The sequence below is a fragment of the Vitis vinifera genome, chromosome 7, assembly GCF_030704535.1.
Source record: "Vitis vinifera cultivar Pinot Noir 40024 chromosome 7, ASM3070453v1".
Taxonomy (NCBI): Eukaryota; Viridiplantae; Streptophyta; class Magnoliopsida; order Vitales; family Vitaceae; genus Vitis; species Vitis vinifera.
The window spans coordinates 23,501,943-23,574,031 of record NC_081811.1 but is presented as its reverse complement, the minus strand read 5'-3'; the positions used below and the strand labels follow the sequence as shown (position 1 = coordinate 23,574,031).

Here is a 72,089-nt window from a genome sequence, read left to right as displayed (position 1 = left end):
CTCTGTACACAACCATCACCAGGCGATCGTCCAGCAATGTCAGAGGTGGTTCGGATGCTTGAAGGAGAGGGGCTGGCTGAGAGATGGGAAGAATGGCAGCATGTGGAAGTTAGTCGTCGACAGGAGGCTGAGCGGCTGCAAAGAAGATTTGACTGTAGGGAAGATTCACTCTATCACCATGATGCTATTGAATTGTCTGGTGGAAGATGAGGTAATGGATGAATCCAATCTCATTCTCCTTACTTCAAAGCCATATAATTTTCTTTCAGTAGGTTAGCTTCGTCTCCTTCTAATTGTATTTTATTTAAAAAATTACAGGAAAAAGAACCATGCCTTGAATATTTTTGGATGGATTTCTGGTTCCAGCTTTTCTCCTTCGCTAAATTTTATTTGGAATTCTCATGTGTGTACGTGATTCTGTGTGTTTGAGCAATACTCAAACAATCCAAGGCCTTGTATTTTGTATTATGAAGCTTTTTCTCTATGTTAATATTGAATAGTGCCTTTTGAATCCGTGCTCGCTACAAAATATTTCGGTATGCTATTTCAATTGTGTGATGAGAGGCTATAGGCATGAACGAAATTACCATGAACAATTGCTAAACTGGGAAATTACACAATTGATTTATTTTGACTTAGACATAGAAGCAGTATTATTTATGATTCTCAATGACCTGGCTTCATTTCATTTCATGTGAATCTATGGGTTATAAATTCTGGCCCTATAGAATGTGAATTTTGTAGTTACATCATATTTACTGCACTTCAGGAGTCAGGCTCAAAAATGTCAAAACTGGGGAGCTGAGCCCAGTTTTGAGTTAGAGCTATATGTTGAGAACCCACATCTTCTTGTACAATTACCCCACTTAAACCCGCTGTTCTGTGAATTTTGACATAGCTTAGGTTGTTGCAGTTTTCTTGTTCAACCCCACAAATTGGCAGCTGAGAGACATTGAAAGCAACCACTGCTTCACCTGCCATTTTTCTAAAATCGCCTTGTCTAATACCATTGCTTTCAGCTCCTATCTTTTGGTCTTTGCTTGGCTAGAAGATACATTCTGTGGTATCTTCTGCAGGTCTCTATGGGCCACCTCTTCAAGGTTGATGCCACACTTGATGTAGTTGTCTGAACTCAATCTCTCTATTTCTATCTCTATTTGGAAGATTTCTCAGATGTGGTTCCAAATGGTCTGAATTTCTATTGTAATATCTGAGCCATGACTCCAGTGGGCTATGGTGTTTCTTGAATTTCTCTCCAGTTATGTTAGGCTGCTGAGAACCCAGTAGTTCCATTTATCTACCACATGTCCTCTGATGATTGATACATTTGATATGATATAAATTAATATTGGAATTAAAGCGTGTTTGATAGTATTTATATTCGAAGTGTTTTTGTTGAAAGTTATTTTTTTTTTTAAATATTTTTAAGAAAAGAAAATCACCTATCCAACTTCTCTTTTTGGATGAATCGTTCACATCAATCAAATATATTCACAATATAACTTTGAGTACATTGCTTAATTAGAATACATCTCTCATTTCTGAATTCTGATTGCATTAGAGACCTATTCATGGCAGCAACAGCTTTAGCCCATTCCCGCATCTTTGCTTTCGCCCTCTCTTCATTAGCCTTTTGCTTATCATCATTGCAATTCGTACCGGCTTCAGTGCCCGGGATTTTCTCAACTAGAAGATAAGGAGGTGGCTGTGTGGAGTCACCAGTCTCCCATCCTAGGAGGTCAATCCCACATTCCATGTAGTCAGCACCCGCCATTGCAAGAGCTTCAATAGACATTGCTTCTCTCACTTGAGCTTGTTCGTTGATCAAGAAGCTGCAGGTTGTTTGTTATCTATCCATTTAGACCAAGGAGGACAGGAGAGATATTTATAGGTGAAGACCCCTTGGCTTGTTTCTCTATTATCAAGTCCTACACGGATGTTGCATGTACCAAGTGAATATCAATATATCCGTGATCCACCCATCACTCTCAAATTCCAACCACAATTGGTTCCTTATATTTGAGGGGGTTGAAGTCATGTCTATCAAGCTAAAATCAGGAGGATATATAGCACGTCAGCACTCAGCCTTTGCTTGTACATATACTGGAAAAGGTATGTGAACGCAGAACTGGTAGCAAGAATTAAATTGGTATGTGAAGCTTCTCATACATGAGGTATGGAGCAGCGGTCAGAACAGTGGATTCTGCGCCCGTGACAAGAAATTTCAATGCAGTTGTAGAAGTAGCGTTAAATTTAGGTTTCATGCACCCTAATCATCGCAATTCAACGGTATTTCTCCTTTGTCATATGTCAATCTTAAATTGAAGCATCCTACTCCAACTACTAATTTAATTATTACCTGAAACAGGGGGTTATATATGCATAAACAGAAAGCAAGAAATCTCCAGGGGATTGAACAATTTCCTTTTCTTTGACTTCCTAACTTTCATAATAAATTGTCAAACTGATGTGTTCGTCAAATCTTTTCACCTTTCTTTTCAAACTGCCATATGTTCTTGGATTGTATAAATACAATTAAACAGTAAGCCCTACGTTTACTTTCAAAATATGATTACTAGGATCTCTGAGCTTGAGCTTGGCCCTAAATTGTCTGAGCTTCCATCGAAATTGACATGACACTTGCGGATTACCGATGCAAAGGCAGGATTATAATCTTATATAAGTGAGCATTAACTTAGATTATTTGAGAGTTGCAAGTCACTCCAAAATTTTAAAACAAGAAGGTTGTCCACATGTATATATTATCTTTTCTGGGAAAGAGAAAATCCTCTAAAGAATTATGGATTGGCATGATGGTTAAATGGAAGAAAGAGAGAGGAATAAAATCTTTAAAAGTAACATTTATCATGTGATCGTTCTTTTGACTGCAATCTTGTTCTCATCAAATAATGCTTACATGGTCATGGAGCTGATTTGATGTCAGCTCTTACCAAGTTCTGATTTGACGTCAGCTATTACCGATGCTGTTGTGATGCTGCGACTAGGAAATTAGTTACGAGTTTGAATATGTTTTCCTGACTGTTCTATATACCACGTTATCTCCCCCTCAACAAGTAAGGTCAAAATGATTACTCTATTGACTGTAAGCCTTTTCTTAGGCTTACTTTTCCTACAAGTTAAAAACATTGGTTAGAGCCCTCATCAAACTGATGCCAGCTGTTACCCCTGTGGGCAATATTGTAGCTAAAATTGTTGAAGTTAGTGAAATATGTGAAAAAATAATTAATATTAGGCATAGGCTAAATCAAATTTGAATTGCAGTACCATGCGTTATGCCAGCTAGCTGTAATAAATAAAGTCGCCATGAAACCAAGGCTTGGTGACAATTCTCTCAAATTAACTATGGAGTAGAGTTCATCCTCAGAAAAAAGAGAAGGAAATGATCTTCTAGCTAAAATGGGGAAGTACATGATGGAGATCAAATGATTGAATCTTTATTTTTCATAAATGTTTTGGGGTGTGCCTGCATTTCACATGAAGAACCTGTGCACATGATGCTGTGGAAATCGAGTATAATCATTTTATGTCCTGTTACCAAAATGGTACACAATTGGCTTGTCGCCATCATGTCTGGCTTGATGATGCCTTTTCAATGAAGCATATAGTCGAAAAATTACCAAGAAAAGATATGATACTTGAATCAAGTCCTTGTATTTTGTATTATAGACCTGTTCCTCATTGGACTTCATGCGATAATCCCATGTTAGATATGTTAGGCAGTGTGTAAAGGGAGAATGAATTCAATCAATGACCTTGTGTTCACATGTTCATGCTGTTACATGCACACAAAAACAAAGAAGGTGAAGATGAAATTTGGGTATTGATTCTTTGAACTTTTGATATAGAGGGTGTACAATATGATCCCAAAACCCAAAAAACCATGTGATATACGATTACTTGTTTGGATGGGCAGCTGGAGATTCATTTGGAGGGAGATATACACTCAAAATCTCCGTGGATAGAAAATTTATTAATACAAAGTGCAAACAATTTAAGCTACAAGATGAATTCGTATGATGTCTCTGTGGACATTTAGAATATAAATGCTCTTAATCCAAGAAAAATGTATAACTTTTCTCCCTTACAAGAATTTGACGATACTTGAGTTCAGTTGGTCTTCCTGAAAATGGTAATACGTACTTCAGCACAATGCTCGACCCAGCCAAGTGAAAAAGTTGTACACAGAACTTGGTTTTCAATGGGACGTGGGCAACTTCTCTTTTTGTTTGTTTGGATGAATTGCTCACATCAATCAAATATATTCACAACATAACTTTGATTACATTACTTTATTAAAATACATCTCTCATTTCCGAATTCTGATTGCATTAAAGACCTATTCATGGCAGCAACAGCTTTAGCCCATTCCCGCATCTTTGCTTTCACCCTCTCTTCATTCGCCTTTTGCTTATCATCATTGCACTTCGTACCGGCTTCAGGGCCTGGGATGTTCTCAACTAGAAGATAAGGAGGTGGCTGTGTGGAGCCACCAGTCTCCCATCCTTGGAGGTCAATCCCACATTCCATGTAGTCAGCACCCGCCATTGCAAGAGCTTCAATAGACATGACTTCTTTCGCTTGAGGTTGTTTGTGGATCAAAATGCTGTTAGTTGTTATCCCTATAGACAAATGACGGACAGGAGAGGTATATATAGGTTAAGGTTCCATGGCTTGTTTCTCTATTATCAAGTCTCCAGTTTGGAAAAAGAAGTCACACGGATGTTGCTTGTCCCATGTGAATATCAACACACCCGTGATCCCTCCATCACTCTCAAATTTCAACCCCAATTGGTTACTTACATTTGAGGAAGTTGTAGTCATGTCTATCAAGCTAAGATTAGGAGGATATATAGCACATTAGTACTCAGCCCTTGCTTGGAATGAGTCTAAATATTGAATTCTCATTGATGTCTTTCCTCGCATGTGGTATATACTGGTAAAGGTATGTGAACGCGGACCTGGTAGCTAGAATTAAACTGGTTTCTGAAGTTTCTCATTATGTCATATATGAGGTATAGAGCCACATTAAGAATGCTTGTGTCATATATGAGGTATAGCGCAGATGTCAGAATCATGGTCTTAAAATCTTGTATTGCCCGTGAACAGAAATTTCAATGTGATGAGTCTGAAATTTAAGCATTATATTCAGATTACTGATTTAATTATTACCTATTGTTTCAAAAATGATTTGATATATGTACAAAGTGTTTGGAAGGTCTTAATTTGAAGTCATAAGCATGCTTTAATAGAGAAATATGAAATATGATGAAGGTAATGAAAGCATGCAATAAGGATGCAGCCAAGAATTTGCCAATCTTTATGTGATAGATAGAGATCTACAATCAGAATGGAAAGCAGCCGTGGCTCTCCATGTTTGCAACGTGTAAAATTCAAGGCTGGAAGGAAATCAACTACTAACCCTTTCTGTAAATTATTCCATCAGCTGTATTAGGAAAGTGTGATATTTTTCAACATTGTAACTCTCTTTGAAAAGATATACAACATATAAGAAACACGTCTAGTTTGCTCTCGAAAATTATATTCCTTTCTATATGGTATTAGAGTAGGTGAACTTAAAACAATCCATGGCGAACCCAGAAACCGCTCTTAGCATCTAGGCCTTTCATCAGTGCTCGAGCCTCGTCGTCATCAAATTGAATAAGTCCAACCTCCTTTTATGGTGCTCACAAGTTCTCCTCCTTGTTTGAAGTCTCAAACTAGTTCATCATCTATCTGAAAACAGAAATACATCAAAGGAGATACTGGATCCTGAAACGAAAGAGGCCAACGATCAGTCAATACATATATGGTCACACTATGATGGTTACTCACCTCTTGGCTCCTTGGACTTATGACAAAAGAAGTGATGCTTTTGTTAGATGGAATGGAGATTGCCTATGACGTTTGAAACTCTTTGGAAGAGAAGCTTCTACTAATGACCAAAGAAAAGGGGGTTACATATGACCAATAAACATTGAGGATTGAAGAAAGGCACAAGGTCTCTTGATGAATACCTAAGGGAGTTCAAAGGTATTTGTGATGCGTTAGTGGCAATTAGAAAACCAGTAAGTAACTTGGACAAAGTTTTTCAACTGCAAGCAAGACATGCAGTTCACTCTTGAAAATTCTTTTCCTTTGTATATAATATGCAGGACATTTACTAGGGACATGGCGCATGCTATCTACCTTAACTTTTTCATTGGCTAATGTCTGTGAGGTGTCATTTAAATATTTATACTTTATATATAGTAGTTTAATGTGGGCAGTGTTTTTTGGGATAACCACGTATAGTGTATACTGATGCCAAAGATAGCAGAGAGGAGTTTGTCTTGGGGCATAAAGGCAGCTGCGTTAGGTGGGGAAGAAGACAAAGAGCTTTGGCGGATGTTACAAAGTAGAAATTGAAGTAAAGCCATACGTTTGATTTTCATTGGCTTATATTTGTGAGTTGTCCTTTAAATAGAAATGGAGTCTGTACGGTGATAGATCAAGTATAAAACTGCAATTATCATTGTCAATAGGGAAAGGGGGGTTAATACAGAGAAGCAGACATTTAAAAAGTCATTTTGGAATTGAGGAGAGGAGATTTGCATCTCAAGTTGTAATTGGTGGAGTTGGTAATGAATGATGAGGCTTCCATCTGTATATAATATCCATCCTTATAATCATCGATACCCTTACTATCGCTCTCATAATCGTCGTTCCTCTTGACCACACTCTTCTCGAGGTCCTGATCGTATGCATAATGTTTATGTCAGACATTCTTTTAGCAGGCATAATATTGGAACCAAATCATCTGCATTGTGGCCATCACCTTCGTTGTTGTTTCTCTGATCAATGGACTTCATCAGAGAGTAAATGGGTGGTGGCAGGTCCAATTCTTTAACCTCGATACCACTTTCATGGTAATTCAACCTAGATATTCCCAGATATTCCAACGAAACTGACATCCCACTTGTAGATATTAAGTACAAAAGTAGGATTATAATCTTATATAATCTGGCAAGTTGGATTATTTGAGAATTGAGAGACATCAGTCCAATTATTCAAACAAGAAAGGTTGTCCACAGTAGCATTTATGTATATGTTCTTTGCCAGGAAAAATAAAATCTTCTAAATTAAGAATTATGGATTAGCATGATAATCAAATGGAAGAAAGAGAAGGTGGTGTAAATCATAAAAGTAACATTTATCATGTGATTGTTCCTTTGATTGCAATCTTGTTGTGCACAAATAATGCTAAGATGGTCATGGAACTGATTTGATGTCAGCTGTTACTGATGCTGCTGTGAGGGTGCAACGAGGAATAATTGGATATAAACTCGCGACTATTCTATTGACTGTTATCTTCCACTCAACAAATAATTATGTTAAAACGATTGTTCTATCGACTCTAAGCCTTTTCTTAATCTCCTACAAGAATTGATCACCAGAGTCAAAACATGGTTAGAGCTCTTATCAGATGGATGTCAGTTTTCACGCATGTTGGCAATATAGTCATGGTTTAAAGTACAAAAAAACTGGAAATATAAGAAAATATCAAACAAAAATATGTACAAAAATTATCAAGAAAATAAAAATGAATCAAAACTTGCATAAATGTTGGATAATCTTTATTTTTTGTAAATGTTTGTAGGTGACTTCAGTTTACATGAACTTATGCACCTGATGCTGTGGAAATTGAGTATAATCATTTGATAAAATGGCACAATTGGTTGCTTGTTCCCATCATATCTAGCTTGATGATGCCAATGAGGCATATATATGGCGGAATAATTACCAGAAATAAACAATCCTTGATATTTTTCTTTTAATGGATTTCTGGTACTAGCTTTACTTCTTGTTCTTCCCTAAATTTTATTTTGAACTCATGTGTGCATATAGCTCTATTTGCGAAAGCATATTCAAACAAGGCAAGACCTTGCATTTTGTGTTATAAAGCTTTCTCCGTTGGACTTCATGCTATAATCCCATGCTAAAGTAGGTCAAAGAAGAATGTATTTAATCAACTCTGTGATCGATCACATGTTCATGCTCTTACATGCACACAAAAATGATGAAGGTGGATGAAATCTGTATATTGATTCTTTGATATAATTAATTGTTGTGGTGAACATTTGATATGGAGGGTGTAAATGTGATATATGGTTGCCGGTTCGGATGGGCAGCTGGAGATTCATTGGAGGGAGAGGGGACTGGTCATTTCTCAGTATCAAACTATTAATATCAGTGACGGCCTGTACTACAGGCCACCATATACACTCAAAATCTCCGTGAGTAGAAAATTTGATACATAACGTGAAGTTAAAACTGTAGGAGCTAAAAGATGAATTCGCATGGTATCTTTGCTTTACAGAAAACTTGGATTTCAATGTGATGGTGGGCAACTTCTCTTTTTGTTTGTTTGGACGAATTTCTCACATCAATCTAATAGAGTGATCATATTCACAACATAACTTTGAGTACCTTACTTAAAATACATGTCTCATTTCTGAATTCTGAATGTACTTCATGAGACTTGGTATAAAGCGAAACTTAAATATAAATGAAAACTTAATTGGCTTTGTCCTTTAAATTCAAAGTACAAAACTGTATTCTCTGGAGAAAAGGAAAACATATAGAAATGGAGTCTGTATCGCGATAGACTCATGTATAAAACTGCAGCTATCGTCCTCAAAAGGGAAAGAGTGCTAATACAGAGATGCAAACAATGCTCAAAAAGGCATTTGGGGATTGAAGAGAGGAGATTGCTTCTCAAGTTGTAATTAGTGGAGTTGGGGATAACTGAAGAGGCTTGAATCTGTTTGAAATATCCATTCTTGTGATCATCTATACCCTTATTATGGCTCTCATAATCGCCATTCCTATTGACCACACTCTTCTTGGGGTATCCTCTTATTCATAACTCTTGTCAGACTTTTTTTACCTGGCATAATATTGCAACCAAATCATCTACATTGTGGCCATATATCGTCTTCGTTTTCTACATCTGATGGACTTCTTTTTCCTCGGCGAGTAAATGGGGTGGTGGTGGCGGCTCCAAGTCCTGCTACTCCCATTCTTGAATGTTGATACCACTTTTGATATGTTCTATTTATTTAATTCAGTGATGACAGTCCTTTTTATTTATTTATTAAATTATTGTGGGTCGCTGGGTACACATGCAGAGATAGCCATTGCATAAAATATACAGTGATCATATTCACAACATAACTTTGAGTACATTACTAAAAATACATCTCTCATTTCTGAATTCTGATTGCAATACAGTCCTATACATGGCAGCAACACCTTTAGCCCATTCCCGCATCTTTGCTTTCGCCCTCTCTTCATTCGCCTTCAGCTCATCATTGCACTTCGTACCAGCTTCAGTTCCTGGGACGTTCTCAACTAGAAGATGAGGTGGAGGGTGTGTGGAGCCAGCAGTCTCCCAAACTTGGAGGTCAATCCCACATTCCATGTAATCAGCACCCGCCATTGCTAGAGCTTCAATAGACATTGCTTCTTTCACTTGAGCTTGTTTGTTGATCAAGAAGCTGTAAGTTGTTGTCCCTATGGACAAGTGACGGACACGAGAGATGTTATCTATTGGTTAAGACCCCATAGCTTGTGTCTCTATATATTATCAAGTCTCCAGTTAGGAAAAAAGAGGTCACACGGATGTTGCATGTACCAAGTGAATATCAATATACCCGTGATCCATCCATCACTCTCTAGTTTCAACCATAATTGGTTACTTATATTTGAGGGAGTTGTAGTCATTTCTATAAAGCTAAAATCAGGAGGATATATAGCACATTAGCACTCGGCCTTCACTCGGAGTGAGTCTAACTAGCGAAGTCTCATTGATGTCTTGCCTCGCATGTGGTATGCATGTTTATACTGGTAAAGGTATGTGAACGCAGGACTGGTCGCTAGCTAGAATTGAATTGATATCTGGAGCTTCTCGTGTTAAGAATGCTTAGTCATCATATATGAAGTATAGAGCATTAAGAATGCTTATGTCATATATGAGGTATAGAGCAGATGTCAGTATGGTGGTCTTAAAATCTTGTATTGTCTGTGACAAGATATATATATATTGCTAGCTTGTAGAGGCGAAAGATCAAGTGCAAAAACCTCCATTCAACTGTATTTCTCCTTTGTCTTAATGTGATGAGTCTGAAATTTAGGCATCATATTCGGACTACTGATTTAATTATTACCTGAAACAAGGATTATGTATATATATATTCACAAAACAAGAAATCCCTAGGAGAATATTGAACAATTTCCTTTTCTGTGACTCCTAACTAACATTCCTGATAAATTGTTAAGCTGATGTTTTCTTCAAATCTTTTCAAACTGCCATATATATATAGACTCAGACCTCTGAGCTTGAGCTTGATGGTAAAGGAGCTCAAGCAAGCTAAGAACCACTGGAGCTTCTCATGAGAAACTCATAACTTCCCAGACCTAATGTTTAAAAAAATGATATATGCACTAAGTGTTTGGAAGCTCTTAATTTCAAGTCATAAGCATGTTTTAATAGAGAAATATTCAGTAAATTAACTAGCTTAACTGGCTAGGGACATGGCACACCCTATCTATTCATTGACTTATATCTCTTAGTTGTGATTTTAAATAATGACTAAGATTAACATCATTTGGTATTGGTGTGTTGGTGGGCGGTTGTTGGAGAACATGTATACTGTTGGAGAGCATAAATGCTATAACTTTTTAGGAAAATTGGTTATTTAACATGGTATCAGGGCTATCATTTGCAAACCAAAACATGATGTCTTCATTTTCTTATTCCTTGTTGAAGTAAGAACCTGAACTCAGCTTGTTCTCATTTATTTATTTATCACCACCTGCAGAGGCTCCATATGACTATAAGTTGAGATATATCCTCAAGACTTCAATATTCAGACTCATTTCCAAGCTAGTCAAAGGCCGAGTATAATAGATATATCCTCACGTTTTTAGCTAGATACACATGACCATAACTCCCTCAAATTTAAGTAGTTGAACTTTAAAAGAGATGTCTTGATCACCACGGGCATATTGATAAAAACTTCCTACATACAAAACACGTGTATCTTCTTCCTTTGCCCCGCTTGGAGGGTTAGTACCTGAGGAACAAGATAGGAGGAGCACTCGCTTATAAGAATCTCCTCATAACTGAAAATTTTTTCCTACAAACAACCTCAGGTGAAGAGGCAATGTCTATTGAAGCTCTTGCAATGGCAGGTGCTGATTACATGGAATGTGGGATCGACCTTCAAGTTTGGGAGACTGCTGGCTCCACACACCCACCTCTGTATCTTCTAGTTGAGAAAAATCCAGGCACTGAAGGCAGTAAGCAAAGTCACGATAAGCTAAAGGCGAATGAAGAGAGGCTGAAAGCAATGATGCTGGAATGGGCTAAAGCTGTTGCTGCAATGAATAAGGCTGTATAGCAATTAGGAATGAGAGATGTACTTCGACTATCTATGTACTTCAAGTCTTGGAAGTAATATACCAAATTTATATCGTGAATATGGTCGTTCCCTTGGAGGCAAACATTCAATGAGTTCATTTACTTTTGAGCAAATTAATAGTAGATAAACAATTAATGTTGCTGAAACTTTCAGCTACTATATTTTTTATTGATGACAAACAGAAAACAAGCAATGCAGTTTCGTTGGTGTTAGTTTTAGAACTCGTCCAAGTAAGAGAGAAGCTGCACCATTCCATCAAATGTAGGTTTCATTTGTCCATAATCACCAGCCGGGTCTAGTCCATCCACTATGTACATATGTTTTGTTTGAGAATTGTTTTCAAAATCGATTTCAAAAAATAATTTTTAAGAATTGTTTTATAATGTTTTGTAAAATAAAAGTCTGAAAACCTAAAATGTTTTTAACTTATTTTATATATTTTTAAATAAGTCTTAAAAATAAATTTTATATTTGATGCTTTAGTTTTAATCATTCTTTACATTTGTATAAGTATTCTTTTAAAAACTAATCTTAAAAAAAAACAAGTGAAAATAATTTAAAAATATTTTTTGAAAACGTCATGTTTAAGAACAAAATATTGTTTTTTGTTTTTTAGTTCTCACATATATTTTTCTATTTTTTTATTATGGAGAATACAAAATCGTTTTTAAAAATAGTTATCAAACACAATCATAGAGTTTATTTACAAACATTTTCTAAAAATGGTTTTTAATTATTTTCATATTCTCAATTATTATTCAAAATGCTCTATAAAAAAAATTTACTTTTATAACAAATCTTAGAACCAAAAAACTATTGTATGTTAGAATCAAACTGTTTTTTATTTTCAAGAGCAGTTTCTAAACAAGTTCATATCATCTATTTCTTGAAATTAATATTATGTAAAACATTTCTCGAAATTATTTTATGAAGACACTCTCAAATTCAACATTTTGACAATGACTCATAAAAATGCAATTAAGAGGGAAAGTCTTCAGCATTTTTAATTGCTCAAAGTTCTGAAAATTAGGGGGCAGAAATCAACCCCATTAACAATTTACAATGCCAAATTCCAAAATAGACTTTCACATACTTCTATTCAGAAAAAAAAAAAAAAAAAAAAGGCCAGGAATCACCAAAAGAAAAGAAAGCCAGAGAAAAAACTAAAAAAAGTGACTGATTAAATACCACTTAATTACCAGTTTTCTTAATTAAGTAACATTTCTTCCTTGTAAGAACTAAATTAAGTTCACTTTTTTGCTTTCCCTTTTCAAGAAAATATCAACCAAAACGTGGCAAATCTTAGGATTCTTGACTTTTACACAAATAGTACAAACTTTTATATGAACCTTTTGTTTCTATTCACGGATATTTTGGGTGATTATCATGTGGTATAGGTCTAGTTATTAATAATAATTATTAGTTTGATATTGAGAAAGGAACTGTATCCTCTCCCTGCAATGAATCTCCAACTGCCTATTCAAACCAGTATCTCTATATCACGTGGTTTTTCCGGTTTTCGATCAGATCGTATCATATCCTGCATCCTTCATGTCAAATGTTCATCACAATATTAATTACACAAAGTATCTAATGTTTCTATTTTACCATTTCAGCCACTAATCTGTTACAATCATTATTCTAATTTTGCCATCTGAAAACTTAACAAGAGTCTGTTTTATTATTCAATTTTTTTTTTCATCTTAAGACTTGACAGAAGTTGTGGAATAAAGGCTGAAAATTTCTTATTATCTGAATGTGAAACACGTACAACTTATATAGGAAGAGAGGTGGATATTTACATAAAGAGTCCTACTCCAAGTTTAACTAAAAAGATAAACATTCCTATTCCTAGTTTAACTAAAAGGATAAACATTATAACTTACAACAGATAGACATTATCACTTAACAGATGGGCATTATCACTTAATGGCTAAGCATTATCTTTTCTGTTACTCCCCCTCAAGTTGGTGCATGAAGATCTCGAATGCCCAACTTGCTTGATAAGAAAAGGAATTGTTGTCTTCCAAGGGCTTTGGTGAACATGTCTGCTACTTGCAGCTTTGAAGGAAGATATGTTGTCATTATCTCACCGGATTGCACTTTCTCTCGAACAAAATGACAATCTATTTCGATGTGTTTGGTCCTCTCATGGAATACGGGATTTGCTGCAATGTGTAAAGCAGCCTTATTATCACAGTATAATTTCATTGGCTTATCATGAAGCACTCCCAATGATGCAAGAAGTGATTTTAGCCATGTTAACTCGCTTGCTGCCATTGCCATGGAACGGTACTCTGCTTCTGCTGAAGATCTTGATATAGTTCCTTGCTTTTTACACCTCCACGAAATTGGTGATGTCCCAAGTTTAACGCAACATCCGCTAATTGATCGTCTTGTTAATGGACAACTTGCCCAGTCCGAATCTGAATAACAATAAAGCTGAAGATCATTATCTGCTTTCAAAACTATTCCTTGACCTGGTCCTTTCTTCAGATATCGAACAACTCTATAAGCTGCATCTAGGTGTTCTTCCCGTGGGCTTTGCATGAATTGTGACAAAACATGAACAGCATACGTCAGGTCTGGCCTTGTTACAGTCAAGTATATCAATCGTCCCACGAGTCGCCTGTACATTCCTGGGTCATTTAGCAATCTCCCATTAGCAAGTGCTAGTTTGTGGTTTTCTTCCATTGGAAATTCCACTGGTCTCGCTCCTAACAGCCCACATTCCTTTATAATGTTTAAAGCATATTTTCGTTGTGATAAAAATAATCCATCATTGCCTCTTGCCACCTCGATTCCAAGAATGTATTTCAATTGTCCCAGATTCTTGATTCCAAATTTTCTGTCAAGAAAGTTTTTGAAAGCTTCGCATACTTTGTTGTCATTCCCAGCCAATATTAAATCATCCACATATACCAATAGGTTCATCACTATGTTTCCACGTCGATAAGTAAAGAGTGAATAATCAGCCAATGATTGTTGAAAACCATATTCTTTCAAAGCTGTCGTGAGTTTCGCAAACCATTGTCTCGATGCCTGTTTCAATCCATACAATGATTTTTGTAACTTGCAAACTTTGTTCTTTCTAGTGGCCTTGAACCCTTCTGGCAGCTTCATATATACTTCTTCTTCAAGGTCTCCGTGTAGAAATGCGTTGTTTACGTCCATTTGGTGTAATTCCCATCTTTTTGCCACTGCTACAGCTAGAAAGCACCTTACACTTGTCATTTTTGCCACTGGAGAAAACGTCTCTTGATAGTCTATTCCTTCAATCTGTGTAAATCCCTGCGCCACTAACCTCGCTTTGTACCGCTTGATTGATCCATCCGCGTTGTATTTTATTTTGTATATCCACTTGCATCCTATTGCTTTCTTTTCTGGCGGTAGGTCAACTACTTTCCACGTCTGATTAGTCTCTAATGCTTCAATTTCCTTTGCCATGGCTTCTCTCCATCTGTTGTCTGTAACCGCTTCTTTGTAAGTTCTTGGTTCCTTTTCAATATTTATTGCTGCAAGAAAAGCTCGATGGCCAACAGAAAATTTTGTATAAGTCACATAATTCGCAATAGGATAAGGCTTACCTGAGGGTACCTTTTGGATTGAGCTTGCCTTGGAACAAAGTGTACTTAAGCTTCTAGCCGAATAACATATATAATCTTGGAGATGTCTCGGTTCTTTGTGTTGTCTATGTCCCCTACCAAGCATCTCCCCCTGGCTTTGATCCTCTCCTGTCTTCATATTTTCTTCCCCTTTCTCCCTTTCAATATTTTTCTCACTCTCTCTTTCACATGTTTTCTTTACTATGACATCATCATCTTCAATGTAAGATTCTATGTTCCCATTGTTCTGGAATTTTTGTTCCTTATCTCCCTTGCTGCTTTGACAAAAAGGAAAAATTGTTTCATGAAATATTACATCCCTACTCTCAAATTGTTCTTTGGTTTCTAGATCGTGAAGTTTCCATCCTTTCTTTCCATAGGGATAACCTACAAATACGCATTGCCGGCTTCTAGCATCAAATTTATCATTACTACGTGACTTTTTATGGGCATAACACAAACTACCAAAGACTCTCAGGTGCTCATAATTCGGTTTCTCGCCAAATAATATTTCATAAGGCGTCTTTCCATCTAAAATAGGTGTGGGTGTTCGATTTATCAAGTATGCTGCTGTTAAAACACATTCTCCCCAAAAATCTATTGGTAGACAAGCTTGAAATCGCAATGTCCTAGCAATATTTAATATGTGTTGGTGTTTTCTCTCCACTCTCCCATTTTGTTGTGGGGTGTTTACTAGGCTGCTCTCTTTTAATATTCCTTCTCTCTTATAGAAACTCATCATTTGTCCTGAGCAAAATTCTAATCCATTATCACTTCTGATGCATTTAACCGGTTTATCAAATTGTGTTTTGGTCATAAAACAAAAATTTTGTAAAATATCTTTGGTTTCGCTCTTTTCTTTCATGAGATATATCCACACCCCTCTACTATGATCATCTACAATGGTAAGAAAATAATGTGCCCCTGAAGTAGTGGGAGTTCGATATGGACCCCATATGTCTACATGTATGAGATTAAAAATTTCAAATGCTCTTTTATTACTCAACTGAAAAGAATTTCGTACTTGTTTTCCACGACAACATGAATCACAAACATAGTCCTCAATTCTCTTCATCACATTATTTCCTAAACTATGAATGGAAGCCAAAACACGATCTGAAGGATGCCCTAACCTCCTGTGCCACAATTCGTACTTTTCTTCTACTTTCACTGCGTTCACCTTCTCTCCTTGTAATGGCTTGTAGTAGTACACTCCATTCCTTAGCTTACCCACTCCAATCGGATTCCTCGAAGTGCGGTCCTGTATCACACAAAACGAATCAGTAAATGTGACTATATAATCTTTTTCTTTTAATAATTGGCCTATAGAGATTAAATTGCATTTCAAGGAAGGGACATATAAAACATTTTTTAAGCATAAATCTTTAGAGAGCTTCACATATCCCATTTCATTTGCTACTGTTTTTGTTCCATCAGGTAGTCCCACGCATGCTGTCTCCCATTTATGTAGCCAATCGAACAAATCTCTCCTTCCTGTCATATGCATGGATGCACCACTATCCAATATCCATTCTTCCACAATTTTATTCTTACCGGTCAGTTTTTCTGCATTACTGCTTCCATTTCTGAGTAGAGCCATGAGTTTTTGGAAGTTGTCATCATTCAGTCCTGGGATTATACTACGTTCCACATCATGTCCAACGCACTGTCCTTGTTCTTGCGTATCTGCTTCAGCAACTGCATTTGCATAATGAACGCGTCCTGAAGTTGCTCCTCTTCCAGCATAACTATTGCGGCCACGTCCACGTCCCCTTCCTCGTCCCATCTGGCGTGTTGGCCACCAGTCGGGATATCCTTTTAGTTGAAAGCAATCTGCAACATCATGTCCCGTCTTTCCGCAATGTGTACAGCTCCCACTTTTATTTGTTTGTCCCCCAGGTTTCTCTGTCTTAGCTGCAAAAACTGTTATTTCAGCACGATCAGCTCCTCTGGCCATGCTACGATGGCGTTCTTCTTGTGTAACCATTGCATATATTTTTCCCAAAGTAGGTAAGGGATCAAGGGCTAAGATAGACGATCTCACAGTCCCGAATGTAGTGTCATCTAGACCCATGAGAAACTGATGTGCCTTCTCATCTTCTCTGCTTTTCACTATTGCTTGAGCTGCTCCACAAGTGCACTCAGGTATCTCAATGTATTGATTTAATTCATCCCACATGCCTTTTATTTTGGCATAATATGCAGCAACTGTCATTCCTTCTTGTTTCAAGTTCACGATTTCACTTCTGAGTTGATGAACCCTCGGAGCATTTCCAACAGCATATCTTTCTTTGAGATCCTCCCACATGTCTTTTGCAGTCTGCGCATAGGCTACACTCGAATGCAAACTCTTGTCGATCACATTAAACATCCATGATATAATCATCGAGTTACATGCTTCCCATGCATTCAATTCGTTTCCATCTTCTCCTTTTGGTTTGTTTACTGTCCCATCAATGATCCCAAGCTTGTTCTTCGCTCTCAATGCATTTTTAACAGCCTTCTCCCACATATCATAATTTTCACCATTGAACACACATGTCGTGATGGTTGCCCCTGGATTATCAGATGGATGTAGGTAAAGAGGTGAAGATGGTTCTATCATCTTTGTGTGAGTCGAAGGTTTTTCTGCCATGATATATTTTCTTCAGGTATCTGGCTCTGATACCATGACAGAAGTTGTGGAATAAAGGCTGAAAATTTCTTATTATCTGAATGTGAAACACGTACAACTTATATAGGAAGAGAGGTGGATATTTACATAAAGAGTCCTACTCCAAGTTTAACTAAAAAGATAAACATTCCTATTCCTAGTTTAACTAAAAGGATAAACATTATAACTTACAACAGATAGACATTATCACTTAACAGATGGGCATTATCACTTAATGGCTAAGCATTATCTTTTCTGTTAAGACTTAATAATGAGGAAGTTTAATTAATTGGTTAAAGTAATCTGATCGGATTGTAAATTCAAGGGTCGATTTCTGGTGGATATGATAATCATCAGTTGAACAACTGTGGTCTTGTCAACACAGTATAGTATAACTAGCTAGAGAGAGAGTCAATAGATCCAATGCCACGCCACTGGGGTTATGGTTCACGGACATATTGATATGGCCCTGATTAGAAGAGAGAGTGGGGGTGAATTCAACTATAAATATCTTATGCTGGAAACCCTTTGGAAACACTTCAAAGAAATCTTCGTTCAGGTTGAGAAGCTGTCCAAAAGAGAGAGAGGCAGGGACAGCCATGTCGATTGAAGCTTTAGCGATGGCAGGTGCTGACTACATCAAATGTGGCATCAACCTCCAAGAGTTGGAGCGGGAAGACTTGGAGAAGACACCGCAACATCTTCTGGCCGAGCAAAGACACAGAAATAAGAGTGAGGAAAATGAGAGGGACAAGATGCCCTTGGAAAAATGGCAGGAGATGGAGGAAGATATGGAGGCCTGGGCTAAAGCGGTACCTACCTTCAATGTATTTTTGCTGCAAATTTCTGGGCTTGAACGTGCGACAAATCTGCATCCTCAAGGCAATGTTAAAAATCGACACGACATAAGCACTAGCAATGAAGATTGTTAAATACTTTAAAGAGGGGCGGAGTACTTGTACAAGAAGATGTGGGTTCTGATCAACTTGTAGTTTCTACTTATATTGAAGCCAAGATCCTAGCTTCCCATTTTTGATATTGTTGATTTTAGCTCCTGTAGTGCTGTAATTATTGAGCAGCTACACAATATGCACATTCTATATATATAAAGGCAGCCCTTGTGACCCATAGTTTTACATGAAATGATCAAATAAAGTTATGGTTCAGAATGAAAAAAGAGAGATGATATAGCATGTCGGGCTTGTGTATATTTTCAATCTAGGGGATTGGCGAAGAATCATGCACATAATTCTCTGCAAAAATTCATGATATTTAACCTCATGCATGCATAGCAGCCTCTCATGAGCCATGACACACAACAGAAAAATTAACATTAACGTTGAGAAAAGGCTTTGTATTAATACAAAATGCAAGCTAGGCCTTATTGTTTGGACATGCTCACGCACTAAGAACTATATACATACATGAATTCAAAATAAAATTTAGGGAAGGAGTGCAAGAAGAAGAGCAAGCTAGTGCCCATAAATCCATTAAAAAATTTATCAAGGATGGTATCTTTTTAGGTCATTTTTCCACTATATATATGCTTCATTGAAGGTGTCATCAAGCTATAGGTATGATGGGAACAAGGTAAGGCAAAAATTGTGCCATTTTGGTACATAGAATCACTTTAGCTAGGTAATTTTAACTAGGACTTTCCCCAGTTTTGGTTTAAACTGACCATTAAAATATTCATTTTAGCCTTCTTTTCAAATTATTGTTCAAAATGACCTTTTCATACATGTTTATTTTTAATTTTTTTTTCAAAAAAAAAAAAGAAAAAGTTCAAAACAGCATCTTATAACAGTGGTTAGTTTCACTATATATAAATTTTAAAAACCCAATTTTGAAAATAGGGTTTATAATTTGTATAGCAGTTTCAGACTAATTAAAAAGAAAAAGAAAAAAAAGAAAAGAAGCTATTTTGAGCAATAGATACAAATAGGCCCAAAATTTGCATTGATGTTTGTTAAGTGGGCCACTTTGATCCCAACTTCAAGTTTTCCAACATTCATATTTTAATTTGGTATAACTAGCCTATAGGTTTTCCCATTAAAAGGTTAAATTGATCAAGCAGATCCTTGATGGTGATTTCTGCCTCTTATGAAGTTCAAAGTTGTGCACCAACTTCATGGTCAAATGGGAGCCTCCAAGGATAGTGAATGCTTGAAACTGAGCATTGTCTGGTCATCCTGATGAAATTGGTTGTTGCCATGAGCGGCTGAGCCAGTGGGATAATCAATACTAACTTGGCCGCCTGGGGCTCTAATTTCTTACTAGCATTTCGTTTCTCTTTTTCTGACGCTGAACTCTACTCCAGTTTATTTGAGAGAAGTGTCACCCACAGGCTTGGTTTCATGGTGGCTTTATTTATTACTGCTAGATGGCCTAATGATGCATGCAACCTGAATCTGATTTAGCCTTTGCTTAATATTAATTATTTTTTCACATAGACTTCAACAATTTTAGATGCTGCGTAATAGCTGACATCCTTATGATTTGACTTGTGATCAATTCATATGCCTTGATGGAATAGAAATAGGCATATTCTTTGAAGAGAAGACAAGGCTTACACTGGATGGAATGATCTTTTTAACAACATTATTTGTTGAGGGGAATATTAACTCGGTCAATAGAAGAGTCACGAGATCATATCCAACTCTTTCCTAGTTGCAGCATATCGACAGCATCGGTAATGGATGACATCAAATCAGAACTTGGTAAGAGCTGACATCAATTTACAACTTGGTAATAGCTGACAATAAATCAGCTCCATGATCATCTTAGAATTATTTGTCGAGAAGAAGGTTGCAGTCAAAACAACAATCAAATGATAAATGCTATTTTTATGATTTGCACCTCTCTTTTTTTATCTTCCATTTGATTATCATGCTAATCCATAATTCTTTAGAAGGTTTTCTTTTTCCAAGCAAAGATTATATAACTACGTATAGAGTGTGGGCAACTTTCTTGTTTGAATATTTGGAGTGACTCTCAATTCTCAAGTAATCTAAGTTGCTAGGTTATATAAGACTATAATCCTACTTTTGTACTTAATTTCTGCAAGTGCCATGTCGGTTTCGTTGGAAGCTCTGGCAATGGTTGGGGTGCATTACCTTGAACGTGGTATCAGAGATGAAGAATAGGAGTGTGAGGACTTGGAACCTCCACCACCCCATTTATTTGCTGAAGAAGTCCCTTAGAGAAAGAACATTAAGATAATGGCCACAAAGAAGATTCAGCGCTAATATTTTTCTTGACCGCATTACAAATTGTGGAATTGAGATGCATGTTTCAAATCCTGGGACTCGGAGCAAAATGGAGTGGCCGAATGCTTTCATTGTCAAATTATTGAAGTTTTCATAATATAGAGTTAATACCTCCAAGTCGAGAAACCACGTCTGCCTTTTTGAACCCTGATTAAAGAATTCAAACTCAATATCCAAGCCTTCCGTTAATGTTCTAGTTTGATTTCAATCAAACTAAACACCTCAAATCTTCTCTTATGGTGTTCCCAAGCCATTCCTTTAGTTCGTTGTCCTGGTGTGCCCGCTTCATCAAATCATAACCGATGAAGCCCACTAAAAAAATTGATTATGGTGAGGAAAAGAAAGGTGTCAACCAGCTGCTTTATCAAACCTAGTCTAATAATGAGTAGCTACTTACTTCAGGACTTCTTGGAACTATGAAAGAAGTCCTTAATATAATCTTCAATGTTGAAATGACGTACCAGATTTGGACCTCACTTGAAGAGCAATTACTGTCCACAATAGTGGAAAAAGAAGGGCATTGAAAAACATGTTAATGATTCTCATAAAAGGGTACTCAAAATCTCTTGAATATTTGGAGGAGTTCAAATTCATTTGTGATTGATAATAACAATAATATAGGCCAACCAAAGGAAATGAATGCCTCTAAATACTAAAATAATGGCAACAAGAATGGTAAATTTCATTGCAAAATTTATGGAAAATCAAATCATTTTGTTATTGATTGTTGATATAGGTTTGATTATTTGCATTAATTAGAAGATTTTCCTCAAAAACTTGATACTTTTACTCTCAATAATCCAAATAATCTAGCTCTAAAGAACATAGTCATAGAGCTATATTGACTTATGTACGTCTTGTTGACTGAACAATCGAGCATACCATGCCATATATCATCCCCTCTTTCCATAGAGGAAAGAAAAAAAAAAGTTATCTTTTACATCGATTTTGGAGCTAACTCATACATGAGAAATGATATAGGTAAATTATCATATATTAAGCTGTAGAATAGGAGTTATCTTTCATGTTTGCTTCCTCTAGTAAGATTAAAGTTTTCTTTACTTTTTATTAGGTACATAATTTCATTACTCTTTTCATACTTCCAAAAAAGTATATAAGATTGTCACACACACACCCACCCGCCGTGATCTTAACCATGTTATCACACACATACACCCACCTTGATCTTGACCATGTTATTTGTAGTTTTATTCTAACTATTACCTTGATCTTCACCATGTAATTGGATTTAAAATTACTTTCTCAAATTATTTAAAAAGGCTTCAATGAATCAAGTGAGAAGATTAAAGGAGGTCTTCTCATTAGATTTAATATTGTATTAATATTAAAAATTAATAAATGTTTAAAAACAAAGAAAATACATTCTTCTTTTTTTTAAGAAATGATAATTTTATATAGGTTATGTTTGGTTCCCGGAAAATACTAATGAAAGAAAAAAAAATGCAAAGGAAAATTATTTTTTCATGTTTGGTTGTCATATGAAAAATATCAAAGAAAATCAAATATAATTAAAACTAATTAAAAGCTTATATATTTTAAAATTATTTAATCTTTATATTAATAAGTTAAAATAAATAAAATGAGTTTGAAGTAACAAAAAAAATAATTTATCAACTTTTAATCTATTTTTTTATTTTCCTTCACTTTTTCTTTCCTTCTACTTTTCATTTGTATTTTCTTTCCCTTGCATTTTCCTTCAAATTTTCTGAGAACCAAACATAGCCATAATCTTTTTCAGAATCTATTTCCGTTATTTATTTCTAAAGAAATTTGCTCTCTAAATTATAATCACTTTAAATAATATAGAGTACCAACTCATGACTTTGAATTCCCTTTCCTTTTTTATCATGTTGGAAACGGAGATAGTTTGTCAATATCTTATACTAGTGATGTTTAAAATTTCAAGTTACCTAGAAGCAGATGGAATTGAATTTGAAAGATGTTCTTGTTATCCCTAATTTAACCAATTAAGAATTTATTGTCAATTGAAAATTTTTCCCAAAATAATGTCTACTTTTGAATTCATCTCTTCCGGTTTTATTGTTAGGGCCAAAACCAAAAGGTGATAGCAAGGGGGGCATAATAAGTGGCAGCTATACACCTAAGATGAAAATTTCCAAGAGGTTTTGAGTACAATAAAGAATGGTGGCTCCTTTTCAATTTGGCATCAAAGGCTTGTACATCCTATTTCAAAGTTGTTTGTCTTTAATATTGAAGGAAAATAAAGTCATTGATATCACCTATTGGGTAACTAAACTCTTTATGTTAGTTATCAAAGAGACGAGTTGTAAATTATCCTTTAATTCTAAGAATAAAATATATATCATAATTTCCTCTTGAGAAATTACATTATATATGATCTTATTTGGGGACTCCCCTTTTAGCTTCAAATGAGTATTTCCGTTTTTATGCAATTTTTGTAGATGATCATTCCAAATTCACATGCCTCTAGCCGTTAAGAAGGAAACTAATTTGATTTCATTGACTGCTTTCAAAAATTATTAAAAATGGTGGAAAATCAAATTGTTTAAGGAATTAAGATCTTTCAATGTGATGATGGAGGTGAATTCAACTCTAATATTTTTCTTGATCACATTAAAAATTGTTGAATTTAGATGCATTATGTTTCATGGTCTCGACTTGAGCAAAATGGAGTAGTCGAATGCTATCATTGCAAGATTATCGAAGTTTTCATATTATGCCAAGCTAATTTTAACAATTTTAGCTACAATATTGCCAACATGCGTAATAGCTTACATCCATATGTTCTGACTCGTGATCAATTCATTTACTTTGATGGAAGAGAAAATAGACATAATCTTATTATAAGACAAGGCTTACAGTCGATAGAATAATCGTTTTTAACATTATCTGTTGAGGAGAAGAAAACATGTACAATGAATAGAACAGTCACGAGATCATATCCAAGTATTCCTAGTTACACCCTTACAGCAGCATCTGTAATAGCTGACATCAGATCGGCTCCATGACCATCTTAGTATTATTTGTTCACAACAAGATTGCAGTCAATAATCACATGATAAATGTTACTTTTATGTTTTGCACCACTTTCTCTTTCTTCCATTTGATTATCATGCTGATCCATAATTCTTTAGATCGAAGATTTTATTTTTCCTAGCAAAGATCATATACATACATATGGAGTACAGACAATCTTCTTGTTTGAAAATTTGAAGTGAGACTCTAATTCTCAAATAATCTAAGTTGCCTTTTGTGCTTGTAATCTGCAAGTGTCATGTTAATTAGTTTCCTTGGAAGCTCTGACGTCAATGGCAGGAGTGACTTACCTAGAAAGTGGCATGGTGTGAGGACTAGGAGCTGCCACCACCCCATTTACTCACTGAAGAAGAAGGTCATTGATCAGAGAAACAACAACGAATATGATGGGCACAATGGATATGATTTGGTTGCAATATTATGCCAGGTAAAAGGATGTCTGAGAAGAACTATAATAAGAGGACGTCGAGAAGAGTATGGTCAATAGGAATGACGATTATGAGAGCCATAAGATCATAAGAATGGATATTACAAACAGATTCAAACCCCATCAGTTATTACCAACTCCGCTACTCACAACTTGGGAAGCTAACACTCTTAGCCATTTCTGTGACTAACCCCAAATTCCCATTACACCAAATCTCAAGCCTTACTTCTTAAACCATCATTTTTCCTAGGAGCGGCATTGTTGCCAACTTAATGTTGCACACATTAATCAACCTTTTTCATTTTCTTATTCGTTGGAGTTGTCATCTTAAATTATGACTGAGATTAACATCATTTGTATTGTTGTGTTGGTGGGCAGTTGCTCATTTAAGGTAAGGCTACTCCTCTTTGGTTACATAGAGGTTATATATACAGTAATTAAGCAAAAAGGAGAAATTCACAAGTATATTACACGCAACTTTGTAGAGATTCTGATCAAAACTTCCAGAACTCGATGATTTTCTCAGCAAGAAGGGAAAAAAAAAAAACAAAGGCTGTACTGTAGTACTTGAGCCATGTACAAAACTGCACCTCCCATCCCGCAATAGAGAGGGAGGCTAATAAAGAGACATAAGACGCAAAACATTTAAAACGACATTTTAGGCATTGACAAGAGGAGAGAGAACACTCCAGCTCCCAAGTTGTAATCAGTGGGGTGGTGATGAGGCCTTACATCAGTTTGTAATATCTATCCTTATCACCACCAACACCATAAAATGGCTCTGATAAACGTTCTTACTACTGACCACACTCGTCTTGCGGTCCTCTCTTCATGATCTTTCTTATCAGAGATTCTTTTACATGGTATAGTATGGTGATCAAATCATCTCTGATGCTACCATCATCTTCATTGCTCTTCTTCAGGTAGATTTCTTCTTCTTCTTCAGTGAGTAAATGGGGCGGTGGCAGTCCCAGGTCCTGATGCTCCCATTCTTCAATGTCCATGCCACTTTCAAGGTAATTCACCCCAGCCATTGCCAGAGCTTCCAACGAAACTGACATGACGATCCGCAGATTTATAAGTACAAAAATTGGAGTATCATGAACAACTTAGATGGTTGGGAGTTACTCCAAATTTTAAAACAAAAGGTTGTCCACATACCCAACAAACATACATACATATATATATATATATATGATTTGAGGTCAGCCATTACCAAATGATCCTGATTTGATGTCAGCCATTACAGTTGGGTATTGGTACAATCCCGTGACTGTTCCATTGACTGCCTAATTATCTTCTCCTCAAAACAAATAATTAATTTCAAAATATTTGACTGCGTTATCTCCCCCCAGAAATAAGGTCAAGAAAGCGCTAATTGGATCAAATGCTTGCTGGTGATGTTGTAGCTTTTCAAGTTTCACTGGAGTGCTAGCTGAAATGAATAAATGTAACACGTATCCAAGACTAGAGGTGGCAGTTTTCTAATATAAACTGGAATAGAATTCATCCTAAAAGGAGAAGAAAGGGATGTAAAACACGACATTCAGTGACCCAAGTGGCCAAGTCAGTCCAGCTGCTCAGCCGGCTCAGGAAACACGGGTTCCATCAAGATGATCAGGCAACGCCATTCAAGCATCAACACTTGGAGGCTCCTATTTGACTACGCAATTGGTGCGCAATTTCTGGTTCAGCCTATTCAGATCCCAGGAAATCCCTTTTATATTCCAGTTGTAATGCTGTGTCAATGCCTATTTGATAGTTGTATGATATATATCTAACTACATAAGAGGATGCAATTGTTAGTGGTAAATCCTTATTTACGAGAATAATAATACACAAGAAACAGAAAATAGGCAAGCATAAACAAGATATATAGTAGTACTTCACTCTCAATGTGAGAGCTATATTCATTTTGCCTCCAGAGATTTCTTCTATATTAAAAAATAATGATGATCTCATGCCTTATGTTAATGGCATCTCCTATGTTTTTACACTCATAAAATGGCCACCATAATAACCCTTTCTAAAATTTCTCTTAAAAAGTTAGAACGATGCATGGTGATAGATAATAGGAAACCGTAATAATATAATTAGATTCCACACGACTCAACAACAATCACCATGAAGGATTTGCTTGATCAACACAACCACTTAATGTAAGGGAAGTCTAGGCCTTCATATGATCCCCTAACTCAATCTCCCCCCATGATACATTGATTTTGGTACATATGACCAGATATTTTGTGGAAGACTCCGCATGAGTCGTTACACCAAAATTGTCATGTCTCAATGTATGCACATGTGGCTTGGAGCGGACTGGGCCGACTTAAGCCGGTTCAGATCCGAGCCTAGATCCACTGAAGTTCACAATGATAACGGACAAATGAAGCCTCCATGTGGATGGGATGTGGGCAACTTCTCTCTAACTTGGACGAGTCCCAAAACCAAATCCCAATGAAATTAATGCATTAGTTGTTTTCTGTTTGTTTGCATTGATGCCATGAATGAAATATATAGTAGCAACATTAATTTTTTAATCTACTTAATTTGCCCAAGTAAATGAACTCTCTGAAGGTTTATCTCAAAGGGAGTGACCATATTCACAATATAAATTTAGTTAAAGACTTGAAGAACATAATTAGTCAAAGTACTTCTCTCATTCCTAATTGCAATACAGTCCTTTTCATGGCAGCATGCAAGAACTTTAGCCCATTCTCGCATCTTAGCTTTCGCCCTCTCTTGCTGCCTTCAGTGCCTGGGATTTTCTCAAATAGAAGATAAGGAGGCGGTCGTGTGGAGCCTCTCCCAAACTTAAAGGCCAATCCCACATTCCGTGTAATCTACACCGGCCATTGCAATAGACAGTGCTTTCTTAGTTTTTTCACTTGAGATTGTTTGTTGAAAAACTTGTCAGTTTGTGGGATATAAGCGAGTGGCCTTCCTCTTGTTCCTCTTTTACTAACCCTGCAAGTGGGGCAAAGGAAGAAGATACACGCTTATTTTGTGTGTAGAAATTAGTTTATATCAATATGCCCGTGGTCAAGCCATATCTCTCAAAAGTTTCAACCACTATATGAGTTACTTATATTTGAGGGAGTTGTACTCGGCCTTGACTTGGAATGAGTCTGAAGATACATTACATCTGAAGATATGGATCATACCCATTAGCCTAGTGGATTCGGCGGTTCAATCTTAATACCCTTTATTTCCTTGTGTGACTAAGAAATTTCAATAATGCAGTTGAAAAAGAAATTTGAGATTTAGGTTTCGTGCACCCTACTAAATATTGTTGCTTGTATTGATGATGAAAGATAATTAATGGTCAAGTAACATTCAGATGCATTATCAAAGGTTCTATTTGAATCCAATTTGCAATAAACAATATTCATCACCCAAACTTAATGTTAAGGGTGTTTGGTAAACCAACTTAATAACTTAAAATGACTTAATGACTTAATAACTTAATTTAAGTCATTAAATAAATTAAGTATGTTTGATAAAATAACTTAATGGTATGACTTAAAATAAAAAACAACTTTAAGTAATAAGTAAAAACAATTAACTTATTTCTAAGTCCAAATTTTTATTTTATCTTTTTATTTTCATTTGCCTTAATTAACTGCACGATCTCCTTTGTCACTCCACAACCTCCACTATTATTTAATCTATTTTACCCTAGTTATAATCTATAAGGATGAATATATCAATTTGATGATTTAGAATATATTTTAAGTTAATTTTATCAAACAAACTTAATACTTAAAGTAAGAATTAAGTAATAGGTTTTAAATCAATATCTTCAGTATAATTTAACTTAAAGTCAACTTAACTCATTAAGTAATAAATATTAAGTTTTACCAAACACCCTTTGATCTAAAAAGGAAGTATCATATTAGTTCCAACTATTGTTGATTACATGAAACTAAGAGTTATACGCAAAACAAGTAATCTCAATGGGATTAACAATTTCCTTTTCGGTCTTGACTTTCTATGTCGCTCCAACAATTTGTTAACTTGATGAATAATCAACTTTCCTACAATCCTTTCGTAATTAAACTTTTGCCTGCCTTCCCCAACTATTATGTGCTCTCTGAATGGGATAAATACACAGAACTGAATCTTATGCAATAGTCCTTTGATATATATTTGCCTAAACTGTTGAGAAGGCTTATAAGCAATCTAAGTTTTTAATCTTTGATGGTTAAGCATGTTCTAGTAGAGAAATGTGCAGTAAAACAACTGAAATAATTAAAAGCACAAGTCTTAAGTCATTCTTCTGAGTTCTGATCATGATATTTATGCAGAATTTACCTTCTGTTTGATATAAATTTATAATCAATTAATTTACTCCTTAATTGGGCGGGCAGAGATGCTCAATTAAGATAGGATCCACCAAACATTATAGCGTATTTTTGCCAATTGACACACAATATTCACTTCGTGGGACCTATGACCTAGCTCTAGTACCACTTATTATCTTTGAGAGGCACTAACCATGAATTAATTTCTATTAGAGCTCGTTCTCTTCATGTGATTTAAGTCACACACCAACACAACCTTGGATATACTTCCCATTACAATTCCAAATCCCAAGGTAACATAATCGTAGACATATTTCCTGTTCTGAGGTAACACAATCTTAGACAAATTCCATGTACATCAAATCCTAGCATTTCAGATCTTTTACTTCTTAAGCCATCATTTTTCTGAGGCACGGCATTGTTGTCAACTTAACAGCGCACACAATCCACCATTTTCATTTGCTTATACTTGTGGATTGTGATCTTAAGTTATCACTAAGATTAACATCATTTGTATTGGTGTGTTGGTGAGCAGTTGCTCCTGTAAGGTAGGGCTACTCCACTTTCGTTACACAGAGGTAAGTACTGGATTGCGGAATGGGCAAATGCATATATCTGAACCGTAATTAAACAAAAAGAATGAAATTCACAAGTATATTACATACAACTTTATAGAGATTCAGAACAAAATTTAAAAATAAATGAAAGCATGCCCTAAGCTTAATAATGATCTAAACTTCCATAAGTTGATTGTATTCTGTGCAGAAAAAGAAAAAGAAAAAAAGAAAAAAGAAAAAATCAGGATGTACTGAAGTTGAGCCATGTAAAAAACTGCACGTATCTCTCATCCTCAATAGGGAGGGGAGGCTAATAAAGAGAAATAAGACACAAAACATTTACAACAAAATTTTGGGCATTGAGGAGAGGAGAGAGAACACTCAAGCTCTCAAGTTGTAATTAGTAGGGTGGTGATGAGGCTTTACATCTGTTTATAATATCAATCCTTATCATCACCAATACCCTTATGATGGCTCTCATATACGTTCTTCCTATTGACCACACTCGTCTTGCGGTCCTCTCATTCGTGATCATTCGTATCAGAGATTCTTTCACATGGTATAATATGGTGACCAAATCATCTCCGATGCGACCATCATCTTCATTGTTCTTCTTCTGGTAGATTTTTTCTTCTTCTTCTCTTTCTTCTTCCTCGGCGAGTAAATGGGGTGGTGGCGGTCCCAGGTCCTGCTGCTCCCATTCTTCAATGTCCATGCCACTTTCAAGGTAATTCGCCCCGGCCATTGCCAAAGCTTCCAATGAAACCGACATGATGATATATGCGCAGATTTATTAGTACAAAAATTGGAGTATCATGAACAACTCAGATGGTTGGGAGTAACTCGAAAGTTTCAAACATGTTTGTCCACAGGTCCAAAATATATGTATATATAAGCGTGTTTAAAATAGCATTTATCATGTGATTGTGCCTGATCTGAGGTCAGCTATTACCAAATGATATTCCATATTTAATTTGATGTCAGCCATTACCAATGCTGTTGTGCTGCAAATGAGAGGAGTTGGGTATTCGTACAGTCCCGTGACTGTTCCATTGACCTTCTAATCTTCTCCTCAAACAAATAATTTCAAAAGATTGTTATGTTGACCACGTCATCTCCCCCAGAAATAATGTTAAGAAAACGCTAGTTGGATCATTATGCTTGCTGGCAATGTTGTATAAGGCTTAGGTTGTTAAAATCTATTCATGGTTTCTCATAATTTACGTTCAATCAGATTCAAGTTACATTGGAGTACTAGCTGAAATGAATAAATCTGACATGTATCTGAGATCGACAGTTTTCTCATACAATCCAGAGTAGAATTCAGCTTAGAAGAAGAAGAAAGGTTTCTCATAATTTACGTTCAATCAGAATCAAGTTACATTGGAGTACTAGCTGAGATGAATAAATCTGACATGTATCTGAGATCGACAGTTTTCTCATGCAATCCAGAGTAGAATTCAGCTTAGAAGAAGAAGAAAGGGACGTAAAATACCACATTCAGTGACCCAACTGGCCAAGGCAGTCCAAGCTGCTCAGCCATCTCAGGAAACACGGGTTTCATCATGATGATTAGGCAAACGCCATTCAAGCATTCACACTTGGAGGTTCCCACTTGGCTATGCCATTGGTGCACAAGTTCTGGTTCAGCCTGTTGAGCTCCCGGGCAATCCTTTTCTATTTCAATTGTAATGCCGTGTCAATGCCTATATGATATTTGTACAATATTAAACTCTATAAGAGGCTGAAATCACCATCCCCGATCTTCTTGGTCAACACAACCATTTAATGTAAGGGAAGTCTAGGTCTTTATGATCCCCCAACTCTCCTCCAATGATACATTGATTTTGGTACATATGACCAGCCCTAATACATTAATCAGAGCTTGCATAAATGTTAACAGCCATGCTGGAAAAATAAAAATGGGGGAGGAATGAAAGGGATTGAGGCAAGGATGAAGTTTTGTCTTTGCATATATCAGTTATTTAGATGCCATACAGATGGGGACATTACAAATATACTTTGGCCCGTTTTGGCCTTGCAGCAGTTATGGATGAGATAGATACAACAGCCTAGGGGGAATATTCCCTGTATTTGTCTTATAAGAAATCATGTGAAGAAAGATTTTTATTACTTATGCCCCACAATTTTTTACTTTCTCTAACCAAAGTGCTTTCATTGTAGCACTGGTCCTTACCATCAAGTTGCTTTCCATCTGCTGCATCCACGCACTTGCATTAGAGTCATGCTTTGATTTATGCCCAGCTAGGAATGTGATTGGAGAGGTATCACAATCACATTTGCCAGTTCACCAGTCTCCATGATGAAGATAAGGATCATTCGTGGGTGATAATGAAGCCAAGAAGCAAATTGACTAAAGTCACAAGGATGCAGAGAAGCAGAGTACAGAAAAGTTACAGAATAAGCCAGAATGTAAGGTTTTAACTGGATCATAGACTTGCTCAAGTGCATTTGAAAGAAAGGGTAACTTCTAATTCTCATCAGAATGCTTCTTAGGGACTAATGTAGATGTAATTGCTTTTCAACAGAAAACACTGGAAGTGGAAATCTTAGCTTCAGCAGAGCGTTTTCTCGCAATGAACACGCTCCAAAGTTACAAATTACTTGAAATGAGAAACATGATCCGGAAACACACTGTCAAAGTTTCATTTTGAAGTCACTTCCTTTGGTAAAAGTTGCTTCTAAACATGACCATGGATTTGGGTTGAAGGAGATGCAAACTATGCAGATTTTTGGCCTTTTTTTTGGATATACTAGAAGTCTGGACATCTTTTTACTGGAGATCGATTCTGATAAGGTATCATTTTTGCTTTTTGCACTTTCTAGAGACCCATGAGCCCTGGGAATTAACGTTTTGCATTTCATAGTAGATGGGGAAAAAGAGTGAATATGATCCAACTCTACTTCCCACCTCAACGTTATTTCTACTAAAAAGCAGGCCCCTGAGTAGTGTCAGCTATAGGATTTCACCCTTATGCCTTTCTTATCCATTCATAGTTCATACTCCCCTGATTTACCTTCCCTGCAACCTCATCATGATAACCCCCAAGTTTTCAAATTATCCTGCCTGAAAAAGGAACCCTTGAACAAATCCTCTCAAGTCTTTCTGGAATGAAGATTGATCGAATCTCATTCATCACCTGTAGTCCCTGTACCCATTCCAATTCATGGCCAACAAAGGGAACTCAACATCACTACTTCCAAAAGGAATATCGTCTTTTGGAACCATAGTCCACCATGTCCAACAAAACAATCTCAATGCAAATCCAGAACAAGATCAACCTAACAGTGTATATTTAATCCAAAAACTTTATTGCAAATGAAAGAGCAGCTACAACAAGAGTGATGAAAGCAGGGTCATAATTTTATTGTTACAAAGAATACACATCTATGTATACATACGGATACCCCATATAATACCCGGCTAATCCAAAAAGTCGGAAATATCATATAGTCGAGGAGGAGACCTCAACACATCCTGCAAACAGTATTCCCCAATTGAACCAAATCCTTGAAACAATCCCTCAAACATCCCATTCTCTTCTTCCTTTCCAATCCCATCTTCGTCCTCATGCTCATCTTCTTCCATGGTGGCAGCTGCTACTGCTGCTGCTGACAGCACCGATTTCTCATCCCCATTTTCGACTGCGGGCATGTGGCCCTCGAACAGGGCCATGTGCCCAAACAGTTTATCCTTTCGTGAAAAACTTGTCCCACAGGAACACCTCCACTTGGACTCTCCACAGTGCTTCAAGTGGCTCCTCAAGTCTGCCAGAACCGAAAAGCTCTTCTTGTTGCAGCGATTACAGGAGTACATCTTGGGGCAGTGACTCCGCTTGAAGTGATTCTTCACGCATATCACCGATTTCAACGCCCGAAACTTCTTGTGACCTTTGTTTCGGTTGCAGCCCTGGTAGGGGCACGAGAACCGCACGCGTCGCTGCGTTTCCATACACTTATCAGGCTTCGCTAGGGCTTCGGGAGTCTTGAACTGGTTTCCATGTGCGCGCATGTGCATTCGGAGATTTGCGTCTCGCTTAAACCCTTTTCCGCAGATATCGCAAAAGTGAATGTGCTCAGCTAGCAATTCAACGGCGTCCAGTTCGATAACCTCGCAATCTCCATCGTCATCACCGCCGTCGATCTCCTCTTTCACATCATCTTCCACCCTCTCCATCTTCAGATCCATCGCATCAGGACCACCCGATTTCACAGCCGCCGCCGTCGTCGTCAGATGCGGAGTCTTCAGATTTTTCGGATTCGAACCGTTCCCCATCACAGCATAACCTTCGGGGAGAACTGCAGCCCCGGCAGCCGGAAAACTAGAGTATTCGGGCTGAGAACAGGAGAGAAGAGCAGCTCCGTTGACGATGATCTGGTGGATTGCGGAGACAATCTCGGTGGAAACCATCTCCATCTGGTCAGGACCAATCACAACGCTTCGGCTGATCGAGTCAGACAAGAAGCGCTCCAGAGAATCCACCCTAATCTGAACAGTGGCGAGGTTGAGGAGCGGAACACGTGTGTCGGTGCCCTCCTGCCGGGTAATATCTCCAACGAAAGGAAATTTCGGAGCTTGTCCGAAAAAACGACCGGAATTTGACATGAGGATACTGAAAGCAGGGGACTTGCTTTGGAGTCAGATGAAGTTTATGATGATACAAGCGCCTGCCCTCTTCTCCTCCTAAAACCTTTCCTCCACCTTGACTCCCGGCACTTCAAAAGTCAACTTCACCCACCACTTCGCTAGGCCCCCTCTTTTACATCCCATCCCATCACCACTTAAAAAAATTCTGATCAAATTGGTCATGTTGGCAGACCCACATGGCATCTAACTCACTACTCCCTCATTGGCATTTGATTAATACTATAAATCGGGGGTGAATTATGTGACATTAAATAAACTATTATAAGCCATGACTTTATAAAACACCAGAAAAGCATTGTTTATTAGTATTTGTCGGCATCACAGCAGTCACATCAGCCAAAATTTTCTTGGCCCATGACCCACAAATATATGTAGCCAAAATTGTTCATCTGACGAACTCCCAAGCAAGAAGAAATTTGAGTTTGAAGTTCTTGACATGATGCCAAATTTCACTCAAATCTGGTCCGATGAGGTTAGTGACAACATTTGCTGAGGTCAAATTTGGGGAGCTCTGGATTCAAAAATATGATTAGCAATGGAAAATTTGGCCGGGATATTGTCTTCCTGTTGTTTTCAGAATTAAATGCCAATTTTGACTAACAAATTTCAAAGGTTGATGAAGCAGCAGAGGAAAATTCAAGCCAGCATATTGGGATCTAAATTCAAGCATGTAGAAAAATAACCCCCCACCATTAAAAGCTGACGGAACGTAATGCAGAATTCAAATCCAAACCCAAATTAAAACTAAAAAAGGAACAAGTGATGACCAAAGTGTAGCTGCCATTTTTGACGCGTAGGAATCCTGAGACAGCCTCTGCCATGTCCTTTGACTCTCATCATCCTAATTCATGATGAAACAAAAATAAAAAATCTTCCTTTGAATACTTTTTTAAAAAATTATAAACTTTTATTTATATAAAAGTAGAATACTCTTTTAAAAAATATGAATTTATCTTATATTTTTTGAAATTATTTTTAAAAACTTTAAATTTTGAGATAATAAAATTCTCTTAGGTCAATAATTTTTAAAATATATCAAAAAAAATAGTTTTTAAAAACACAAGATTTTTTTAAAATTAGTTTTTTAAAACAAAAAACAAATGAAAGAATTTATATTACTTTTAAAAATAAATATCTAACTTTTATTATTTGAAACAATTATAAATTTAATTTATAATAATATGAAATCAAATTTTATAAAAAATAATAGACTTGTTAACAAATTCAAAGTATTAAATCTCGTTTAATTTGGAGTTAATTTATCTAACAAAAAAAAATAATAAGGACTTTATGTAGAAGAGAAATAATAGTATGTATGTGTTTTTCTATTATTTAAATAAATAGGTGAAAATAAGTTTTAATTATTTTCTATTTCACTTTGCTTTTAAATATTAAAAATATAAAATAATATCAAAACAGTGTTATAAAATATAAATATTATTATTATTATTATTATTATAAAGAAAAAAAAACCGTTTTTAAAAACTCCGCCAAATTCGCTATAAATAATAATTTTAAAAGATATATCTCAAACCCAACACTAAAATATTCCTTTTAATCCAAAAAATCCAAATTGAACAAACCATAATGCATTGAGGGGTGGTGTCCATTTCATTCAAGGTTGGCATGTGGACAACTCGGTTTTGAAAGTAGCAAGACATGATAAGGCGATGGAGTCTAATGCCAAACTCAAAATGCATCCAACCTTTGTATGTTTTCACATTTTGAGTCAATGGGGCCACAAACCTTTTCACAAAGTGCTTTTCTTACCTTGCTTTTATAAATCATTCAATCCCAACTTTTTTTTTTACTCTTTTCTTCATATTCTCTTACAATTGATTTCATGCAAATCACTTCTTCCCGACATTTTTCTTAGCATTTTTTATTTCCCTAAACTATGTTTGGTTCTTAAAAAATTTGAAAGAAATCGAAAGGAAAAGATAATAACAAGAAAAAAAGTAGAAGAAAGAAAAAAGTGAAGAAAAATAAAAAATGTATTTAAAATAAATAAATTATTTTTATATATTATTTTAAACTTATTTAACTTATTTTGACTTTTTGATATAAAAATTAAATAATTTGAAAATTCAAAAGTTTCTACTAATTTTAATTATATTTTATTTTTTTTAGTATTTTTTTTATAGGATAATCAAATGAGAAAGTTATTTCACTCAGTATTTTTTTAATCTTTCCTTAATATTTTTTTAAACCAATAATAATTTTAATACTTTTTGGACCAAACATATCTTTAAAAGTAAAAAAATAGTTGTACATTAGTGGAAAAAGAAATGGATGGTGGTTGGAAAGCGAAACAAAGTAGTCTTATTGGAATCATTCCATTTTATATAGTAGAATAGGAAAATAGGACGATAATTGAAGAAGTAGGAAGAAATTCTTACCATACTTCCATATATTAATTGTAAAAACTTAGAAGTATCTAGAACCTGATGCTCTTCAAGCTGGCTTCTTACGTAAATATTCAAAGCTATCTATAAAATAATCATAGTCCTTTTCCTTTTAACGGTCAAATGTTTAGAGAGAGAAACAAGAATTTCATTACCTTCATTCCTAAGTTTCGACCATCCAAATTTTCAGATCATTATAAAGTAATAAAATTTTGAAATATTTGGTTAAAAGGAATGAAATAATCCCTAAAATGGGAAATTTAATCATTCCCGTGTTTTTTTTAGAAAAGTAATTCATTTTTGATATAAATGTTATTTTTTATTTTAAGTATTTACATGTAAGTTTTAAAAGAAAATATTATTTTATAAAAAAAATAATGAGAATATTTTTATCCAAATGATGCCAAAAAAAGGGTGAGGTTAAATTTCAAAAATTGGATTTTAAGAGACCCTTTTAATCAAATAACCCTAAAAATTTTAGCTAATAGAATGAAAAACTCCTCTTAAAGAATTATGGTTTCCTTTGGGGGAAAATTTCAAATTAGGTGCATAATTATTAAATTTTTTTTATCATAAAGTAGAAATCTACCCAAGTTAGGTTTTTACCTAATGGATTGAATGGTTCATATGTAACATGGATGATTTCAAATTCAAATCCATCCTCATCATTTGATGAAGTAATAATAAAAACAATATTATATGTAACTGTTTTTTAAAACAATTATAGAAAATAGTTTTTATAAAACAAAAGTCTGTTTAAGATACTAAAATGTTTTTAACCAAATTTAAAAATAATTTTTATGTCTATAGTTTTAATTTTAATCATTATATATGTTTATATAATTATTTAAAAAAAAAAACAATCAAAAACAACTAAACAAATATTCTCTAAAAATATCATATTTTCTATTTTTAAAAATAGAAAATAAAAAATAATTTCTAGTTGTCAAACGTATTTTCCAGTTTTTTTGTTCTAAAAAACAAAAAATTGTTCTTAAAAGTTGTTACCAAACAGGCGCTTAGTCTTTTGACGTGGTGCTCTCCCCCAGGGTGATGAAAAATAATTTTTATTTTATAAGCGTAAAAACCATAAGTAGAATATAATACCAAGTTTAATAAAATTGCAAAGTAGAAACCAAGGAGAGAACAAAATTTAAGAGTAGCATTTGGATCAATTGCCTTTGGACCAAAATTAGGAACCCAATCTGCTAGCATCATTGTAAGTAACACTCCAATAATCACTGCAAAGAGAATAACTTCAGGAGATGACATGCCAGCCCAAAAGAACAACAGATTCGATTGCATAATAAGAAGGTTGGATCTCTTGAGGGATTTGTATGGAAAGACGAAACCTTACAATAAAAAGGTTAGCACCTCTATAACTTTAAAGGAAAAGATCCATGCCCATCTAAAAAGGAAAAGAAAGCTTCAAATTCCAGAATGAAACTTGAACCAGCATAAATTCTAAAGAGACGTCTATTACCCGAAAGAAGGTATTGTGCAGTTGTTGAGCTACGTATGAGTCAACCCCTTTTTTTTTTAGTAACCACCCATGGTTGCCAAACCCAAGGGAGCCCGAGCGCACCCACCACAGCCAGCTCTGAGTAATCCAAGGCCCCCCACCAATGGCAGGAATCGAACGCAAGACCTGAACAACCTGAACCATCCATATCACAAAAGAGTAGAAGCAAATACAAGTCTTTTCTTCAAAAATAACACTAGTAACTGTTACAGTACAGACTTCATTCAACACAAAACCTTACCTTTTCATTTCAATAATAAAATGAATCTGTGACCATCTACTACAAACCTTCAAATTTTTCTCGTGCAAAGTTGAAACAAAAAAAATGAGGGCATACACAATAAATACAGGTTGCTTAGAACAAGCAACATAAACTGCACAAAGAAGGAAGAAAAAATTATAGAGGTAGAGGGACATATGACCTACTTTTGGAGAAATATGCATCTGTGGCTGAGTTCCTTTACTCGTATGGGCTGCAGTGTCCCTGGGCCAGGTATTGGTGACAGTTCTCTATACATGATCATCCAATGTAGAGCAACTTTCCAGAAACAAAAATAAAAAATACCCAGCATCTGGTGAATTATATAGCTCCTACTAACCCTTGAACCGGACAACAACACAAGATATATCATCTTTACTTTCTCTACGTAATGCTTCAGCCGTTAGGTGCTTAGCAGCTTTCTGTGGATCCTTGATCTTTCTTGCAATGTCAACTGCCTCTTGATTATCCATGACCTGGATATAAATACAAGCAAGAAAAATTATCGAAATGCCTTTTTTGGTTTACTGTTCAAGTAGTTGTTCATTTACATTCTTTACAAGCTTTTACATATTATTAGATATAATGACACAGTATACAAACACCGTTAGTTCATTTTTATTTTATTTCATTTTGTATAGGCAAATAGAATGTTATAGAAGAACAACTAACAAAAAAGGGGGCACGCACAGAGTTGATATACAAAGTGCACCACAGGTAGCACAAAAAGGGGGGGGGAAAAGGTCATAATGCAGCCTATCCTATACCCAAAAGAAAAGAGTGAGACCCCTCCTTCATATCTCCCTTCACCAGAAGGAAAACTTCTGAGGAAGCTGTCATTGAATGCCAATTCTGACTGCTCCACACTTTCAAAGGTCTTTCTATTCCTCTTCTTCCAAAAACACCAAAATAATCATGAAGGAGCCAGTTCCCACATTTATTTGCATCTCCTTCCCACAAATCTACCTTGCCACCTGGGCAATAGCTCATCGACAGCTTTAGGAAAAAGCCACCTCAGATTAAAATGAAAGAACAATACAGGCCAGTCAACTCCCACACTCACAATGAACGAGGATGTGAATGGTTGTTTCCACCTTTTTAACATACGACATCTGTTCAATAGAGACCAACCCTTAGTCATAAGGGGGTCAATAGTAAGAATCTTTTCCTGCTAAGCCTCATGCACAAAGAAGCATGCTTCAGAAGGAGCAACTGAAACTCAAAACTTCTTTAGAGGGGAAAGAAATGGAGTGCCTGAGCATAGCAACAGATAAAGGACTTCATAAGGAAAATACCCTTCTTGGCTGTCCTCTTCACCAACTTATCCTCATAATTCTTCCTAGTAGTACAATGATAAGCAGCTGAAAGGATTCCACAGATGACAATCTGAATACTGAAAGCGCCTTCTAAACCAGGCAACCAATGACCAAGGTTCCCTTCTCCTTCCATCCATTAATCTACAACCCAAGCATCTTTGTGCAAAGCTAAAACATGAAGTTCAGGATAATGATTTCTCAAAAAACATCCCCACAGCACACATTGTGCCAAAACTTAGTCTCCCTCCCATAACCGACCTCAAGGCCCTATATTATCTTTCATTCTAGGATTATTACTTTTCTTTACTTCCTTTCATCCCATAGAGTGGATTTTTTATTTTTCATACCCAAGAGGCCATGACATATCCACTATCTTTCACTTTTAGTCCTTCCCATCTTTTAGTTTTGCGATGTAACTTTAAATTTCTCTTTACAGAATCCATGCAATAGATGTTAGCAATTACAATTGAACCTATAAATACTCCCTTCTCAAGAGTCACTGAATTCATCCAACCAGGACTCCCTGGTACTCTCACAAAACAGATATTTTCAGTTAGATATTGGCATCTCTCTTAATATTAGAGATTCTGACTTTATGATGTTTCTCCTTTCTCTTTCAAATTTGCCTTGTTTTTCAGGTTTAGTCTTGCACTCATGATGATTTCACATATCTTGTGAAGGATCCACACAGATATGTTTTGTTGCCAACCTATCTGACCCAAATTACAAGATAATATGATGATTTGTTATTGAATGTTAAAACCATGTTCGCTTCTGTGTTTGCCACTTTGTACAAATCAACCCAGTTTAGAGTGAGTGCCAGGATTAAAAGATGGTCCTTTTTAGGCATAGGTACTGCCTAAAAATCCAGGTTCAGGTACAATAGATTATAGATATTCATCATTCTAGCCAACCATCCAACTTGGCTGGCCTCAATACCAAGATTCAGACATAGAATAGGATACAGATCTATAGCCCAAAGGTGTCCCATTTGAAGGGATGAGAGAAACTAAGATGTAAATTCATAGGTGTAGTAGAAACTTAAGTGGATAAAAACTTCTAACAGTTTGCTAGTGTAAGGGACAGAGATTCAATCAGATATATTACATACGAGTGATGCTTCCCATCCCTTCATAGATTTCAAGTCTTTGCTTTCTTCAACAATATCTCATTTTGTGTATCAGACAGTTTTAGCAAGATGAATAAAGAAGGAAACCTTTTGCATTTGGAGATGAAGGTGAAAATTGTAGCAGATTCTACAGGCCAAGCAAAGTTAGTCATGAGGAGCAAGGTGAACTAATTGAACAAACTAATGTCACGATGGAGAAGTCATCTTGGAAGTCACCATTGTGATCAATAAAACCCAAATTTCCTGCCTAGTTTATCTATTTTCTGTGTTGTTCTCAAAATTTCTAACTGATAAGTTGTATTGCATAAGAAAAGGAGTAGTTTTCATTGTTTACAGCTATCAGGCTTTTTTTCTTACCCTTAAACAAAAAGAAAACCTTAGGCAAACTTAGCAAATCCCACATACTTGGGATTAAGGCTTTTTTGTCGGTTCTCTTTAGTCTTCTCCAACCGCTATATCCAACCACCACCTTCTCTACCATGACCTAGTTTGTTAAGACATCGGCTACACATTGATTTCTCAATAAAAACAGTTTATTTCAGCAAAATCAAGCTTTTCAAACTATTGTTGGCTTCCTGATGCTCCAGATCTTTCAGGGAACACAAGTTTTCCCCTTAAGACCATGAAGAACCATCCTGAGGCTCCTATTTGGATGACTGATTCCTGGTTTCAATCCATAAAAAACTCTCTCATAGTACTCTACCATAGTATTTTGTTTCTCCCACTTGATTCACAGTTCCAAATAAATAGTAAATCCCAAAGAAGTCTCCATCCTTTCCCATTGATCCATCAAGGTTGCTTTGCACTTCAAAGAAATACGAGGGTTCTACAGAATGTCTTGGGCTACCTTTATCCTTCGGCCTCAACTTATGCTATTTTAAAAGAGCTGGCAACAGGAATCCACAAGGTATGATGTTGTTTGTGGATGGTTTTCTCTTAATTAGCACAGAAATACAGGATGCAGTTCTAATTTTATTTAGCACCAATTTAATCTTTATTTCTGGAACAAGAAGGCTAAACTATCCTGCAAATTCTGCAACCTGTTTTAATTATTTGCTCTGTGACTTCTCTTACAATGGATAATAAAAATCTGGACTGTCAATTCACTAGCACTATGAAAGGCATATCCATTTATAGAAGGAAGTTCTAAAAAATACCAGAAGTTCTTTAGTTTAATGTAATCGATATGAAATCGATAGAATAATGTAATCACGAGCTAACAACAGTAGGCTTCATTTTCCTTTTTAATCACGGTCATTACTTGTGATTAAATCATCTAACCCTTTTTACCTCCTTTCTACATGAGTAGCTTCACAACAAAAAGTGGAAAAAACAAATATTAACACGAATACAAATAAACTACTTTAATAGAGTTTTCCTTCCTAATACGTTTTTTTTTTTTTTTTTAAGTAAAAGCAATTGTATTAAGAAAGCCTGAAGTACACCTGAAAGTATACACGAAGTATACAAGGCAACAAGGCCAAAGGGAGAAGAAAAAAACAAAAAATCCCTTACTTACAACCCAACCAATCAATGAAATCGAAAATGGACCATGAAGTACAATCTACATGCACCCTAACCCAATCCGAAAACATGTACAAAAAAGACCGTAAAATAGCTTGATCCGCTAATTCAGTCTCTTCAAATATTCTTCTATTTCTTTCCTTCCATAAAGTCTAGAATAAACATAAAGGGGCTGCATTCCATGCCTTTTTTCTTTTCTTTCCTACGAAGGTTTCATTCCAACCAAGAATGGTTTCCTTGATAGAATTGGGCAAAACCCAATGAACACCAAAAAGAGCAAAAATAAGGTGTCAAATCATAGCTGCCTTGGGACAATGAATAAGCACATGATTTGTTGATTCTTCATCCGCTTTACACAAATAGCACCTACTTGGTAAGACCCAACCCCTCCTTTTTAGTTGATCCATAGTTAGAATTCTTCCCCAAATAGCCTCCAAAGCAAAAAAGTTGACTCTCTTTGGAACCCAAGGATTCCAAACTAAGCTTGAAGGGAACTCTCTACCGATGCATGGAACTAGGGATGAGAAGAAAGACTTAACTGTAAAGAAACCTTTCTTTGAAACCCTCCAAAACATGACATTCTCATCACCCTTTCTAAGCGCATGATCATGTAACCTACTAAAAGAAGTTTCCACCTCTTCCATCTCCCTATCATTGTTAAGTCTTGTGAATAAAGGGTTCCAATGACCCAAATTCCTGGACTGATCCCATAACTGAGCTACCCAAGCATCCCTGGAGGAGGCAAGAGAGTACAAACTTGGAAAAGCCTCTTCCAAAGAATCCTCTCCACATCACCTATCCTTCCAAAACCGCACTCTTCTACCATCCCCCACCTTAAAAGCCACCCTTTTGCTAAACTCCATCCACCCGTTCCTCATCGCCTTCCAAAGCCCCACTCCATGACTCTCCCTTGAAGCGCCAGAACACCAACGTCCTTCTTCCTCTCCAAATTTCCTTACAATCACTTGTTTCTATAAAGAATCTTGCTCCGAAGCAAATCTCCAACACCATTTTCCAAGAAGAGCCCTATTCAGCCTAGAAAGGTTTCTGATACCTAAGCCCCCATCCTTTTTCTCCATGCAAACAATAGACCAATTCACCAAATGCGGCTTACTTTGAGAAGCTCCTCCCCCCCCAAAGGAAGTCTCTTTGAATCTTTTCCAATCTTAGGCTCACCTTGTGAGGAATGATAAATAACAACATAAAGTAAATTGGGAGGCTAGAAAGAGTGCTCTTTACCCAAGTCAACCTTCCTCCTTTGGACAAATACTGTCTCTTCCACAAAGCGAGCCGTTTTTGAAATCTCTCCTCCACTACATCCCAAACCCAAGATGATTTGAAAGCAACTTCCAAAGGCAGACCCAAATAACAAAGGGAAGAGAACCCACTTTGCAGCCCAACACCCTAGCCAAGTCCTCAAAATTAGGAACCACCCCCACTGGAATTAGCTCGCTTTTGTGAAGATTGATTTTTAGCCCGAAAATCGCTTCAAACCACATAAAAGCCGAACTTAAGACCTCCACATGCTCCTTGCTTGCATCACAAAAAACTAGTGTGTCATTAGCAAATAAAAGATGAGAAACAACCACACCCTCACCCCCTCTCCCACCAACCATGAAACCCTCAAGAAAGCCTCCTTGTAAAACCCTCTTCAATATAGAAGACAACGCCTCCATTGCTAAAATGAAAAGGAAAGGAGAAAGAGGATCTCCCTGTCTTAGGCCTCTAGAACTTTGGAAAAAGCCTACAGGAGAACCATTAAACAAGATTGAGAAATAGGTTGAAGAAATACACCACCTCACCCAATTCACCCATTTAGTCCCAAACCCCATCTTATCCAAGATTGCTAATAAAAAACCTCAATTCACATGATCATACACTTTTTCAATATCCATCTTGCAAATAATACCACCCTTTGCACTTTTTAGTCTTGAATCTAAGGCCTCATTTGCTATAAGGACAGCATCCAAAATTTGCCTGTCTTCCACAAAGGCATGTTGGGAGTTCGAAATCACATTTCCCACCACTCTCTTCAATCTATTAGCCAGAACTTTAGCTAGAATCTTGTAAAAACTCCCTACTAGGCTTATAGGACGAAAATCCTTCAAATTATACGTACCCCCTTTCTTAGGAATGAGAACAATAAAGGTGGAATTTAAGCTTCTCTCAAAACGGCCAGAACTGTGAAATTGAGCAAAAAAGCCCATTACTTCGTGTTTGACTATGTCCCAACAAAATTGCCAAAAAGTCAATGTAAACCCATCCGATCCAGGGGCTTTATCCCCATTCAAACCAAAGACTGCAATTTGGACCTCTTCCACAGAAAAGGCCTCCTCAAGGAGCCCCGCCTCAACACTATCCAAGGAAGAAAAAGGCAGCCCCAAAATACTTGGTCTCCAATCCCCTTTTTCTAACAAAATATTCTGGAACACATTAACCACCCCCTTCTTTATCTCAGTCTCCTTAGTCAACTTCCTACCATCCACTGTAATAGAAGATAGAAAATTCTTCCTTCTTCGAGCATTAGTCATCTTGTGAAAAAACTTTGAATTTTTATCACCTTCTTTCAATCACAATTCTCTTGACTTTTGCCTCCAAGAGATCTCTTCCAAGACTGCCCACTTGCTGAACTCCTCCACTGCCCGTCTTCTGGCCTCACAATCCTCTAAAGAGAGACCACAGTCTCTTTCCTTGGCGTCCCAGAAACCAATCTAACTAAGAGCGATGTTTTTATTTAAAGAGACATTTCCAAACACCTCTATATTCCACACTTTCAGATCCTGCTTCAAAGCCTTTAACTTACAAGCAAGAATGTGACTATAGGATCCGCTAAAATTGTAGCAAGTCCACCACTTCCTAACCAAGTCTTTGAACCCCTCCACTTTCAACCACATATTTTCAAAGCGAAAAGGGGTTTTTCTGCCTCTAATTCTTCCTCCATCCAACAAAATAGGAGCATGATCAGAAGTGGGTTTAGGCAACAAGCTTTGAGAAAGGTTAGAAAAGTGACTCTCCCAATCCTCTAAGACTAAAAAACGATTGAGTCTATAAGCTGATTTGTTATTTAAACCGCCACACCAAGTGTAAGAGCCCCCAGTGAGAGGCAGATCCCTCAACTGCAACTCATACCTCTGAAAAATGCTTCATTGTCGAAGACAAATTCAGGCAATTTCTCCTTTCGCTGGGCAATCTAACCACATTGAAATCACCACCGACGCACCAAGGATCACTCCACAAACCCCTAATATCCATAAGTTCAAACCACAGGAATTCTCTCTCAGAATAATGGATTGGCCCATAAACATTGGAAAAAATCCAAACAAAATTGTCATCGCAATTTTTTAACCGACACGATATGGAATACTACCCTGTTTCCATCTCAAGAAGCTCCAACACTCTGCAGTCCCAGAAAACGAAGATGCCCCCTGTCTGTCCTCTGGAGTGCACACTTCCCCAATTCACGAATCTACCAAAACCCAAACTTCTCACTACCAAATCCAACATGAGTTTGCATTTTGTCTCTTGCAAACAAACTAGGTCTACCCTTTGCAACCTTAAAAAGGCCTTCACTACCTTTCTTTTATCCTTATCATTTATTCCCCTGACATTCCAAGAGAGAATTCTAATTAACATCAACACTTTTTGAACACTCCCCAACAAATTTCCCACTTCTTTTTCTTGAACCTGAGAGGGACCCATACTTAGTGGAGCACTCTAGCTTTCGTAACTCTCTCTCGACTCTGGATCTAAGAAAATGATTCTTTTTTCCTTCTTGCACAAAATCTTTGCCCCTTTTTCTCCACTTTAAACTTCAAAACATGGTCAAGATTTCATTTTCGAAGCCATCCACCGGCAACCCCACGAACCTACTGAACAATGGCAATCTTCCAAAAGTCACGTCGGAGAAGGCGTCCTCAATTGCACCTTCCTTGCTTTCAGTACCCCCGAAACACATAAGGTGAGAGGGCCATTGAACCTCCGAGCCATCTAGTTGGGCAATACGCAAAGGCCCTGGCTCCAAAGCATCACCATCCATCGAAAAGCCACCCGAGTCCTCCCAACAAACTAAGGGTCCCAAGATTTTAGCGTTGTAGGGCAAAGAAGAAGGAGAAAGAGTAGAAGAGAATAACCCGTCCCCCCTGAGAGAAAGGACAGAGGGAATCTGACCTGGAAAGCGAGCAGCCTCCTCCATCAACGTGTCATTCATGGCGTCTAAACTCAAGGCATCAAAAACAAAGGGAGTTTGCTGCTCAAGAGCAAGCTTGACATCTTCCACAGAAAGCTGGGACTCGCGAGGTTTGTCTTCATCTCCCTGTAACGAAACCACTCTCTGCGAGATCACAGAGGCCTTTTCAAAAAAGGGAAGGATGTGGGCCGGTCTTTCCAACCTCCTAAACGAGCCCTCTGAGCCCACTAAGGCCCCTTGGGCTTTAGTCAAACAATCCATTTCATTCCTCCATCTTGACTCTGGAAAAAGGCCCATCCCAATAACTTGGCCCAAATCCTTGTTTTGGACAAAGGCCCCTAAAGACCTCTCCTTCACACTTGGGCCAACCCCAAGCTGTTGGGCCTTTTCCCCACCCCAAGATAGGCCCAAAATCTCAAAGGATTTCGATTCTATCACGAACCAACACCTGCTTTCGGGCACCTTCATCCTTTCGGACAGGTTAAGAGTCTTTTTCCTACGTATTCCTAACAGGTTAGAGTCATAACTTTATTACCACCTTCCTAATACATTCTCAGAAAAAACTAAGGACCAAGGCTCCATCTATTGCTACCAAGGTCACTTCCCTATTAAAAACCAATTAAAGGTCTAGATTGAAAATTACAAATCAATAGAATTTCCAATAACATATCAAAATGTTTATCACATCACTGAAAAAGTTTCCTAACAAAAATAGCACCAAAGTTCTTATTACATATTTTTGTTATAACAAAGAGCTCCAGTACATTATTCTTATAGGGACTAAAGTATTATTAAAAATAAGAAAATGCAATTGTGCGTTTAAAAACCAACAAAAGGAAGGATTTTGTTCATTTCCATGAGTAAAAATTAGTACTACCCATGTCTGTGTGGAAAATTTCAAGGAAAAGATGGCTTACCTTCCATAAACCATCACTTGCAAGAATAAGAATCTCACAGTTGGGATCAATATCAGTATGTCGTATGTCTGGATCTGATCGTAGGTGTGATTTCAGGCTCTTGTCTCCAAAAGCACGAGACACTGCCAACTGGCCATTAACTCTTGGGACATCTCCTGATAAAATATGAAATAGAAGTTAATCTAGAATCCTCATTGTATGATCCATCTCTCACATACATGGATTTCATTCCTTTATAGAAAAAAAAGAGAGAGAGAGAGAGAATTTCCCACTCCTCTATAGAAATTCTTTAAATGATCAACTAATCATACATTATTTTTTAGGTAGAGGCAAATAAGAGATTTATCATTAGGTCCCCGACAAAAAGATGGTGCACCCAATACATAAAGTACATAATGAAAAGGCGTAAAAAGTAAAAATAAAAGCAACAAAAATGAAAGCCCTCCTATAGCTTAGCCCTAACCTAAGAAATCTAGAAACTTGAAAAACAAAGGTTCACACACCCCACCAAACCACCATGCTGATCACAAAATCCACACCCCCAATCACCAATCCTTCCAAACCCCCACCCACCCACTGGAAGAATCCCCTGAAAACCCACAAAAAAGGGTATGCAAAGAGTGTCCAGAATGAAAAAGCAACAAACTATGAAGAAAGCCCTACCAAAGCTCAAACTCATTTGAAATTTAGCAAATTAAGAACTTAGCGAATTAAGGTTGTCAACCATGAAGACATCCCTAGACTTTCAAAGAATGATTTGAGGGAAAAATCAATTAAAGCCACTTTTTGATAGGCAACGATAAAATATATTAAAAGCGCCTAACAAAAGGGCGCATAAAAGCATACATGTTGTATACCAAGGATTAAAATATCGAAATTGACAAAATATTGGTGGTTGGACTTTATGGAAGTTTCGGGAAATATCGGAAATATTAGACGAAAATCTATAAAAAAGAATATTAATGGAACTAAAATTGATCAAAACTCATAAAATGTTGGAAAAACTCTAAGAAACAATAAGATAAGCAATAATACATATATTAAAGTTGTTTTATTAAAGAAAACAATGCATCTATAATTGAATTTGTGATGTTCGACAATAATATATAGAACATTAAAACGCATTTAGCACTCAAATGATGATCTATCTAGTTTGGGTATATTCAATGATATAATAGAAATGATTATCCATATATTGTTTTCCTTCTTTTTTTTTAGTTTAAAATGTTTATAACTTTATTTACAAGTTTATATTTCACTTGTATTTATTTATTATACAAAATATATAAAGAAAGACTCATTAAATTAACAATCAAATGGAATTCAAAAATAAGATTATTAAAATTGATCTTATTAAAGTTTTTTGTTTTTTAGCTAGATTAAGTTGGAGGGGTTGGTGCTCTAAGGAATTGAGGGGCAGCTATGGTGTTGGTGGTCTATGGAAGGCTACAAGGCTTTTGTGGGAGTTAGTCTCTTCCAGAACTCTCTTTGTAGTGGGCAATGGGAGAAGGGTCAAGTTTTGGATAGACAGATGGTGCAAGGATGAGTCTTTATGTGTGTGTCATTTCCCTCATTGTTCGCTTTAGCAAGCTCAAAAGAAGCTTGGGTGGAGGATTTGTGGGTGCACTCTTCTAAAGGGGGTGGATGGAACCCAAGCTTCTCTAGACCTCTCAATGACTGGGAGATTGAGACAGTGGAATGCTTCTTGTCAAGGATTCAAGACAAGGTGGTGGTTGAGGAAAGGGAGGATGAGGTGTTTTGGGCAGTTACAAAGAGTGGATCCTTTTCTATTAAGTCCCTCCTTTCTACCCTTGAGGAAGTAAGGGTAAACCCTTTCCCTACTGGTATTGTGTGGAATGTTTGGGTCCTTCCGAAGGTTAGTTTTTTTGCTTGGGAGGCAACTTGGGGGAAAGTTTTGACTTTAGACCAATTGCAAAGGAAAGGGTGATCTTTAGCCAATAGATGCTCCCTTTGTTATGCTCATGAGGAGTCAATTGACCATATACTTTTGCATTGTGGGAAGGCAAAGCTGTTGTGGGAGCTCTTGTTCTCTTTGTTCAAGGTGTGTTAGGTGATTCAAGCTTCCATTAGAGAGACCCTTTTAAGGTGGCAGGGCTCGTTCATTGGAAGAAAGAGAAAGAAAGTGTGGAGTGCAGCGTCTTTGTACCTGTTTTGGACAATTTGAAATGAGAGAAATAGATCTTTTGAGAATATGGAGTTTTATGTTCAAATACTGAAGTTCTTGTTTTTGTGCAGTTTATTATCTTGGACAAATATGTTTATAGAACATACTTCTATATCCTTGGTTGATTTTATTAATTGGTTGGGGATGGATCGAGGAAGAGAGTATTTTTGTTTTCCTTTTCCTTTTTGGTGCTTTTAGGTATACACCGTGTGTACTTTGGTGCGCCCCTCTTGGCGTTTTTATACAATTTGCACTTATCAAAAATAAAATAAAAAAATTGGATGAATATTACAAAGGGTAGAAATGCCCTAATGGTTGAATTCCACTGCTTTCACATGGGAGAGTTGAATTTGAAACTTAAGGAGTTTGTTAACCGTGGTCGTTGAAGTGGCACCAAAATGCCAAAAGATTGCAAGTATTTTGGTGAAAATCTACAAAAACCGTGATAAAATCGAGAAGTTTCCATAAAAATTATAAATATATATATATATATATAGTGAAATTATGATAAAATTGGAAAAAACAATCAACAATTTTCCAATGAGTCGTCTTTCATTTTCCCTTATCATATCATGACCTCCTGAAATTCTTTTCTTCCCTGAAATTTCGTCAATTTTCAATGAAATTCTAATCCAAGGTGTATACCAAAGCACTAGAAGACAATACAAAGCAGAGAGAAAAAATAAAAATCCTCTCCTTGCTCAGAACTCAACCAATTAATGAAGTCTACCATAGACATTGAGGAATTTCCTATGTACACTTAACACAATCCAAAAAATTATACATAAAGGATTGTCTGATTATTTAATCCATTTTTTTAATGTTTTCAAAAGCTCTCCTATTCCACTCCTTTCAAATGGTTCAAAATAAACATAGAGAAGTTGCTCTCCTAGCTTCCTTCCTTTTCTCAAATTTTTTTCCCAACAAAGGATCCATGCCAACTTAAAAGGACACTTGTAACTTCGGAATGCATCGCCCACTTTTTTCCAAATAAGGCATAAATGAGTTGTCATAAGATGATGGCCTTTGCCAATGAAGAAGGATGTAATCAACCAGTTCTTTTTCTTCTTTATATAGATAAAATTTGTTCGACATATTCTATCCCTTCATTTTGAGTTGGTCCAATGTCAATATCCTTCCTCATGCTACTTTCCAAGCAAAAACATTAACCCTCAATGGAACCCAAGGATTCCAAATTGTGTTTAAAGAGAAAATCACCATTCTTATATTGGACAAAGAAGAGAGAGAGATTTAACAGAGAAATTGCCACACTTTAAACTCAACCAAAACATTTTATCCTTTACTTTCCATCAAATTGTCTAACCTTATAGTCTCCTAAAGAAAGCCTCCACCTCCTCCTCAAGCTTCCAATCATGAATCTATTTTCAGAAACAAAAGTTCAAGTAACCCCCCTCTCCTTCCTACTCCTACACTTCAACTACTCATGCATCTTTAATAGTGACTTTGAGAAACAACTTAAGGAAAGACTCTCCGAATGGTGAGTCACCACACCATCTATCCTTCCAAAATTTCACCCTCTACCCCATTGCTTACCCTAGAACCCATTCTACTGCTAACAACTTCTCATCCATTACAGATTGCCTTCCATAAACCCACCTCATAATCTTTCCTTACTCTCCTTAAGAACCATCACCCACTTCCTCCCCATAATTTCGTACAATCCTCCACTTCTATAGGGAATCTCTCTCAACAGTGAATCTCTAACACCATCTACAAAGAAAGACTTTGTTGAGAATGGAAAGACTTCTAATACCTAGGCCACCATTTCTTTTGTCCTCACAAACTATCAAACAATTAACCAAAGAAAATCCCTTTAGATCTTTTCCAGTCTTAAGCTCACATTTTTAACGATGACAAATAAGAACATGAAGTATATTGGCAGGCTCAATAAGGCACTTTTGTTAAAGTTAGCCTTCCTCCTTTTCATAGGTACTGCCTCACCATATTCCAAACTTGCAACAATCTAAACGTTGCTCCCAATGATACCCTAATAAACAGTAAGGAGGCTACCCACCGGTTAAACATTGGGGAGGGCACACACTACATAACCCAAAACACCAGCTCGTCCTTCGTATTTGCTAGCCCTCTATTAGGATCAATACATTTTTTTGCCATATTGATTTTTAAACCCAAGATTGCCTCAAATCACATGAAAAAACAGTTTAAGTGATCTTACTAATCTTGATTGGCTTTATAAAGGATGAAAGCATCATCAATGAACAACAAATGAGATGCCTCAATCCTCCTCTTTCACTAACTCCAAAACCCGCGATCAAACCCTTTCTTTTTCCATATTCAAAACATAAGAGAGTGCAATCAAGATAAATAGGTCTTGGAAAAGAAGGTCACCTTATCTCTAACTCCTTAAAACTTTGCAAATTATCGGATGGGGTTCTACTAATCAAGATAAAGAAGCTAGTCATACAGATGCACCACTTAATCTATCAAATCCACTTGGGATCAAATCCCATTTTTTCCAAAACTACCAACAAAGAACTCTAATTGACACGATCATATGCCTTTATGGATATTCCACTTACAAACGACCCCATTAGTGAAGTTTTTCAACCTTGAGTCAATGGCTTCATTTCACATAATAACCGCATCCAAAATTTGATGACCTTCCACAAACACATGTTGAAAAGCTGAAGCCACTTTCCTCACCACTTTCTTTAGTCTATTAACTAAAACTTCTACTAGAAATTTGTATGGTCCTTCCATCAAGTTGATTAGTCTAAAATCTTTTAAATCTTTTGCACCCTCCTTTCGTAATGGCACTATGAATGTGGCATTTAAGCTTTTTTCAAAGGACCCTAAATCATAAACTCCCCAAAGCCATCAAATATCCTAAGTAGACAACTCTTCTATTGCCTAAACCACATTTCTTCTTGTTTATACACACAGTTAAGCATTTTACCAAATAATGTTTTTTCACACATGCTCCCCATCCTCAAAGGAAATCTCTTTGTATATTCTCAAGTTTCAAGCATCTCTCTCTTGAAATGACAAACAGGGACATGCAGTATATTGACAAGCTAGACAAAATACTTTTGATCATTGTTAACCTACCATCCTTTGAAAGGTGTTGTTTTTTTTTTTTTTTTTTTTTGATAAATAAAGAGATTGTATTAAAAACCACCGAAGCAGTGGAAAAAAGTACAAGAAGGAGAAAAGAAAAAGAAAGAAAAACACCCCACGCTCCCTAGCAGCCTGCCAAGGAACGAAGAGCCACCCTATCCACACCCTTAACGGGAAGCCACCCACCCAACAAAATCAACTAAGGTCGAGGGACCATCTTTTATAGACCTCTTCGTCTCCGACCAAAGAAAATAAACAAAAGAAGCCTTGAGTCTTTGGATTGACAACTCCTTTTCCTCAAAAGCAACTTTGTTCCTTGTCTTCCAAACCGTCCAAAAAAGGCACAAAGGACTTGCTTTCCAAACACCCTTCCTCTTCTTCCCCACAAAAGACCCATTCCACCCCGAAAGCGTCTCCTTAACCGTGGCAGGCAGCACCCACTGCACCCCGAACATTGAGTAGAGCAGCACCCAAAGAGTTCTAACCTTTTCACAATGAAGAAGAATGTGATCAATTGATTCTTCATGTTTTTGACAAAAATAGCATCTGTTCGCTAGAGCCCAACCTCTCCTTTGAAGTTGATCCAATGTGAGAGCCTTTCCCCATGTTGCTACCCACCCAAAAAAACTCACTTTAGGCTGCACCGTAACTTTCCAAATAGCCGACGATGGAAAGGAGATTGGATGTCCTGATACTAATGATTTGTAGAGAGACTTCCACATAGCCAACTTCTAATGAGTCTTTCTTCCACTGCCTCCCAAACTCTATGCAATTTAAAATAAGCACCAAGTGGAAGACCCAAATATGAGGTAAGGAGCTTTCCTTCTGTGAATCCTTATAACAACACCAAATCCTCCCCATTTAGGACCCCTCCTACTAGAATAAGCTCACTTTTTGTTAGATTAATTTTAACCTCGAAATCACCTCAAACCACATTAGGGTTCAACCTAAATACCTCATTTGCTCTCCACAAACATCACAGAAAATGATGTTGTCTTCTGCAAACAAAAGAAGAATCACCTATACCCCTTACCTACTACTCCCCCTTGATTTAAAGCTTGATATGAAGCCTCCCTCCCTAACCCTCTTCAGAAAGCTACTAAGGGCCTCCATCACCAAAAATGATTAAAAAGGAGAAAGGGCCTCCATCACCAAAAATGATTAAAAAGGAGAAAGAGGATCCTCTTGCCTCAAGCCTTTTGAACTTAAAAAAAAAAAAACTAGAGATCCATTCACCTATAAAATATATTCTCTTATTAGCAAAATGTCATCAATAAAGGAGACAAATTACTAAAATCAACGAGTCAAATTCCTTAAATCAAGAAAATCAAATTTTAGGATGTCGCATTAAATCCTAACACCATCTATAAATACAAATGTTGTCATTTAGTCCAAGAATTCAGAAAAATAACAAGAGGAGACCCCAAAAAGCTTAGTTTGAAATTAGAAGCAAGGGAAGCCCTCACAAGCTTGTGGAAGAATCCTAAGCACAACACGCTGGCTCTTCTTCATCCTTGACAAAGTCACTTAAAAACAAGTCATCTATAACCTCGACTAAACTTCCAATACAAGGACACACTTTCTTTCCTTCTTAGATCAAGATCGAAACAACTAAATCAAAGGAAATATTCTTTTGTAAATAATATACCAGAAAAGATTGTACCCATACAATTTATTAAGTTTAATACAATTAATTGTGTTCACTATTTTTCTTGACTATTGGATTTTGTAGGACATAAAACTTGTACATACAATACCAACTCCCTATTTTGCAGCAAAAAAAAAAGCTTGAGCTTACACTCTCAAATTATTAAGATTCTCTTGAAATTCAATATATTTATGTTTCCATTATTTGAACATCCAAAGCATTTCTATATCAATTTATTCATTAGAAATAAATATCCCCTTTTTTTTTTAATTTGCTATTTTCATATTGTGGTTTTGTTTGTAAGGGAAAAAAAGTGTAAAGAACTTAATTGCAGTAACTAAATTTCAAGATTTCACATTCAACCATTAAGTGCGATATCTATTTGAAAACGTTAAGGATTCGGGGAGAGAAGTGGGTTGTTTGGGAATCCAAAATTTAGGTTGATAAAGACTAAAACTATGTAGAGATGGGCCTGTTTTCGAAGGTTTTCCAAAAAACAGTTTTTCAAAACAATTTTTAAAAACAATTCTCCAATTTTTTCTGGAACAAATGTCTGCTTGGGAACTTGGAAGGTTCTCAACATGTTTTTTATGTTTCCAAATATTTCTTAAAAATAAATTTTATCTATAACGTTTTATTTCTAATCATTTGCCATGTTTGTACAATTATCTTTTAAAACATTTCTTAGAAAGCAAGTGAAAACAACTGAAAACAAAACATGTCCTCAAAAAACACTTTGTTTTTAGAATAAGTTTTCAAAAAATCATTTCTAGTAAAAAATTCTCTAACGTATTTTCAAGTCTAGAAAACAATTCCCAAACAAGCTCAAAAACTTTAGGTTTCACTCAGGACCCAAATCTGTAAGTAAGCCATATACTTCAATATTGTATCCCTATTTTTTCTATAATGGCACCTTTAGCAACAATTCCCCATGTTTTGACGTTACTAAAAGGGCCTAAACTCTTAATAACTTGTAGGATTAACCCATTAAGTATTTAGTGGAAACATAATATCTTTGGAATTATTTAAAAAACCCTTCATTATTTAACTTTATTCAAAATTGTTTATCTCATTTACATACATACATACATACATACATACATACATACATTTTGTGGGTTAGTGTCTATAAAGCATCTCATTTATACATATAAGCATAAGCATCTTTCGTATAACATCTTCTCTAATGAAGCAATTTATCTTTTGTAACCCTATATCAACTAATAAGTTATTACAATTGCACTCACCACTTAAGCAAATCCTTTTAAATGATTTAGTCATCTATTTAACTTTTGTAATAGGTCAAATTGGTAACTTAATGTTTGTTTGGATGTACAAAAATTGGTGAATTAGGGTTCATTTGGATACAGTTCCTTTATATTGCTTAAACCTCTATTCAAGAAATATTGTACCTTTATAGGAGTTTCCTATTTACTAACTCCAATAGAGGGATTATATAAGTGGTTAATCATGATCTTTGGGTTAACAACTGCATCAGACACATTTATAAAAGCCATGACACAAGTTTTAATGACCAACATAGTAAAGTATGCACACATAGTTCATGCTTCAACTGTTGATCTTCTAGGAGCTGAAAGAGCACAATGAAAACTAGTCTTGACTTTCCAAAGCAAAAGATTATTATTGGTAGCATAGAAAAAGAAGCATCTTATGTCATAGTAATAGGGAAAGTTGGAATTTTTGTTGAAATTGAGGAGACTCGCCTGCCATAACCTTAATTGCTTGTTCCCTTCCTTAAATCCTAAGATAGTTTAATCTTAACCTATCTCATTTGATTGTAAACAACTACTTTTGGGGTTGTCCTACATAAAAACACATGAAATGAGGTAGAGAGATCATAATTTATTGGAAAATGTGAGTATGGTGCTAAGCAAAATGGCAAAACAAGATTCATCCAACCTATTCACAATAAGGCAGAAAAGGTTGAAGATAAATCAACCATGGATGAAAATGCAAACAAAGGGTCCCAAACATACTTCTCTCTCTTTCAAATCATTTTCATTTTCATGGCCTTTCTTCTCCTCTTCTCTATCACTTTTCTTTCTGGCATCATAGTCTTCTTCATCACCCAAACAACTCAATCTCAACATCATCTTCAAGTCATCTTGAAGTTGTCATGCAAATCGCATTGGATTTTTTGTTGAAATTGAGGACCTCAAGAACCTAATTTTGAAGTATTCAAATCCCTTAGTAAAAGGTGTTAATAGATATATTCTTATATAAGACACTTTACTTTGATGAGGCTATAAATCTTATTCAGACACTCATTCATTCCAATTCTTGGGAAGTTTAAAGAAGCCTTCCTAGAGCTTATTAAAATATTCTAACTACAGTAATATAAAAACATTAGAAGTATATTGCTCTAATGAATGATATTGAAGATTACTTTCATATGTTATTGTTATGGTGAATTGGGCGATCAATGAGAAGATGATTGTAAGGAAAGGAAAGGAGGTTGTATTGAGAGTTCATGCATTGAAGGAGGCTAGATAGCAATGAGCAATGCTATTGCACCAACTCATCTTGTATGGGCATCTAAAAGGAAATTTTAAGGAGTGTGGCAAGCAAATTTGATCTAGACTACATATTAGATAAGAAAAGTTGATAAAGTGTAGAAAGTGAATTCATAAGAGACGACAAGAAAAATGGAGGATAAAATGAATTATTATGGATTTCAATAGATCTTAGAAAATCACATAAACTCAAGGTTGACTTCCATCCATGTTGGGAGGAATTGATGGGGATAAGGCTTTTAGAGCTTATTCATGAAAATGAAGAGGATGTTCTAGTAATATTTTCTTATTTGGATTGTTTAAAGTCTAAGATAATGGTAGTCATATGGTCTCTATTTGGAATCAAGGAAGTCTTTCAGTCACAAACTTCTTATTTGTAGTAAGTTCTTATGCCTTTACAATTTCCATTTTATAAAAACTTCTATTTTCTTTAAAATAAAAATAAAATAAAATAAATCCTTCTATTTTATATGGAGTGTCTATTTTCCTTAGAAACATAGTTCTCATTTTCTAAAAATATACAAAAATGAATTTTAATTTCTATAGGGAAAAAAAAAACTATTTCCTAAAGTTTACATTTGTTATTAATTTAAATATTTGGAAGGTTTAACAGTTTTAAGAAATAATTAAGAGTCCTAACAAGATAATATATAGGATAAATTTTTTTTATTATTTATTGGTTGGTAAGTCTTTTGAGTTTTCTAAAAACTAGAAATAAGGTAAATTTTAAGAACATGGGATGAATTATGTATGATAATAATTTTTGCATCTTGGCATCCTTTAATAGTGAGAGTTATTCTCTTCTAAGTGAAACTCCTAAAAAGCCTTAACAAGACTTGACTGCCATAACCTTAATTGCTCGTTCCCCTCCTTAAATCCTAAGATAGTTAAAATCTTAACCTACCTCATTTGATTGTAGACAGTTACCTTTAGGGTTGTTTTACATAAAAACACATGAAATGAGGCAAAGATATCATAATTTAATGGAAAATGTGAGTATGGTGCTAAGCAAAATGGCAAAACAAGATTCATCCAACATATTCACAATAAGGTTGAAGATGAATCAACCATGGACGAAGATGCAAACAAAGGGTCCCAATGATACTTCTCTCTCTTTCAAATCATTTTCATTTTCATGGTTTTTCTTCTCCTCTTCTCTATCACTTTTCTTTCTGACATCATAGTCTTCTTCATCACCCAAACAACTCAATCTCGACATCATCTCCAAGTCATCTCGAAGTTATCATGCAAATCGCATTGAGACTACTAATTCAACAGAGTCATTTCGCAAGTAAACAAAATATTGAACTCGATTATTGATTTATTGACGGTCATGGTTGAGACAAATACAATTTGGTGAATCATACTAGTCTTAACTAAGATTTTTAACCTTGATAATGTAAGATTGCAAGCAACAAAGGAGGACAATTCACTTTGGAGGAAGGGGACAAAGGAGACATTCCATGTGAAATCTTTTACAATTTCTTATGTGTTGAATATGGACCTATTCCCCACCAACAAAGTTTAGAGCACTTGTACCCCAACGAGAACCTATTCTTTTTTCTTGTTTGGAGGGCAATGTGGAGAAAGATCCTAACCATACATGTCCTTACAAAGAAAGAATGATCGATTGCAAACAAATGTAAATCTTTACAAAGTTAGCAAGGAATATGCAAATCACATCTTAATCCATTGTGATGGAATTGAGAGGTTGTGGGATATGTTATTAGCAATAGTTAGGTTGAAATGGCATTTCCAGATTTGGTGAAAGTGCCCCTTTTGCAATGGAAGGTATACGGTTTGGATTAAAGGTAGAGGAAGGTTTGGAGTATGGTCCCACTTTGCCTGTTTTGGTGCATGTGGCAAGAGTGTAATAGAAGGATATTCAATGAGGAAGTGCTTCATGACCAAAATCGAAGGAGAACCTTATTAAATCCCTTTTGAAGTGATCTAAAGCCCCATTGGGATGGAGAATTGTTCATTATTGGATTTTGTAGTAAACCAAAACCATGGATGATGGGTTTTTGTTCCATTGTTTTTGTCTAGGTGTTGTTGTTTTATCCTTTGTTCCTGTGATGCCTCCTATACACCCCCAGTGACATAGGATGGGCTTCCTGTTTTATGCATCTAGTTTGCCTATCAAATAAATAAGCCTATCAAATAAATAAACTTTAGTGACCAGAGAGAAAGAAACAGCCTTCAAATAGAGGTTATATTTGACAACCTGGTATATTCGAGACAAATCCACCTTTGTTCTCAATACTGCCTCGCTCTCTGTTGGGCTCATGATCAATCGTCATTTGTATTGCTTGACCCCCTCTTGAGAGAACTGCTCTTGAATCACCAACATTTGCGATTAATAACTTTCGGCCATTTATAAGAATTGCAGTAACAGCAGTAGATCCACCTCGCCCCAAGTCTCGACTATGAGAAAGAATTGCCTGGTCAGTCCTCTCGTAGGCTTTTGAAATGGAACCATGAGGATCAGTCCAGAAATTCTCCTAAAATGATAACATTAGAATGTGTAAGAGATACAATCTCCAAATAAATACATGAAATAAAAAGTATAGCGAAGATGCCAACTTTTCTAATCCAACATCCCACCTCCTTTAAAATATTGGAAAACAAATGCTTCTGTAGGTAGGCTGGCACGCTATCTCCCATATGGCCATCATAAATAGCAAATAGTCCAAGCTCATGTCCTTTGGTATGATGAAACTTAGCAACATGATAATCCTCCATAGGATGATTCGCCTTCCCTTTTACTAGGCTAAATCCATATTTTATTGGGCCTTGAGGGCTTCTGCCCTTACCAGAGCTACTGGAACCTCGTCCTCCATGCTGAAGAAGAAAAAAATACATTTAATATTGTAAAAATCTCACACAGTTCATGAAACTAGATGGCACAAAAACAGATTCAAAATTTCATTTTTTGATATGCAAGTGTTAGTATCCAGATAAGAGTTTAACAAAAGGGAGGCACAACCTATGTACGCTAGGATATGAAAGGCGTGCAATGGATATGGAAACACACTTTTTATTATTAAAAGTCCAAAATGAAAGCGACCACCTAAATCTACCGAGGAAAAATGGGAAAACCAGAAAACAAAAAGATAAAAATTTTGCTTTGTTATTTTGTCTGAGGCAATAATGGATGCAACCACAGTGTGGCCATTAGTATATCACCAGTTGACTGGGGATAGAGGCTTTTGAAACTTGACTCCCACAGAGAAAGACAATTTCTTTTGAGAGCCCAATCAACAATGATATAGAATTAGCAGATAAACCCCCCAAAAATCTACGTCATTCTGAAGCAATGAACTAAGGTGCCTAGAAATCCACGTAGAACTCAAAATAATAATAATAATAATAATAATAATCAAAAGACCAGCCCCCAAATTTAACAGCTTTCATCAGAACACCAAATGTTTGCTTCAACCTAAATAGAAGTTCGCTTCCTACACCCAACTCAATAAGTGTTAAGAATTTGTTCAGAGGAGTTGAAGATCAGATAACCGCAGAATGACAAATCCACCAAATTGGGACTTCACTATTTGGATGAGTACACGTCGAACAATTGCAACAGGTACCTGCAGCAATGCTGTCAATAGAGGTTGTATTGGTATGTCATGGTGATGATGAAATGGCTACGGCAGCAGTGAGGGGATGGAGGTCGTTGTGGTGGTGGCAGGGTTGGTCATAGTGGAACTGCTGGAAATTGCACGAAGACGTGTGGAAACATAATACACTGGAAATATGAAGCAAGGATTTTGGCCATTGAAGCCCTTAAATTCAATTTCACTTTTTATTGTTTCCCAGTCAAGCAAAGGAAAGAAGTCTCAGGAGCCCAGAATCCCCTATCCACACCCAAAATCCCTCTTATCAAACACGCCCAGAAGGAGAAGGGGCTTCAAAACAGCAACTATGCAAAATTGACCCATCTCTAAACGGGGGCAAATTTGCACAACCCCAAAAAAATAAGACTAAGCAAGAAACAAAAAAGATAAATAAATTAAACACCGCAAGAAGGGTGTAGTATTTCCTCACCTGAGAATTAAAGCAACACAACTTGTCCATGAAAATCTGGTAGCCGCCACCACCACCACCACTAACCTCTAGTGCTTTCTTCACTTTCTCAACATCCAACCTGAAATCCAAATTCCATGAAAACCCACCTCATAAGTTGGCCAATCAAAACCATATCCCCAATCATACAACAAAAACACCCATCATAAATTTCTTACAACAAAGTTACACACAAACACAACATGGGTATTTCCTAATTTCACTTACTTTTCATAACTCCCCTTCCTGTGAATCGAAACAAATAAAATAAAATTCAAACAAATAGCTTCCAGAAAAGAAGAAGCTGCCCAGCTTTTGTAGCTGCTATTATTGATGATGATCAGATCTTGTGTGCTGTGTTTGTTGAAATCAAATCAAATAAAGGGAAAAAGCAGAAGAAATGGTAAAAGAAGGAACACTGGATGACCCACCTTAGGGAGAAAGTCGGTATGAGGTAGGAATCGCGAATTCTGTTTGTTTTTCTGACTTCGCAATTCTTTCTGTGAGTCTACGCACTGACCACATTTTAAAATTATTTTCATATTAATTAATCAATAAACTGATAAATTTTTGCATTAAATTTTTGCTAAGAAAAAACGGCTGCTATAAAGTGCTAAAGCGTGTTGACTTTGCCGGCCCCCCTCTGAATCCTAAAGTGAGCACTCCCCTTCCTCCTCCCCTTCCTTACCTACTGTTTGGCCGGCCTGCAGGAATTTTATTTCCTTGGTTTTCATTTCAATTATTTCGACTTTTCTTTTAAAATAGAAAAGTATAACAACTTTATTCCAATTATTTGGGTTGCTTTATTGGTGAAAGATATGAAAATGATTAGATATAAATTAATGATGTTTATTTTATATTTAGCTTTAATAATTATATAAACATTTTTTTTAATTCAGTAAATTTTAATTATGTCCCAATTTCATATTTCATAATCATATTGTCTAATCTTGCTTTTATTTTAATTAAGATGAAAAGCTTTTTGTAAAAAACAATGTTTTAGGGTTTGTTTGATAATAATTTTAAAAAATAGTTTTTAAAATATATTTTATGACATTTTGTAGAGTTAAAGATTTTTTGAAAACTTAAAATGTTTTTATATTTTTAAATAGTCCTAATTTCATATTTCATAATCATATCCTTTGATATTATTTTTTCTTAATTAAGATTAGAAGTTTTTCCTAAAATGAAATGTTTTAAAGCATGTTTGGTAATAGTTTTTATGAATAATTTTTAAAATCTGTTATCTAATTTTTTTTTTTATAAAATAAAAGTTTGTTGTAAAACTTAAAATATTTTTTATATCTTTAAATAAGTTTTAAAAATAATTTTTATTTTTAATTCTTTTACATATTTGAGTAATTATTTAAAAAATAAGTGAAAATAATATAAATTAACTAAAAGATATTATTGGAAAACACTTTATTTTCTGTTATTAATAATAAAAAATAGAAAATAGTTTTTTATTATCAAATATATTTTTCTATTTTTTTATTAGAACGAGTATAAAACTATTCTCGAAACAATTAACAAATATGTCTTTAAAAAAAATTATAAATCTAAATTTTTTGTTTTCAAAATATTCTTCAAATTATTATTTTTCCCATCACATCAAATCTCACGTGTGTTTCCTTTTCTTTAATATTTTCCTTTTCTCTAATATAAAAATTATAGTTAGCCACCTTGATTTTAGCTAAGTTAAAATTACGTCAACTTAAGATTTTACGATGATTTGGAATTTTTCTTTTTTCTTTTTTTTTTAAATAAAGAAACATTAAAACTAAAATCACAATTAGTGATTGTAATTCTAACAAGAATATATGTTGAAAGAAAACATTAATTTCGTGAATATTTTTTTTTATAGAAAAAAAGCATTAATTTTTCATATATCTTTTTTGAAAAAAACATTACTATGATGGGAAAATGGATGAAATGATATTATTTTTAAAATTTTATCACTCGCTTTTCCTATAATCATGATGAATTTTGGACTAGGTAAATCAAATTTGACTAGGGGTCTTCATATCTAGATTTTTTATTTTTTAGGGTATTGAGAGAATGAAATTATTATTTTTTGCCAAGCTAATAATATTAAAGTACTAATTTTTAATATTTTATTATTGAGTAATATAAATGTTTAAAATGTTCTAGAAAAATTATATATAAAGTGTATCTTTTAAAAAATATTATAAGTTATTTTTCAAAATTTTAAAAATATTTTCTAAATTTTGTTAAATACCTAATTTTTTTTAAACACACTTTTTAAACCAAAATCGTTTCTTAGAATCATTGTCAGATGTTTTGTAATAACAAAAATCAATTATTATAATTATTTTTTCAAAATAAAACACTTAAAAATTAATTATTACTTATTTTCAATTAATATGGATATTTAGTTCAACCAAGGATTTAAAAGTGTTTTTTCTAACAAGCCACTTGACAAACAAATGATTTTTAAAAGATTTACTACCAAGTTTTAGTAACATAATCATCTTTTTTTTTTTTTTTAATTTAATCAACTTTTGAAAATCATTACAATACAAGTCTATAACATTTTTTATAATTCATATACAAATTACTATTATTTTTTATTTTTAAAATAGAAAATAGAAATAACCCAAAAAAAATATTTTGATGGTATTATTAGTGATATTTTATATAATAAAAAAATTCATTTTTGAAAAAATCAAATAGTTATCTAGGAAATGTTAAAGTAGAAAAATCAACTAGTCAAGTAACCATCATAAATTATTTTAAATGATTGTCTATATCTTTAGAAGTTTGACAAAAATTGGCTATTAATAAGAAAGTGTTTTCCATTGTTAGGAAACATTTTAAACTATCTCAAAATCACTCATTAATAGACTTCTAATAAGAGAGTTTGTTTACAGTTTTTTTTATTTTAAGTGTTTTTTAAAAAACTACCAAAAAGTCATGTAACTAATTTTTCAAAATTTTTAAAGTCTTTTCTAAATTTTCTAAAAAAATTAAAGTTTTGTTTGATAACAGTTATTTTAAAACTATTATAATGTTTTATAGAACAAAAATTTATTTAAAAACTTAAAATATTTTTAACATATTTTTAATATTTTTAAAATAATTTTTATATATAATATTCTATTTTTAACCATTCTACATGTTCATATAATTATATTTTAAAATAATCATTTTCTTGTGTTTTTTTTCTTTATAGAAAACTGTTTTAAAAAACAATTATCAAAGAAACCTTAAATTTTTCCTTAAAAGAAATGTTTTTTATGCTAAAAGTATTAATTTCTAAATGAACTACAAAAAAACTCTAAATCTTTTATATAATAATAATAATACTAATAATTATAACCTCTAATAAAAAATTTAATTAGCATTTGGAAATAAAACAAAATAGTGACTTTAGAAAAAAAAAATGAGTTTCTATACACTTATATAAAAATAATTACAAAATATAAACTCGTAAAAAATAATTCAAATTTCATGCACTTATTGATCTAAAGGTAATGTTTAGGATGATCAAATATAGTATTTAAGTAGTCAAAAGTAATACATTTCATTAAAAAAATATAAAATATTAATTATTTTTAGATAATTGTTATAAATTTTGATTCTTATTTTATGATTTTTTTTTTTCATATGAGTGTATAAAAATACACTTTTTCATAGGGTAATTAAAAAAATCATGTGAAGTGATGATATAAATTTTTGAAAACGATTTTGAGAGCGTTGTCAAATATTTTATTTAAAAAAATTATTCACAAATTAAAAAATGTATCTAAGCTTTTTAGACTATGACAAATAGTTCATTCCATTCAACTTGTGTTATTGACTTGAATAAAATTAAAAAATGATGATGGAATAGATATGATATAATAATAATAATGAATACGTAGGAATTTGTTCAACCCGAATTTGAGTAACCCAAATTATTGTTTAAGCTATTCTTTTAATAATAATCTTTGAAAAATTAAAATTTGACTATTCAAGTAACATATTTATTTTAATTTCATAAAAATAAAATAAAAAATAAAAAAGAGGTTATAGCGTTGAACGGGACTCCTTGTATCTCTAGGCATCAAGCTCCAACATGTGATTCATGGATTTGACTTTTCTTGAATTGAGAAAAAAATGAACATCATAATTTTAGTGGGCATAACCAAACGGAAAAAAAGAACACATGTTGTGGGGGGTGTGGATTCGAAGAAGATGTTGGACCAACTTGCAAGTTGCAAATATGACTAATAATCGATGTGGAAATCCAAAAATTTCACTAACAAGGAAGAAAATTTGAGCATATCATTATAATTTCTTTAGTTAAGGTGGAATTGGAAAGGGCCTTAGTGCCTACCACCATAATATATGATTTCTCATCTTAGTGATGGCCACCTACACATATTTTTATTTCCTTTAATGCACCTCAAGACCCACCATCCATTCCCACCCCCACTACCACATATTTTTGAAAGAAACGGTGAAAATGAAACTGACGCCGGCGAAAGAAGGAAACAGTTGAAAGTTAAAGACATCGGGATCGAAAAAATAAAAAAGTACGGAAATTCAACGATACAAAAACTTTGAATAGAAGGTTTTACCAAGTCAAAAAAACTCCAATCCACTTGCACTACGTTTCCAACTTTAAAAGTCATTTTCATACCAAGCATACTTGAAAACGATACTAAGAAAAGATCTTGGCCTCACCCCGATACCTAATCATCAAGAAAACACTTTGGATCACTCCAATAATAGATGGAAAATAAAATCAAGTAGACTTATTTTGTTGAAATTTTTTTTCCCCGGACAAATACTTGGAAATTTCCCGAGAAACAAACGCTCTGGAAGTTGAAAAAGATTTGAAGCTCAAAACTTGCTCCCACAATTGCTCTTTTTTCTCTAACCCTAATTTTAGAATATAAAAAAACAGATTAAATACTAGGGTTTCTATCACAATTTAACATAAATATGTAGGGAGATTCCAAGACTCTCACCATGAGATCTAACCAACCACCTTCAAGAGCATTTGTCTTCAACATGAAGGGAGATTCCAAATATTCTGTGAGTTTGCAATGAAAATTTGATATTGCTTTCACTTTTGCTAGATGTCTGGTCTTCGTAGCCCAGTAGACCCAATAGGAAGTTGTAATTATGGATACCATGCATGTGGGAACTGCAAGTCTGCAAAAGAGCAAGTCTAGAGAGGAAATCAGATTCTGTTGCTGCACCTTCACTTTATTCTTGATTGGGACTGATCTAACACCATTGATTGGTTCAGTAAAGGTTTGTTTTGGGGCATGTCACTAAGTTTACAGCATTCCTGTTTCTAAAACAACTGAACTCTTCCAGGGTTCTTCCTCATAAGTTACAATAATGGAACAGAATCTGGAAAACCGCAATGAAAGATTGTTTTCCCAACTGTTTTCTATTTTAGCCAGACGAAGTTTAAATATATGTTTGGCAGGGGTAGATATCCTAACCAATTTGTTAGGAAATGGTTTCACTTCTTTGTCCCTAATTTTTATGCATATCCATATGCTGGCATGTAAGCTGGTATCTTGAGAAAAGGATGTCCCTCAAAATGGAATAGGCACTTGCAAAAGGATCTTCACATATAGAACCATTCTTCTCCCTTTCATCCCGACAAAGCCCATCTCCAATTGCCCACTCAAGCCTCATAGTTGAATATTTGCAGTTTCATCTGATCCACTCAAGGCATCAGACTCCGTAAAGTAGCTTTTCTCTTCATCAACCAAAGCTATACTGCAAGGACTTAGTGTTTCATTTTTCCATGCGGCTCATATTAAGTGAAAGACACATGAAGAATTGTTATCGGGTTAGTATAAATACCTTTTTATGTAACCCTAATTTGAGATATAATGAAAGTTTTTTTTCTTGTTCCTGTGGACGTAGACCATCTATCAAACCACGTTAAATCTGTGTGTTTTTTATTTTTTTTTATCTTTTCGTTCTTCTCTAATTTTCATCGGGAATCACGAAAATCAACAAATGCCAACTAGAATTCAGAGCAACCGACTCCTGTGTAGGACCCCTTACCTATTTTCTCTTCACTCTGGCATAAAGATATGCGTGTAGTCCATGTTGAGTCCTCATTTTCAAATCTTTCCCTCAAGCACCCAAGGACTACAAATCTATTTGTGATAATTTAACAACTGTAAGGATTCTTTTGGATCAATGCGATTCCTCTCCTGCCTGCCGCTGATAGCGAGCAACATTCAGCCGTGAATGGTGCTGAATTAACGTGTACTTCTCCATTCACTATGACATGGTGACCAGCCTTTTTTAATCGGAATCCATGATACCAAGGACAAAATGTGTGACAAGAGAAATGGACAAACTGTCCAACAGAACTTGCGAATTATTGTCAAAGGGCCACTTACCTACCAACCTCGGAAGTCATACTTTGCGCCGAAAAGCTCTTACGATATTATGTTGAACAATTATTGGTTCTAAAGCTTACATAATGAGAAATAGACTGACAATATATATTAAAGTATCTAGCTCTCGACAAACAAATGTCTTGTTGATCTTTCATTAAGCAAGAAGTGGATTTCCTAGGTGCCCACTTGGTTTCATGGTGCCATCATTCATGGAAGTCCTTTCAAAGTTCTGTCAGTTGAAGTGAGGTTAGAGAGCCTGTCAGGCTTAGATATGATAATGTGTTAGATCATAGCAGAATATGGGAAATTTGAACATCTTGGATCAGATCAGATATGATTATCAACCATGGCCAAACCTGTCCCTTATCATGAACTCCTTTATGGATGAGATGCTTTAGCAGTGTACATTGTTTTTGCTTTCTTCTTTTCTTTTCCTTTTTCCTTTTTCCTTTTATGATTAAATTGTTGCCATGGTTTTTTCTAGAATCTAGAATGATTCATAGTCCAATATTTCGTTCACTGTCTAATTTCTTTCGTCCATTTGAGAATCTAGAATCTTGACCTATATTCAACCCGATTAAGATTTGAGTACAACATTGATTAATTAGGCTTGAAGGTTCTGTTGGCATGAGCTATCAGTGATTGGAAAAATTATAGGCCAGATTTGTTAGAATCCCTTCTATTAAGGGTCAACTATTATAATAGGCGTAATTTGTGCATAGCCTAATTTAGCTTCTAATTTTTCTCTTTGTATTGATATATAACCATACTCGTCTCTGTACAAAAATATATGGAAAAATATATGAGGAATTTTTGACATGGTATCAGAGCATAATCCTAGGACTTGCTCTACAACCAAACCCAACCTTAAACATTGATTTGCAGCCATGGTGAACCCAAATGATGTGGTACAAACTGGCAGCAGCTCCACAGATTCTATCCTAGAAGATTTGATGGCAAGAATGACTGAAGTCTTGACCAAAAATCAAACTCAAACCCACCTACCGACCTATGATACTTCCGCTGCACAAATCGGCATTAAGTTGGATGACACCAACTATGCCATCTGGTCCCAAGTTGTTGAGATGTATATCTCGGGCAAAGACAAATTGGGATATATCAATGGTGATTTTCTACAACTTGAACCTATAGATCCGACTTTCCGACGATGGCGAACTGAGAATGCAATTATCAAAGGGTGGGTGATCAATTCTATGGACCCAACCTTGATCAGTAATTTCATTCGCTTCCCAACTGCAAAAATGGTATGGGATTCTATTGCTACTACTTACTTTGATGGAACTAATACTTCACAAGTATATGATCTAAAAAGACGGGTGACTAAAATGAGACAAGTCGGAGGATCCATTGAAAAATATTACAATGATCTTCAAGGCTTGTGGAAAGAAATTGATTTTCGGCGTCCTAACCCGATGAATTGTGCCACTGATATACAAAAATATAATACAATCCTACAAGAAGACAGAGTCTATATCTTTCTTGATGGATTGGACGATCGGCTGGACAAGATTTGAAGTGATGTGCTACAGATACATCCTTTTCCTACCATAGAACAGGCCTATGCTCATGTTCGACGAGATGAGATCCGGCAAGTCGTGATGCTCACAGGTACAGACACGACTGGAGCTGTTATGGCATCAAAAGGAGTCAAGATAGGACAACAACAACCACCATCTCTGCAGTTATCCAAAAATGGCTCTACAGGTGCTGGAAAACTGAATACCAATGCCAGAGCCAAGACCCAATCAAAAGGAGGAGGTTGTACTCATTGTGGGAGCATGAAACATACCCGTGAAACCTGTTTCAAGTTACATGGGTACCCAGACTGGTGGAATGAGTACAAGGCCCAAAAAAATCGTGATGTTGCCTCTAATGAAGAGCTTGGTTGGGTTGCCCTGGTAACTGTAGCATCTCAATTATCGTTTACCTCACAAATAGAGTCTTCGAGTGATGAAACTCATCTCAATTATCAAGGTAACTATGGTTATGCTCTACTAAGTTCTATCCAGAATGGTGACAATGGCTGGATAATTGACTCCGGGGCTACGGATCATATGACATTCAATTCAGATGATTTTATTGAAATTACCCAACCAAGGTGAACTGAAATTGGCAATGCTAATGAGGTTACATATCCAGTTACAGGGGCTGGAACTGTGGCCGTATCACCATCTCTTTCTTTATCTAATACTTTATTAGTTCCATCCCTCTCAAATAAATTGATGTCTGTAGGACAAGTTACTGAGGAACTAAATTGTGTTACACTAATGTATCATACCTTTTGTCTTCTTCAGGATATTCTCACCAAGGAGATCATTAGGAGTGGTAGTAAGAAGGGGGGGTTATATTATATGGATGACTTCAGCTCTGGTCAGGCTCATCATATGCACCACACAAGCATTAAGGAGAGATAGATTTGGCTATGACATCGATGCTTGGGGCATCCGTCATTTAGCTATATGAAATACTTGTTTCCAGATTTATTTTCCAAATCACCTGACTCTGACTTTAAATGTGATACTTGCATTCTAGCCAAAAGTCACCGTGTTTCTTATTCCACAAGTTTGAATAAAAGTGATATTCCTTTTGCTTTAATTCATTCAGATGTTTGGGGACCCTCTCCAATTACCACATCTTCTGGCATTCGCTGGTTTGTGACATTTATCGATGATTATACTCATATGACTTGGCTATATCTGTTGAAACATAAGGATGATGTGTTTAGTGTGTTTCAATTTTTTCATACAATGATTCAAACTCAATTTTCAGCTAAAATTCAGATCCTTCACTCTCACAATGGTGGTGAATATGTCAATAAGAAATTTTAGGATTACTTTGCAACCCATGGCCTCCTTCACGAAACGTCATGTGCTCAAACACCCCAACAAAATGGGGTTGCTGAAAGGAAGAATCGACTTATCTTAGAAACATCTCGTGCTCTCTTGCTTGGAGCACATGTGCTGAGTAGATATTAGGATGATGCTATTGCCACGACAGTGTATCTATTAAACCGTATGCCTTCATAAGTGTTGCAATTCAAGACACCATTGTTGGCGTGAGCTGTTTTCTGAACCATTAAAGGAGAAGAATCAATCACTGCAATCAGTCACTGCAATCCCTCAGCAATTGTAGCCGTAATCCATGTAGTCCATGTATAGCCTTTTCTTGTGTCTATATATACACATGTACTCTAATGAATTCATATAGAATAAAAAAATATCTCAGACCAACATGGTATCAGATCAGAATTCGATCCTCTACCCTCTGTTCAACCAAATTTCTTAAAAACAAAGCCCAAACTCTTTTCACATGGCAAATACAGATCCTCACTCGGGTGAGCACTCGGGTGAATCTTCAATCTCGCCATCTGTCTTGTCTGAACTAACGGCAAGGATGACAGAAGCTTTGAGTAAAGCTCTGACATCCATTCCAGCCACCGACTCAGCAATTGCCCCGATTGGCATCAAACTAGATGCACAAATTACGCCCTCTGGTCACAAGTCGTAGAGATGTATGTCGCGGGCAAGGATAAACTCGGCTACATCAACGACGACCTTCCTCAACCATTAACAACCGACCCTTCCTTCCGTAGGTGGCGAACTGAGAATGCAACTTTGAAAGGATGGCTGATTGGTTAGATGGATCCATCCCTTATTGGCAACTTCATTCGGTTTCCAACGGCAAAGCAAGTTTGGGATGCAATTGCAACCACTTACTTTGATGGAAGTGATGCAACCCAAGTTTATGAACTCCGGCGACGAGTGGCGCGACTCAGGCAGGGTAGTGGCTCTCTAGAAAAATACTACAATGATCTCCAAGGTCTTTGGCGGGAGATTGATTTCCGTCGTCCCAATCCAATGCAATGTCCAGCAGATATCCAATATTTTAACAATATGCTGCAGGAGGATCGGGTATATACGTTTCTTGATGGTTTGGATGATAAACTTGATAATATTAGAAGTGATGTGTTGCAGCTTAAGCCATTTCCCACAGTGGAACAGGCATATGCCCATGTTCGTAGAGAAGCTGTGCGTCAGGCGATGATGACAGCCAGTAATGGAGAAGAGGCGGCTGGAGCAATGATGGCTTCACGAAGCCTCAAACAAGGGCCCTCCATTGCAGCCAACTCTCTGTCATTGAATGGAAAATTTTCTAAGTCAAATGGCCCATCCAATGACATGAAATGCTCTCATTGTGGAAATTCGAAGCATACTCGAGACACATGCTTCAAACTACATGGCTACCCAGATTGGTGGCATGAATTACAAGCCAAGAGGCGACGAGATGGGAATGGGAAAGATGGTGGAACTAGCAAAAATGCAGCTAATGGCTCGGGCAAGGCCGTGATAGCCTCGGTTGAGTCCTAATTGTCACTTATTCCGACAACAACAGTTGATTTGGATACAGGTATGAGTTTTCTCGGGACCAATACCACTAAATCATATGATGGTTGGATTCTTGATTCAGGGGCGACAGACCACATGACGTATGATGCAAGTGATTTTTCTGAACGATCCTCTCCTCGACATACTAGCATTGCTAATGCTAATGGAGACATCTCTTTGGTAAAAGGGGCTGGTACAGTGATGATATCACCAGCTCTCTCCTTAACCAATACCCTTTTTGTACCCTCATTGTCTCATAAATTATTGTCTGTGAGCCAAGTCACAAAGGAGTTAAATTGTATTGTTCTAATTTATCCAACCTTTTGTCTTCTTCAGGATATTCTCACCAAGGAGATAATTGGGTGTGGTACTAAAAAGGGGGGGACTCTACTATATGGAAGATTTTAGCCTCGGTCAAGCTAACCATACGAGAAACTCTAGTGATCGAAATAAGGCGAACGTTTTGTTGTGGCATCGTCGGTTAGGACATCCTTCATTTGGATAT

The 72,089-nt window shown here is 35.7% G+C and overlaps 2 protein-coding genes and 1 long non-coding RNA gene across 7 annotated transcripts in view; 1 reads left to right on the top strand and 2 right to left on the bottom strand.

The window, feature by feature from the left end:
* LOC109122172 (uncharacterized) overlaps positions 1-513 on the top strand; it is a 623-nt gene extending 110 nt beyond the window's left edge. The window contains exons 1-2 of the long non-coding RNA XR_002029625.2: positions 1-211; positions 319-513. The exon at positions 1-211 is cut by the window's left edge and continues 110 nt beyond it. This is a non-coding gene — a long non-coding RNA (uncharacterized LOC109122172). The remainder of the gene's footprint in view (positions 212-318) is intronic.
* A 32,136-nt stretch (positions 514-32,649) lies between these two features.
* LOC100243798 (protein SENSITIVE TO PROTON RHIZOTOXICITY 1) lies at positions 32,650-34,306 on the bottom strand. The gene has a single exon (XM_002267493.4). The coding sequence runs from the start codon at positions 33,962-33,964 to the stop codon at positions 32,783-32,785; it is 1,182 nt and encodes a 393-aa protein (XP_002267529.2). The 5' UTR covers positions 33,965-34,306; the 3' UTR covers positions 32,650-32,782.
* Positions 34,307-37,681: 3,375 nt separating this feature from the next.
* On the bottom strand, positions 37,682-61,502 carry LOC100254745 (probable protein phosphatase 2C 9). Of its 5 annotated transcripts, none has more exons than XR_009466218.1 (7): positions 61,227-61,498; positions 60,778-60,877; positions 59,335-59,571; positions 58,955-59,231; positions 47,265-47,419; positions 38,360-38,668; positions 37,682-38,068 (listed from the first exon to the last, which is right to left on the bottom strand). XR_009466218.1 is itself a non-coding variant. In XM_059738493.1 (6 exons), exons 2-6 carry the CDS (start codon positions 60,805-60,807, stop codon positions 38,528-38,530), a joined length of 840 nt encoding a protein of 279 aa, XP_059594476.1. In that variant the 5' UTR covers positions 60,808-60,877; positions 61,227-61,502; the 3' UTR covers positions 38,157-38,527. The 5 variants fall into 5 exon arrangements, 2 of the variants coding, with proteins under 2 accessions (XP_059594476.1, XP_059594477.1); XR_009466219.1 differs by having other exon boundaries at positions 37,682-38,059; XR_009466217.1 differs by lacking the exon at positions 61,227-61,498 and adding an exon at positions 61,024-61,214.
* Between the last annotated feature and the right edge of the window lie 10,587 nt (positions 61,503-72,089).

Coding starts and splice junctions, on each gene's coding strand:
- LOC100243798 (XM_002267493.4), bottom strand. CDS start 33,964: ATGTCAAATTCCGGTCGTTTTTTCGGACAAGCTCCGAAATTTCCTTTC.
- LOC100254745 (XM_059738493.1), bottom strand. CDS start 60,807: ATGGACAAGTTGTGTTGCTTTAATTCTCAG. Junction 47,420..58,954: donor ATTTGTCTCGAATATACCAG/GTTGTCAAATAT, acceptor ATATTTTATCAG/GAGATGTCCCAAGAGTTAAT. Junction 38,669..47,264: donor CAAGTGATGGTTTATGGAAG/GTAAGCCATCTT, acceptor ATTTATATCCAG/GTCATGGATAATCAAGAGGC.